A 72,089-nucleotide genomic window follows, 5' to 3' on the forward strand; every position below is an offset into this window, starting at 1 on the left:
TAGCAGATGCCAATAATAACAATAATTTGAATAGTAAATGAGAAATTTCTCTATATTGCTATTTCTCAAAAGAAGACTTACATATAAATGGCCCATGAGAAATATTCAACATCACCATTCATCAGAGAAATGTCAATCAAAAATTCAATGAGGAATTATCTCACTTCCGTAAGCAAAAGTATTAACAAAAAAAGACAAAGAAATATAAAAGCTGATAAACATATGAAGAAAAGAGAATCTTTACAAACTGTTTGTGGGATTATATATTGGTACAGCCATGGTTGGAAACTATATACAGCTTCCTTAAAAACTAAAATTAGAACTTTCATATGAACAAATCTTGTGTATAGATAGAGAGAAATTGAAATCTCCTGAAAAGACGTGTGCGCTCATGTTTATTGCAATACTTTTCACAAAAGCTAAGAAATAGAAACAACATAACTGTCCATCAAGTGATGAATGAATAATGAAAATGTGATAAACATCCACAATAATTCTATTTGACCATAAAAAGGATGAAATCCTGTTATTTGCAATAGTGTGGATGGAAGTGGAAGTCATTATATTAACTGAAACAAGAGAGGCATAGGGAAACAAGTACACATGATCTCACTTACATGGTACCTAAAAAGAGGTGATCTAGAAGTAGAGATTTGAATTGTAGTTACCAGAGTACAGGGAGAATGGGAGGGGGAGGGATATGGGGAAAAAATGATCAATGGCCACTGACTTAAAATTAGATAACAGCAATAATTTTTTATTCTATTGCACAGCAGGTTGACTACAAATAGTAATAGTATACTATATGTCTCAACAAAGCTAAAGGGCAACATGCTGAATAGTGTCATTATAAGGGAATGATAAATAAGGAGATAGGTATATTTTGCTAGATTTGTGCATTATACAATACATGCATGAACTGAAATGTCACCTGTTACCCAATACATATGTTCAACTTTTATATGTCAGTTAAACTAACAAGTAAAACAAAATATGGTAATTTTAAACTTAAACAAAAAATTCCATAAAGTTGTCTTGTGCCTTATCTAGGAACATCATATGTCATATTAAAATTAAATAGTTTAAAGGCTCTAAATGGGCTATGACATAACACTGAAATTAAAAAAAGAACAGGGTCACAATCTCACAGTGACTTTGGACACCAGATAATTGAAAGAAATTTATTTTATGAAGCATTCACTCAAATATACATATGATGAAAATTTTACTTGGATATGTAAAAGAGAGGCCTCACAATCTGATATTATATAAACATTCTTAGGAAGAAATATCAGTGATCTATGTTCTGGTCCCAACTTCTAATAATGATTATGATTTTGGAAAATTAATTTAATATCTCTGTAAAATTATTGGGTTTGCTAATATATTATGATAATCAAAAATAAAATAGAAAAGCTATATAACTATAATAACTCTAAAGTTAGTCAAACATCTTATTCACCACCTCAGGTTTCTTCCAGGTCTAAGCTCTATAAGATAGAACTTCAAACACGATGGCTGTGAATGTGAGAAACTTTAGAAGTAATAAAAAAAAATGCTTCCTTCATTCAGTCCTGTTTAGCCAACTGAATGTAGTTCTGTGTAGAACTCTGTTTAGAACATTTAGAACTCATGTTCTTTCAAGGCAGTAGAACTTTCCTTGAGTCATACAAAATATACCTTCTGATCAATTAGAAAACTGTTCTTTCTACAAAATCACACTCATAATTTTAAAACAAGTAGACAAATTTCCATTAATTCATTTGACTAAACCTTATGATTAAATTGTTTTAGAACATATATATTTTTTAATTTACATCAATTCTGATCTCTAAGAAAATATTTGTAATTATAGATTCAGTTGGCTACACAGGACTTAGGGTTACAATACTTCAGTCCAGGCTACACATGGATATAGGAGATTCCTTTTCTTCTTCTCCCCATGGACAATAATTAAGATGTGCTTAGACTAACAGCAGAGGGCTGGTAGTGCCAATTTCCAATTCCAGGTTCAGTAGCATTGTATTTACACTCAAAATCATCCACAGTGATAGTATTTACACCTAGAAATCAGTAAATACTATTAAATCAGGGTATTTTTAGCAGGTAGAGATAGATGTTTAGGGACAACAAATTTGCCAGTTATTACAAATTTACTGGCATCCCACTAGCCAAACCCCTGCAAACTCTGATTGCAAAGAAAAGTCAAACACATCTAACATTACACTGGACAAAGAAAGACACCCCGCTTTCAGGACTTTGAAGCTATTGTTATGCAAGAGCCTCACAGTGCAGTGATTCTTTAACTGTCCAGCTCTCCAAAGGAAGCATTCTTTGCTTTACCTCTTAGGAGAAGTGACAAAGGTGAGAATCTTAATAGACTGAATCCTGAGAAAGAGAGAGAGAGTTCAAACACAAAGACTCTTACCCTTGGGCATTTTAATCATGAGAAGTGCTAAAGAGAATAATTGACTCTGATTATACCCTCCCTCCATACATCACTCCCCCACTAGGTGTTGAACTGGGGCTCATCAGCAGTTTTTATGACTCTTTGGGTATTTTCTCAATATTTTAACTAACAGCTTAATTGCCTCCATATGTAGATATTGGGGTAAGATGAATAAAGAATAAAAAAGACAAAAAATTATCAATTTTAAATAACTATAAATTGATTTTTGAGTTAACAATTGATTTATTTGACATTTGAAGAAATTTTCAATTTTCCAGAGGGTTTATCACTGAAGTAATTACAATTACAATATTCTTTGTTTGATAAATATGGTATTAGATTTGCTAAAATCACCCCTACTCTCCAAACATACTAATGAAAACTTTATTTTTAATTTATTTTTATAAAAGACTGACTATAGACATTTTTTGTTGACGATACTAATATGTGCTGAATGAGTTGATCATTAATGTCCTAATATGTACTAGAAAAAAGTAACAGTGGAAAAAAATTAAAAGGTCAGTGCTATTGTTATGGAGCTAGGGCCTTCTAAGAAACTGAGAAGGCATGAAGACCCTCTCTTCCAACCCCATTTCTTACAACCAAGTCAGACAAATTGCTCAGAGTAACAGGAATTAGTTTATTGGGTCCATCCTGCCACCGGTAGTCACCCACGGGAGCTCAAGCCCAGCTCAGATCTGCCTCGCTCACCTGCACAAGAGCTCAGGCCCAGGGTAGGCCCAGGTCCATCCCCAGGAGACACCCACCAGAGCTCAGGCCTGGCCCAGGCCCACCTCACTGATATGAGCAGGAGCCAGGGCCCAGAGTAAGCTTAGGGCTCCCCCACCCCCACCACTATCACCTAGGAGTCCAGGTCTAACCCACTTCCATATTGAAATACTTCAGTTATCCCCATAACCTTCCCCATTCCATAGCCTCTACCTTGGGGCAACAGACAAGGCCTAGAAGCAGGTGCACCTTGGACCAGCCAACCCAAAGATAGTGTAAGGCCCATCCTTTGGGCCTCTCTGAAAGACATTGTATCCAAATTGTGACACCTCCACTGCTATCTTGAGTTATCTCCTACTATTGCCACCACCACCTATAGTTGTAGTAGCATCCATCCTGGGACACCAACAGGGTCTGGAAGCCCAACACCAAGGTGAGATACAGATAATCTGCTCAGATACTACAAGATTATAAGGTAGAAACTGTAATACCTCAGATCCACTCTGCCAGTAAGGACAAATAGACAACATAAAAAAACAAGAGAGGAAAGTGCCCCAAACAAATCAGGATACTATGATAACAGAACCCAGGGACAGTGCAGTTGATGAACTATCAGAGAAGGAGTTCAGAATGTTTATAATTAAAATGATCTGTGAATTAAAGAATGACCTACATGACCAAATACAGATTAAAAACTGAACACGCCAACAAAGAGAAAAGAGAGCAAATACAGTTAACCATTGATGGCACCAATAAACAGATAAATAAGAAAATACAGGATCCGTTGATCACACCAACAAAGAAATATGGGAGCAAAAACAAGTAGCAAAAGAAAGAGATAGAGATTCTGAAAGGAAAAAAAAAAGAAAAAAGAAAACCAATCAGAAATTCTTGAAATGAAGGAAATAATAAACCAAGTAAAAACCTCAACAGAAACCATCATCAATAGACTAGATCACTTGGAAGACAGAACACCAGATAATGAAGACAAAGTATAAAATCTGGAAGATAAAGTTGACTGCACAGGGAAGATGATAAGGAACCATGAGCACAACATCAAAGAATTATGGGATGGCATCAGAAGATCAAATCTAAGATTTATTGGGATAGAGGAAGGCATAGAGATTCAAACTAAAGGAATGCACAATATCTTCAGTGAGATAATATCAGAAAATTTCCCAAACATGAAGAATGAATTGGAATATGAAATACAAGAGACTTATAGGACACCAAATGTACAAAATTACAACAGATCTACACCAAAGCACATTATAATGAAAACGGCTAACATACAGAGTAAGGTAGAATCTTAAAGGCTGTAAGAAAGAGGAGTCAGATCACATGCAGTGGGAAACCAATTTGTACCAAACTCTGAAAGAAAACAAATACCAACTAAGAATCTAATATTCAACAAAATTAAGCTTTAGATTTTATGATGAAATAAAAACCTTCCATATTAAACAAAAGTTAAAAAAGAATTTACAACTAGAAAGCCTTCACTAGAACATCCTCAGCAAAATATTTCCTGAAGAGAAAGAGAAAAACAACAATGAAAATCAGAAAAATAAGGTATTATACTAAAGAAAAAATCTAATCAAAGGAGAAACCAAGTCAAGCTAAATACCAAAAATAAACAAAAATGGCTGAGAGTACAGATCATGCCTCAGTACTAACCCTAAATTCTAATGACCTAAACTCATCAATCAAAAGACAGAGACTGGCAGATTGGATCAAAAAAAGGCCCAACAATACGCTGCCTCATAGAGACTCATTTCATAGGAAAATACATCCCAGACTGCAGTTGAAAGGTTGGGAAAAATCACAACACTCACATGGACTGCAGAAGCAAGCTGGGGTTTCCATCCTCATATCAAATAAAGTAGATTTCAAGCCAAAGTTAATCAAAAGAGATAAAGAAGGACATTTCATACTGTTTGGAGGAAACATTCATCAACATGACATAACCATAATAAATACATATGCCCCCAAAAATGGAGTGTCTACATTTATCAAACAAACTCTTCTGTAGTTCAAGAGTCAAAAAGACCACAACACAATAATTTTGGGTTACTTTAATATACCTCTTTCACCACTAGATAGATGTTCCAAACGAAAGCTGAACAAAGACACTATAGAAGTCAATAATATAATCAATAACTTATATTTAACTAACATGTATTAATATTTCATCCTTCAACAAGCAAAAACACTTTCTACTCAGCTGCACATGTATCTGTCTCTAAAACAGACCATATATTATTCCACAAAGCAAATCTTAGCAAATATAAAATAGTGGAGAATCACCCTGCATCCTATAAGATCATAATGAAATGAAATTAGAAATCAATGATAAAATACAAAATAAAGGCTCCTCCAAAACCTGGAGACTAAATAAAATGCTACTGAATGAACAATGGGTTGCAGAAGACTTCAAGGAGGAGATTAAAATTTTTTTAAAGGTGAATAAGCACACAGATGAAACATATCGAAATCTCTGGGACACTATGAAAGCAGTTCTAAGAGGAAAGTTCATTGCATGAAATTCATTCATTAAAAGAAGAAAAAGTAACAAATAAATGACTTAACACTACATCTCAAAGCCCTAGAAAAAGAAAAACAAATCAACAGCAAAAGCAATAGAAGACAGGAAATAATTACAATCAGAGCTGAAATTAATGAAATCGAAACAGAAGAAACAATTGAAAAAATTGACAGAACAAAAAATTGGTTCTTTGAAAAAATAAATAAAATTGACAGACCTTTAGCCATGCTAACAAAGAGAAGGAGTGAGAAAACTTAAATTACTAACATACGTGATGAAAAAAGGAAACATCACAACACACATTACAGAAATACAGAACATAAATAGAAATTAGTTTGAAAACTTGTACTCCAATAAAATAGAAGACATTGACGCTATCAACAAATTTCTAGAGTCATATGATTTGCCCAAAATTAATCAGGATGATATACACAATATAAACAGTTCAATTTCAAGTGACGAAATAGAAGATGCCATCAGAAGCCTACCAACCAAGAAAAACCCAGGACCAGATGGATACTCAGCCAAGTTCTACAAGACCTTTAAAGAAGAACTAATACCAATACTCTTCAATTTATTTCAGGAAAGAGAAAAAGAGGGAGCACTTCCAAACTCATTCTATGAGCCAATATCACCCTGATTCCAAAACCAGGCAAAGACACATCAAAGAAAGAAAACTTCCAACCACTCACACTAATGAACATGAAACAAAAATTCTCAATAAAATTTTGGCAAATTGAATACAAAAATGTCTAAAAGATGGTGCACCACGTTCAAGTGGGATTCATCCCAGAGATGCAAGGTTGGTTCAACATACAGAAATCAATAAATGTAATTCATCACATCAATGGAAAAACAAATCAAGAACCATATGATCCTCTCAATAAATGCAGAAAAGCATTTGACAAAATATAGCACCACTTTATGTTCAAAACACTAGAAAAACTAGGGATAACAGAACATATCTCAACAATGTAAAAGCTATCTACGCTAAGCCCCAGACCAACATCTTTCTAAATGGAGAAAAATTGAAACTATTTTCTCTAAAAACTGGAATAAGACAGGGATGCCCTCTTTCACCACTTCTATTTAACATAGTTCTTTAAACACTGGCCAGAGCAATTTGACAGACAAAAGGAATCAACCGGATACAGATAGGTAAAGAAGAACTCAAATTAGCATATTTGCTCATGTCATAATTCCATATGTAGAAGACCCCCAAAATCCCACCAGAACACTTCTAGAACTAGTAAATGAATTCAGAAAAGTAGCAGTATACAAAATCAACACCCATAAATAAAATGCATTTCTGTATGTCAGTGACAAATCTTCTGAAAAGGAAATGAGGAAAATGATCCCATTTATAATAGCCTCAAAGAAAATAAAATACTTGGAAATCAACTTAATGAAAGAGGTGAAAGTCCTTTACAATAAAAACTACAAATGCTGAAGAAGGAAATTAAAGAAGACCTTAGAAGATGGAAAGATCTATCTTGTTCTTGGATAGGCAGAATTAACATTGTCAAAATAACCACTGTATCAAAGCACTACACAGATTTAATGCAATTCTGATCAAAGTCCTAATGACACTCCTCATAGACATAGAAAAAGCAGTCATGAGATTCATCTGGAAAAATAAGAGACCCAGATTAGCTAAAGCAATCCTTAGCAAGAAGAGTGAAGCAAGTGGCATCACTATACCAGATCTTAAACTATATTACAGAGCAGCATTAATAAAAACAGCACGGTTTTGGCACCAAAATATACTTGTAGACCAATGGTACAGAATACAAAACACAGAGACTAACCCACATAATTACAATCATCATATATTAGATCAAAGTGCCAAAAATGTATATTGGTGAAAAGATAGCTTCTTAAACAGATGGTGCTGGGAAAACTGGAAATCCATATGCAACAAAATGAAATTAAATCCTTATCTCTCACCATGCACAAAACTCAACTCTAAGTGGATCAAAGACCTAGGAATTAAACCAGAGACACTGCGTCTATTAAAAAAAAAAAGTATGTCCAAATCTCCATCATGTTGGATTAGGCCCCAACTTTCTTATTAAGACTTCTATAGTGCAAGAATTTAAACCAAGAATCAACAAATGGGATGAATTCAAACTAAAAAGCTTCTTCTCAGCAAAATAAACAATCAGTGAGGTGAATAAAGAACTTACTATTCGGGAACAAATTTTTACCACACACATGTCAGATAGAGCACTAATCTCTAGGATATTAAAGAACTCAAAAATCTTAACACCAAAAAAACAAAAAACTCAATCAATAAATGGGCCAAGGAACCGAACACATCTCAGAAGAAGATATGCAATCAATCAACAAATATATGAAAAATTTTCAACATCTCTAGCAATTAGAGAAATGCAAATCAAAACTACTCTATGATTTCATCTCACTCCAGTCAGAATGGCAGCCATTAAGAATATAAACAGTAATAAGTGTTGGCGTGGATGCGGGGAAAAAGACATACATATACATTGCTGGTGGGACTACAAATTGGTGCAGCCAATATGAAAAGCAGTATGGTATTTCTTAGAAAACTGGAAATGGAACCACCATTTGACCCAGCTATTCCTCTCTATACCCAAAGGATTTAAAAACAACATCCTACAGTGTCAAAGCCACATCAATGTTTATAGCAACACAATTCACAATAGCAAAACTGTGGAACCAACTAGGTACCCTTCAATAGTTGAAAGGATAAAATATTGTGATATATATACACAATGGTATACTATTTAGCATTAAAAAGAATAAAATCATTGCATTTGCAGGTAAATGGATGGAGTTTGAGAATATAATGCTAAGTGAAGTTAGTCAATCCCCAAAAAACAAATGCCTAATGTTTTCTCTTATTTAGGTATGCTGATTCATAATGTGGTGGGGGAGGCATAGGGATATTAGATGAACTCTAGATAAGGCAAAGGGGAAAGGGGGAGGAAGGAAAATGGAGGGGGCATGAGGGTAGGAAAGCTGGTGGAATGAGATAGACATCATTACCCTAAGTACATGTATGAAGACACAAATGGTGTGACTCTATTTTGTGCACAACCAGATATATGAAAAATTGTGCTCTATATGTGTAATATGAATTATAATGCATTCTCCTGTCATATATAACAAATTACAATTTTTTAAAAAAAGAAACAAATTTACTGAAGGGATAGGGAAAAGGGAAAGGGGACCTCTCAAGGAAGAAAATGGGTCCTCTCAGAGAGGAGAGGGAATTGTGCCATTCCTGTACTCAGCTTTATTGGGAATCTCAGAAAATTTTCCAGAGTGTACTGCCCAGGTCCACCATTTGACTTTTGACTGACAGCAGGGTGACATCAGACTTTTAAGTCCCCACTGTCATGACAACTTTAGGTCAATGACATGTTGGCCCATGCTGACTGACGTGTTCTAAGTGGATTCCTAACAAAACATTCTTACAGATTTTATGGTTGAGAGGAATTATCCTTATCTCCCACAGTTTCAGGATCTGGTCACAAACAACTCCTCCTTCAGGGTAACTTGGGTTTCTCTTATCAACATTATTTTTGGTCTGCATTTCTCCTGTAGTGACCAAGTAGTTTGCTGGGGAATGTGACACATCCTGTCCATAAAGACCAGGCAGGGCTTCAGGCAAATTGCTTCTTGGAAAAGAAAGCATATGTGGGTAAGCACTGTAGGCACATTTACTAAAATTATTCTCTTAACTTCAAGTTCCTACCATTCATATTTGTCTGCCCCTTAATACTATAATTTGGGCCCTAAATATCCTTCAAAGGCCCAAGTATTGAAAACTTGATTCCTAGCATGGTGCTATTGGAAGGTGATGGGATCTTTAAGAGTTTGGGTATAACAGGAAATCCTTGGATCATTGAAGACATGCCCTTGAATTTGGGACCCTATCCTTCTGCTTCTTCCCTTTGCTCCCTCTCAATGAGAAATAGGCTTTGCTCTACCAGGAGTTCCTAACATGCTGTTCTGCCTTACAACAGTGTCAACCCCCCTCATAGACTGGAAACTCTAAGACTGTAAATTAAAAAAAAACAAAACAAAAAACTCTTTACATTGATTATCTGTTATTTTCATAGCAATATAAAGCTTACTAAAACAATCAGACAATATTCTTCATTCATTTCATCTTTTTGAAGAGAGAGAGAGAAAAAAAATTAATATTTATTTTTCAGTTTTTGGTGGACACAATACCTTTATTTTTATTTTTATGTGGTGCTGAGGCTCGAACCCAGTGCCCCACGCATGCCAGGTGAGCGTGTTACTGCTTGAGCCACATCCCCAGCCCCATTCACTTCATTTTGAAATTTTCATCTTTGCCACAAACTCCCTCAGGGTATTAGCAGTAAAATTAAAATAAATTAATCCAGGAAATTATAGTTGAGATTACAGCCATATAAACTGGTTTTAAAAACTCCTTCCCTTCAGTTTTTCCCTGCATTTGATGACTAAATGAAAATTACTGTCATTGCATGTCTCCTTAAGAAAGGTAGGGAAAATGGAACCACACAATGTCACAGCAGGGAAGAAATGATAGCTGGTTGTCTGGTGCTAATGTTTGGGGAATATGGGAAAGTTTTGAAATGGAATTGTATTTTTTTTTAAAGCAACCTAAGGGAATACAAGAGGTGGAAGAAATGAGTCAATTAATTATTTTGTTCATCAATAATTTTTATGCTCACTATATTTATTGACTCAAGATGAAAGAAATGCTAAACAGTTGACAAATAAGACCTTACCTTAGCGAGCAAAAGAAATGCATCAAACACCTTCACCTGGTAAACAATATCTTTCTAAGTGTCATTGTGTTCAGTGTCAAACTAGATACAAGTCTTGAATAAAATATAACTGGTTTTTGTTGTTGTTGTTGTTGTTTTTCGGTTTTTTGTTTGTTTGTTTTGCTATCTGTGCTCAACTTTCAGAATGTAATTTTCTAGATTTCTTGAAGCCATCTGTCTCTAAGCATAAACCTTAAAGGCATATATATCACAGTCAGATCTGTTTGCTTGCAGCAACTCCTAGTTTCAGCCTTGGGATCCTGGAGATTGATTTTTATAGGGTTTATTATAATTACAGTTCACAGGAATTAGAGATCTGAGCCTCAACAATGTTTAGGACTTTTAGAAGTACTGACTGAAAGAGAAAAATTATTTGTGTATGCCGAAAAACCTCAAGGTAGCTGAACAGGAGATGCTGTGTTCTCTGAAAGGTCGATTATCCAGTCTTAGAAATCTGTGAGGAGTGATAGAGAAGCTATGAAGTGAGAGTTCAGATGAGTTTGAGAAAAAGAATTTCATTGTGAAACTCAAAGAAAATTAAGAAGGAATAGAGGGTACAGGCGGGAAATACTGTGCTTCTTTAGATAATATCTGAATCCCCAGAAGTAGCAACAGTGTATGAGGGACAGTACAATTATGACCTGCCTAAAAAGGACACATTACAGGAACTTGAGTTTATCGGAGAACATAAACACATGGCCCACAGCTGGGAGTACCAGGAAACTAGGAAACCAAGCTGTTAGAGTCTGTAAACAAGTCAGGATGGGTCCTGGCATTTTGCCAGAGAAATGTTACAGTCTGTTAACAAGTCTGGATGGCGCCTGGCAAAATGCCAGAGGGAGTGGTTTGTGAAGTAATGCCAGCGAGCCATTAAGTGTGGAGATTCCTTATTGGTTGACTGCTGTATCTAGTTTATGTTAATTAGATAAGCTGTGAAAAATGTATAAATACCTCTGTTGTCCTACAATAAACGGCTCCCATTCCTGCTGTATCAATCTACACAAGTTGTTCCTCACACCCCCCCTCCCCCGTTATTTTGCTGCAGCCGGATTGCAGCACCAAGCAATGCTTTCACAAGCTGACCTGAGAAAGTAAAGTCTTAGAGCTACATAGATCCCCATCTTCACTAAATTTGAACCCCCAACTTCTATTGCAGTCTGGTAGTTTGATGATTGTGTTCAGATTGTGTTGTGGTACTGTGTGTGGAGTGCAGCAGTGAGCACCCTGATGTAAAGGGATGAAAAATAAACCAAAACCTCAGAATGTTACCAGTCCTGGGGGTGGACAATGCTTCACCTTTGCTTGAGTCTGTCTTGAACCAAACCGTTTGTGTGGGCTGGCCTCAAGGTCAACAGGCATTATGGAGGTCTAACTAAGTTACAGATATATTTAATTTGAGTTTATTAGGATGCATATATCTGTGCTTTGCAGAGTCAATAATGCTTCTAAAATATGCCTGTTACAATTGCACTAATGCCCATGTGTCCTGAAAAAAAAAGGCAGCACTCAGCATGAAACTTGCAGTCCTTACTACAAGGAAAATTTGAATACTAATAGGTGCATTAATATTACTAGTGCAAGCAATATTCAATCTTAGTCACCAATAAAGACAACTCTAACTACCAGTAATCTTATAGTTCGCATGTGAAAGAAACTTGATAGAGATTTGTACAACTTTTTAAATAACTTTCTAAGTTTGAAAAAAAATGTACTTACAATATCACACTTATAATTTTAAATTGCCTTCCTAAAAGTAATACTAAGTTATTTTTCCATTATCTCTAAGGAAAATGATATAAATTATTGACAAATACACATCATCAAAAATGTGCAACCAAAATAAAAGAAACATTGTATTATAAAGGTCAAGTGTTTGTTTGATTAACAACAACAACAACAACAACAAAAAGTTGATTTGTCCACTGGATTTTGTGCTATCTGAATAATATAGCATTTAGAGGTGATTCCCAAATTCCTCTTGCAGAAGAGGCCATCAATTTCACAACAACGTGGTTACCTTTGGCTTACACTTGTAACACCTTCTAGGAAATGCTCAGCAGCTCCCCTCCTCAAGATTATGTCCCCTTCTTTGGGCAGCCCACATCCAAATAAGATGACCAGTGGGGTACAAAGTCTTGCTTCCTTTGCCCCTTGCATGACACAGACACAGTGCCAGAGGACCATTTCAGTTTCAATTTCTGGTGGATGCCACCATGACCTCCGTTGCAGAACACCACAGGTCTCTCTCTCTCTCTCTCTCTCTCTCTCTCTCTCTCTCTCTCTCTCTCTCTCTCTCTGTATTTACCACCCTCTTTACAGGTACTGTTCCTTAGTATATTTTTCTGAATGTACTTTTCTTACACAGTCCAAATTAAGTTAATGTAACTTAAGAGAATAGTATATGAACATAAATTTGTGTGAGTTGTAATTTTTAAAATTTTTGTTTCTTGTTATCAGGAAATATTAAACATTTTACCTAAATTTTTAAATTCATGGTTTCTCCTTGTCACTTAAAAGAGCACTCCAAAATGTATGGACATAAAGGCCTAGACATTGTCCTCTTTTTGAAGCAAAAAAAAAAAAAAATCCTGTTTTTCCTCCAAATGGAGGCAGCAGAAAATATTCCAACAATAGCAGAGACTGGTCACAGAGCTTTCTGCATGAGGGAGGTTTGTGACCATAATGTGCTTCACCATCAACATCAACCCCCATGGTGGTCTTTCTTCTGATTATATCACAGCTGGGTCTTTTTCATATTATCTGGTTTTACACTCCATAAATTTAACATTGTTCAAAAATATTTTCTAATTTCCATAGTCAAGTGTATCCAATCATGCCCCAAATATCATTACATTTCTTTTACTTTCCATTTAGAATTTAAGCAAACAATATTGTGCATTTTGTATTATTGTAATGTGTTTTTACTCCCCTTGAATCTGCAAGGGTCCTCATACCTTTTTTTTTTTCCTTTATGACACTGGTATTTTTAAGAGTTTAGTTCAATTGCATTGCAGTATATTCAACATTCTAGATCTATTTGCTTGTTTGGGACAATTATTGTAAGATATTTAGCAATATGTTTTAATTGTTTTCTTATGTTTAAATACTTCACTAAGAATAATAATAGATGATAATGTGATTTGTTTTTGCATCACATCAGTGTTAACACACATCAGAATTCTGGTTTGTCTCACTGTTCACTGGTGTGAAGGTGGATCACTTTGTTAACTTCCTGCTTGTTAGTCTAGTTTTCTCCTTCATGATTGATAAGTAACCTCTGTGTGTGTGTGTGCTTGTGTGTATGTGTGTGTGTGTGTGTTTGTGTGTTTCGGGGTAGTGAATAATACTTGAAACCATGAGACAATCCTTGAAATGACTTTTTGTACTAAATAATTCTAAACAAGTGCTTAAACGCTCATTATGTTCTACTTAGTACTTGTGAACCACTCATTAAGTAAACTGAAACAAAGGAGTCATGCATGAAGTATTCTAGTAAAATGATCAGAGCTCGGGTGTCTCCTTTCTTGGCAGCACTGGAATTTACTGACTCCACATTCAAGTTCCTATGTCTTGGTCTGCCATGGCTGATGAGCTGTACCATGTGACACATCCAACACTGACCATTATATCCAATGTTATAACCTAAATGATCATTAGTTCCAGATATGTTCATGGCTCTTGAGCTGAATCTGTTCCTTTATACTTTAATTGTGTGCATCCACATTTTCCAGGAAATATGTCAGCACCACTTATTGAATTCCTGGTGACAGTGCCACAGCATGTTTTCAAAGTATACCAGCTGTGCATGGCTGTCATGACAGCTAGGGTTACATTTAGCTGATTTTATTCCTGGATAAATCATGATTTTGAAATTTTAATAAATTTATGTTTCTTTACTTCTCATTTTCCATATGTTGATTCTTACCTTAATCCAGCAATAGTTCAAGACCTCTTTCTAAAACATCAGTATTCCAGATAATTTTTCTGAATTGTGTTTTAAGCCAGGGCCTAAATTTCTACATCAATATTGTGACAGCAAAACATTACAGCATATACAACCTCTAGTTGGTTGATATGCTGATTAGGCTCCAATATAGAGGTGTCCATTTAACATGAAAAAACATGGACTTCTATTTTTCAAAAATTTTAGGTGTCCCACAGCAATTTTAAAACAACATTGCTGTCATTATAGTGAGTGAGCATACTGCAAAATATTTCCTTCTTCCTATACCATTTTCAGTACCAAGGAAGAACAAGGGAGAAGAAAAAAGAAAAATCTTATGTTACTTCTTATTCAATGATCCAAGATGTACACCATGATATTTCACAACAAATGTTGTAAAATGTTTTCCCTACCACTGCTTCCTTATTCCTTCTTCTCCCAAATATGATTTCCTTGTATCTTTAAAAAAAGTAAAGAATAGTTGTTATTTTGTTCTTTATTAATATTTATTTAGAACACATCCTAGGATTTCTAAACATTAAGTGATATATTCCTGCTTAGGCTCTGACTCATTTTTGTTCTGTGCAGTTGTGTTTCTCAGCAAGCTTTATAACACAACCTAAATGCAAAAGGCAAGCTGAACATTCATACCTAATTGTCTATTCAGCTGGGTGACCTGATGAGGGATAATGGGATAATCAACCTTCATTGTCCTTTTGTCATAACACAATAGGTATGTTGAACACTGACCACAGCAGTGACTCAACATTGCCAGTACGTGGTTGTGATTTGCTCTCTTTCTCATATATTTTGTCTGGGTTGTGAAGAAATCCAAGAGGCCTAAAAGTTTCTATAAGGAATCAAGGGGAAGCCATAATAAGTTGTACAAACTCTACTTTTTGTGGTTCTTGTCAATATATATTAACCCTAGAGATGTTAAAAAATATATATGAGTGTCTTCTTTTTATTTGTGTAAATGATCCTTAATCATAGAACTAGTGAATCTTCTACATAGAAAAAGAATCTATTTACCTATGTATCTACACATATACAGAATTGTATGTGTGTACACACTTGCACACATGTGTAAACTTTCACATATGTGCGTGTGGCAATTATGGAATCTGACAAGTACTAAACTCTGCAGGGTGACTCAATTAAGCTGGGCACCCAGGAAAACCAATGGTACAATTTCAGACTGAAGAACATTAGGTTCAATATCCTGTAAGAGATGATGTTTTTAATTCTAATATGAAAACAAGAAAGAACTGATATTCCAGTCTAAGGGCCATCAGACAACAAGAATTCTCTCTTTCTCAGGGAAGGGTCAGTCTTTCTGAGTTATTAATGCATTCAATCTAATATTAATATCATCAAAGAAACACTTCTTCAGACATATCTAAAATAATGCTCTAGCGATGGGTAGCTCAGGGCCCCATAAAATGAATTATCACAAATATCTATCCTTGTTGACATCCAAAAGGTTGTTTCCAAAATATTCATCTTTTCAATTAGCGCTGTATATTTTACTCTCACTGACAAATTATATATAACACATGATTTTCCCCCTTTGGATGACAAATCAATTCAACCATCTAGTAATCCCATGCAAAATTTCTACTGATTGCTAGAGCCAGATTTCATAAAAATATAGTTCTTGTCAGGTCCATTTCATTTTTTTCACATAGAATTTTTTAATATGTAAAATCTTATCTCAAGTTATTTAACCTCTATCTTCTAATGATCTGTACAGAAGAAAGAAAATATCTTTTCTTCACCCACTACAATATCACGGCTGAGACCTGGGAGCCTTCAGAAATGAAACCCCAAAGAAACAGGCAAAACTGTCTTTATGGTCAGCCATGCAGTAATGTGATTAGAGGACAAAAGGGTGGGACCAAGTGTGAGAACTGGAGAACTTAGAAATGCCAATGCCTCTTTTTGCAGGTCCTTCTCTGTGCCTTCATTCTATTTCTTTGGGTATAGGTAGGAACCATCTGGAAAGAAGGTTTCATAGCCTACTTTAGAAAAGTGTCAGAGAATTCTTCTATGACCTGCTTGAGGAGACAGTGGCATTCAAATGTCAGAGAGACCTTCTGGCTTCTGCTGTTTTCTCCAATACCTTCAGCCTAAATGCTCAATATGCCAAGGAGCCATATTTTGAGGCAGTGTGTTTTGAACCCCATCACATCCATTCTATTCCTGAGCAAGAATTCATTACACTCTAAGTGTTTGTCATGCTGGAAAAAAATGTTCTCAGAAAGGCCTTTGAGATGGCCAAGACTTTCATGAATTCTCTGAAGTATAAAGAAGCAAAATGTCTTGCCTGATGGGAATTGTGGTGGGAGATTCAGGAGTCAAAAATCAATTGTCTTAATTATAAGGCCTGGGTACCTTTCATTGTATTATACGATCTCCTGTGCTGAAACATAGACATGGACAGCAGTGAAACAAAACTCAGTCATTTGGGTGACACTAAACTATCTTTCCTTCCATATTTAACGCCCACCCATTATTTTCCTCTGAACATTAAAGAAAGAATATCAGCAAACTCAGTTAAACTTCCAACAAGCAGTTGCTGAGTATATAATAGATAGATAGACCAGTGTAAATAGAATTTTTCATTACACAATGTAGAGTAACAGCAGCTTCTACTGTAGAATATTTCAAAGTTATATTGGTATTATCTCCAGGAAAGAAATGGAAGATAACCCGTAAAGGAGATATATGATTATCCCCAATAATAAGATAGCCTCTTTGGACTGTAACTCTTTTGCAAGATTACACAAGAACCAGACCTAATGGAGAATTTATAATAAGAAGAATAAAATTTTAACTTCTGGGTGTTGTCAGAGATCAATTTTATTCCCATGGTAAATTTTAAAAACGTAATGGACAAGAAAAAAGAAAACAGAGAATAAAATGACAAAATGTATTTGACCATCTGGATTTAGTTTACTATTTTTCTTAAATGCACTTACTTGAAAAGGCCACAGCTGTGAAGACGATGGATAAACAGTCATCTAAGTTAGCAGCAAAGTGCATGAAGGATTTCCCCTCACTTGAATTCCCCTTACTTTTCTCCACGGACTCAAAAGTGCACTCAGTGTAAGCGGCAGCTTTTCTGCCTGTCATAACTGAGAAGGAGAGTCACTTTTTCATGCCTGGTAAACGCTGGCTTCAGGGCAGATGAAAGCTGAAGTGGCAAAGGAGGAGGGAAATTATTGATGGACAGAGTGCAGAGACTGGAACTTGTCTTGCTGGGGTCAGCGGTGAACCTCACTGGAGTATCAATATCCAGGAACCAAATGCAGATAATGTGCAGACTGGGACAGAGCAAAGAAAATTAAATCATGAAAACTCCAAGAAGGTAAATTTGAAGTAGACTTGCTGTTATTGTACACATTTCTTGGGTTGTTTACATATAGTTCATTCTGTGAGACCTTCAGCTTCTGGTACAGTCATACAAGTACTAATAAGGTGTCATGATCATGAGATTGGGAATTGCCTTTGTTTTTCTTTTAACTCCATATCAGTATCTGAGAAAATAGTCTGTAAAATAATGCTGAGAAAAATGGTACCTACCTTGATTCAGGAATGACCTTATTCTGTTTTGTCTTAGTTTGAGAAATAAGGTTCCATTCAATTCCATGTCAGAGTGGCTTGGAATTGAACCAATCACTTTTTATTCCTCAAACAGTGGTCTTGAAGAGATTTTTAAAAATATGATCCAAAGACTATTCCATATCCTAAGGGGAACAGATCTTGGTCTGCCTAACACCTCTTTAACTGAAGCAAAATAAAATTCATACTTAGGAGTCGGAGTCACCAAGATTTGAAGAAGCCCATTTAATTTGTTGTTATTTATTTTTTGATTAAGTGGAAGTGTTTAAAATAAAAAGTGGCTCTGAATTGCAAGAAGTTGGTGGTAAAACAAAAGCACATCTATTCCCCCAAGAAAGAAGATACAAACAATTTAATCAGAAGGCAATAAGGGTCTTATAATAACTTCTTCTTAAAAATATATTCAGAAGCACTACTTTTCTGAAAAGAAGAGTATAAAGGCAAGAAAGTCTGCCTGTACTGAAAACTTGAGCTCATTTCCCCTCAGTTAATAGTACAGGAGAACACAACCATTATATTCCAAATAATATTTAAATATAAGGTTAATGTACAATTTAATCAAATACATAGAAACTAGCCTATGTTACAAATTACTTCAAAATTAATGGATTTTTTTTGTCTCTAACAATTTTAAGATAAACTTCTTTGCCTGACATTCAAGGTCATGGCCTAAATTTCCAAAAGTCTTCTCATATTTTTACCTTGGCCTCAAGTCCCATCAATCTATTGTCCTTGTTTCACATATTCAATCTTTTATGTTATCTCTACTTGTGACTTCAATCAGTGATGTTTAAATCCTTTCACCTTCCAAGCTCCATTTCAAAAATGTCACCTCTGTTTCATATCTCAATTTTTGATTTCTTTAATTTATGAAAATCCAAATTTGCAACCTCTCTTCTTTTAACCTTCTATTTCATTAAGACAGCAGTGACAGAGTAAATAAAATATTCTTAGCAAAATATTTGAAGTTAAGTAATTTTTCTTTTTTATAATATTTATTTTTTAGTTTTAGGTGGACACAACATCTTTATTTTTATGTGGTGCTGAGAACCGAAACCAGTGCTTCACGCATGCTAGGTGAGCCAGCTACCGCTTGAGCCACATCCCCAGCCCCAATTTTTCTTAAAGACTCATTAACATTCAAGTTTTTGTGTGATTTTCTTTCCAAGTCAATTGTTCTACAATTTGCTGAGTATTTTATTTTCAGTCATGGGCTATAACATAAAAATGGAAAATGGATTAGGACACTGTACCTAACCTCACAATTTTCTTATCTAATGCACAAGTGAGATTGGAATATGGCTAGAAAATAATGGCTCCAAAGAAGCAGGCCAATAGCACATCACATGAGATTTTCAAAAGTGTCTACATGTCTGACTTATTCAAGATTCAGACTGTAAGTTTCAGTAAGTATTATTTTGTCATGCCATCGATCACTAAAAGTACACATTCATCATCTAGAAACAAAAACCCAACCAAATAAACACAACAACAACAACAACAAAAAAAAAAACATAAAAATTTAATCAGTTGCCCTGGGCAAATTTGAATTTGCTTCTCAGTTTCATGTATTTCAGATTTTCACATTTCAAGGTTCAGTTAGCCTCTATGAGTCAGATGAAACTTTCTTTAAAAAAAAAATCTATTCAGACCTACTTATTTGCATATCTGTGTATTTTGTAAGTGTGGAATTTTTAGACTAAAATTTCTGACCACAAAGTTGTAGTCTCATGATAATGTGTAAATATTTTTAAGAATACTCTCTATAATTCAATTTTTAAAAATATCTTTTAGTGCTGAGCACAAAAAATGTTCAAGTATGCCAAAATATAGACAAAATGTATGCTTATAAAAAATTTAATAGGTCCTCAAACATCATTTGGAAAGGTAGGTATAATGTTTGCTTATTTCATAAAAATATAGAAAAGTTTAAAATGGAATTATTATCTTGAACCAAACAATTAACCTCTCTGTGCAATCAACTACTCACATATAAGTTTTAATTGAATATTTATTTCTATTAGATATTTACAGGTATATTTTACACTATGAAAGGAAAATGTTTTGGAAAAATCAATAAATATTGGCACATATTTTAAGTATCAATAAGTAGTTTGTTATGGCTTGAATATTAGATGTCCCCAAAAAAGACAATACAAGAAACTTTAGAGGTGAAATATTGAGTTTTGAAAGCCTTAAACCAATTCGCAAATTAATTCTCTAATAGGGATTAACCTAGTGGTAATTCTATGCTGGTAGGGTTTGGCTGGAGGAAGTCTGTCCCTGGGGGTGTGCCTTTGGGGTATTTATTTGGTGAGCTGAACTTAGACTCTCTCTCTCTGCTTTCTGGTGTGATGCTTTGAGTTGCTTCCATCCATCACACTCTTCCTCCGTACTGTTCTGCTTCCTCTCTAGCCTTGAGGATTGGTTTGGCTGAGACCTTTGAAATCATGAGTCATCAAACTTTTCTTCTCCAAATTGTTCTTTTAAAGTCTTTTAGTCATAGTAGAAAAAAAATGTAGGTCAAAACAAAACAAACTAAAACTGTCATTATTGGAAATGACAATATATATGCATACATACACATAGGAAGAAAGTCAATTTTTCCCCTTTTTGAATTATTCCAACAGTCTCAAAATATTAAGAATTAAAATATAAAATGGACCTCCTCATGCTAAAAGAACACATGAAATTCATCAGCCACTGCGCTCATGGGCTCTTCATATAGCCTGCCCTGTGGCTGGCATGGAGAGACCTCTGAGGCACCTGATTTTCAGAGGCCTGTATAATGGTCTTCCTGAATACTTTTAGATTATAATAAACTTAAATGAATATCCTTTCATAAAAGAGAAAATGGTGAAAGAGAAAAAATGTTAAATTAGCCCATTATCATTAGTAATTTATAGATGCCCTGTGGTCAGGTCGTTAGGAACACAAGGTATGGACTTTGGAACCATACCCGTGATCTCACAGCCTGTTCCTTTCAAAGAACTTATGTGAATTGTGCAGCAGGCAGACCTTGGGGATCTGAGTGCCAGGTCTGATGAAAAGTGCAATGTCACTGACTCAGTATCTCAAGTTAGGAAGAGGATTTGTTTACCTCTAAGGTTTCTTTTTTCTGAGATCCTTGATCAGAAAAAGTTGCTAAAGTAAAATTGGTTACTAAAGAAAAACGTTTTCTTTCTTTCTTTTTTTATTTTTTTTATTTTTTATTGTATTGCTCTGCCAGGGGTTGAACGCAGGCCTTTCCAGAAAAAAATCTTAGGAGAAAAACAAGATCTTGTTTGAAGGTTTGAAAAAAGATATATACATAATAAATGTGTAGATACAGGTAGACAGAGATGGATGAATATATATTGCTACTTTCTATACCCACAATTAAGTATATAATGAGCACAGTGATAATAATTTTCTAATATGGTTTAGTAGTTGAATGATAACATACAACAGTGGTAAACCATATAAGAGAAATTTTATGATAGCTATAAATATCACCTTAGGAGATTGTATCACAATGATAATTTAAATCATTATAATCTAGGTAGTCAATTAAATATATCTCAAATAACTTACAAACATGGATAAATTTTTTTCATAACATTCTTTTTTCTTTTTCCTTTGGTGCTAAAGATCAAACTCTAAGGCCTCAAGCATGTTACCACTGAGCCACATCTTCAAACATAGATCAATATTTTCAAAACTATCACAGAGTTCAACTTCATCAAGTTATTGCTTGATTTTTGGAATTCATATAAAAAAGTCAGATGATGGAAAATTAATCTGACTAAACAAGCATGTTTCTGTTACCACTTCATTTGTATATATTTTAGTCAACAAATATTATCCTATTATTTCATCTATTTAGCAAACAAAAACTCATGTTAAAATATAAGGGCATTTCTAATACAATTAGAAAAAATAATTTATACATATATAAAGTACATAACAACAAACTGACATACATTATGCTCATTTCTTATACCTCAAATTCCCCCCAAAACAGCTACACTATTAAAAGTAAACAAGAAGATTTTTATGGGTAAGTGGATTGAAAAATATGGGAAGATCAGTAGAAGAAAAAAAGACTTTCCCCTGTTTTCTGGGCTAGAGTCTAATGAGTAAGGCTATCTTATTTTATAAAGAACCTGGTATATGCGTTGTTTAATAAGCTTTCTTCAGTTATAATAGAAGCAAATTAAAAACCAAAAGTAGAATGACAAAATTTGGAAAAGAGAAGTTCTGTAGGAAACTGGTAGAAGCCTGTGATGGACAATTATAAATAATAAGATAACACAGAAATATAAGATTTAATGGGGAAAAAAATTAATGTACTTCAATATGCTGCCTGTCTTTATGCCCTCACCATGGTGGTTCATAGATTTTAAAAGTTTCAATGAACTTTGTGTCACCTACTCATATTGGCACTTGTAATTTCACCCTTATAGTCAATGTCTTCATTCATTTGACTTGCATCTTCCTCCTGGGTGGATATAATAATCTCCTAATGCTTTTGTTTTTCCTAGTCTTGCCTTTAAATTGTTTTCTGGATTGCAACATAGGTTATTTTCCTATGGCTAAAATTTGATCAACTCACCAACCTACTTTAAACCCATGAATGTGTTTCAGGAAATATAAAGTTATTTCTCTGAGATTAATATTTATCGTATATGTCTAACACCCCTTCCTATCCTATTTTGTGTTTAGTTACCATGTCTTCTAAGGCCTCCAGTATTTTGTCTCTACTATATTCCACTCCAGTAGTAATTTCCTTTTTGGACTAGTTAACTCTTAGTTTGCTGATCATTTTTTACAGATATGGAGACAGTGATCTCCAATCTTGGGCGATGTGCTTCTCTGATGTGCTTCCATGGCACCCATCATATCACTGTGGTGTTTGTCCAATTGCTTGTCATTGATTTCTTTAAAGTGTGGGTGTTTTCAAGACTAGGGACTTTGAAAGCCATGTTTTGGGTTTTTTGTTTTGTTTCGTTTTTGCTCATTTAATTTTTTTTCTAATTAGTTATACATGATAGCAGGATGCATTTTGATTCATTGTACACAAATGGAGCACAATTTTCCATTTCTCTGTGCATGATACAGAGTTGTACCACATGTGCAGGAATACATGTACCTAGGGTAATGATGTTCATCTCATTCCACCATCTTTCCTGCCCCTATATCTCCCCTCCCCTTTGCCCAAAGCTCTTTCATTCTCCCCATGCTCCCCCCCCAATATGAATCAGTATCCACTTATCAGACAGAACATTCAGCCTTCGGTTTTTTGAAATTGGTTTACTTGGCTTAGCATGATAGTCTACAACTCCATCCATTTACCTGCAAATACTATAATTTTATTCCCTTTTAATGCAGAGTAATATTCCACTGTGTATATGTACCACATTTTCTTTATCCATTCATTTGTTGAAGGGCATCTGGGTTGGTTCCATAGTTTAGCTATTGTGAATTGAGCTACTATGAACATTGATGCGGCTGTGTCACTACAGTATGGTGATTTTAAGTCTATGGGTATAGAATAAGGAGTGGAATAGCTGGATCAAATAGTGATTCCATTCCAAGTTTTCTAAATTTCCATATTACTTTCCTGATTGGTTGCACCAATTTGTAGTGCCATCAGCAATGCATGAGTGTAACTTTTTCTCCATATCTTTGCCAAGCTGTGCTTGAATCATCTTCAGTGCTCAAACTGCTACATTTCTGACATGTTAAATGACATGATGAATATTTGATTGTTGAATGGATAAGCAATCTGATGAATATTAAAATATCTACACATAACTGATACATGTTTTTTTCAGCATGCAAGGAATATTTACATAAAAATTACATATGTAAAAGAAGAAAAGTTAGTAAGTTCCACTAAGAAAATGCTATATGGACTTGTTTTTGTTGGCTTTTGGCTGCTATGACTAAAAGACCCAACAAGAACAATTTCAGAGGAGGGAAAATTTGTGGAGAGCCTCATGGTTTCAGAGGTCTCAGTCCATAGAGAGTCGGCTCCATTCCCTGGAGCTCACAGTGAGGCTGAATATCATGATAGGAAAGTGTGGCAGAGGGAATCAGCCCAAGTCATCACATCAGGAAGCAAAGAGAGAGAGATTCCATTTGTCAGATACAAAATATATAACCCAAAGGCACAAAATAGTTTTCTTTCCAGAGTCATCCACTAATCTGATCTGAGACTTTAGACTTGGTTATGTGACTTGTTTGGGCCAATGAAACAAGAGTGTATGTGACCCAAGTTATTTCCCAGCAGAATCATGAAGGTGCTTTCTCCACATTTCTTTTGCCCTTCTTTTGACCTGATACCCCAGGTAGGTTCAGGATATACCATCAGCCTAGGTTCCAGAGAGAGAGAAGCCAACCCAGGATAGCGGCATAACATGAATTTCAGGATCAATGAGTAAAAGATAATGACAAGGAGATATTTTTTCACTTTACTTTCTTGATTTAAGCCTAATAATGTGCAGTCATAGGGCAGCCATTTCCCACAGAGAAAAAAGTAAATGTGCAAGACAAAATGTGAACAGTCTTTAAATATATAGAGTGACTTTTATGTAGAGCCAGATAAAAGAGGTAATATAAATATGTTAAAATGGGATTATATAAACTATATCAATATATCTTATGGGTAACAACCCATCATAATTTATTTTTAAGAGATTATGAGAAAATCATACAATGAATAGATTCACCCACATTTTTCTAAACTGTTCTGCCTATGTCTAGTTTTATGGTTACTTGAGGAGCTAATAATATGACTGTTTAAAGATTCAGAACATCAAATTTGTATATCACATAATTTTTATATCTACATTCAATATTTATAAATTAGTGTAGATAGCAAGTTATGTTTAAGGAAAGCATAGATATGCTTATTTCTCCATTGCTTCTTCAATGACTTCTCACTGAAAAATTGTTATTATTGGAGCCCAGTTATGTGTTCCAGCAAAATTTGACTATGGAAATTTTTATTCCTTGATCACTTGTTACTTATTTATCCTTATAGAATACCTTCCACTGGAAGCATTTTCAGAGATAATACTATATTTTATTCAAAGGGCTTTAATTTAGACTTCCTTTAAAGTTGCTGTGTAACCTGCTTTTTCTTCTCAAATTTAAAATACAGTGTGTCCAAAGATGTAGCTCTATAAAACTGACACATCTTCCTACTCCAGTTTTCTTCCCATCAGTGACTTTCTTATCATTCCCACTCAGTTACCAAGTTCTTTTTTAAAATAGTGTAGTCAGTAGTGCAAGCTTAACCACTTATTTGAAAATCAAGCTATGTGCTTTTCACTTCATATATCATCACCAGCAATAAAAATCCTGAGATCAGAATGTTGCTGGCAGCATTTTGACACTGCATTTGGTAGAATAAAACGCATCCTGCTTTTTGGAAGTGCACAGCTCAGCATTGATGATAATCATACAATTGTTTTTTCTTCTTCAGACCTGATTTCTAGGGCTCGCCAGGCTGAACAAATGTGCAATGAAAGTGTGCTATTTCAAGTCTGGAAAGAAACTTTTCTGATCACGATTCTACTTTTGAAGTAATGTTTGTTTTTTTTTTTCCCCAAATGACAGAACTTTCAATACTATTAGTAGCCATGGAGAATTTTTGTTTATAAAAATGATGAGTCTATATAGTCTGAACGTGCAAGTTTCAAAGTTCAGTCAGTTCTTTCATGATTGATAACTAGGACAAGTTTTTTTTGTGCCCATTACCCACTGTGTTTCTTTCTCTTTTCGCCTGTGATTGTAAAAGTCTTGTTTTCATTGTAGTTATTACTTAGAATAATCATTTACCAAAATAATTTCATATTAACAAGAAAATATTTGGGGAGGTTGCTACAAGAGAAGACTTCATGGTTTATACTTCCCATGTTTCTCTAAGGATAACATCAGGATATGAGTTAAGGGATGGTAGAGATTACGGCCAAAAGATAGAAAACTGTAGAAGAGCATGAGGTGGAAATCAGGCAAATGAAAAGAGTACTTGGAGCTAGGCCTTTTCAAACTGTAAAGTAGCCTGAGAGGAAGTGATTTTTAGTTTAAATCTCTGGAACTAATTTCTGTTGAAAATCAAAAAGTAATAAGGCCATTTGCTGGTCTATTACTTTATTTTTGGTAATGGATGCTATCTGTACGTAGGCACAGTGAAGGGGTTTGCATATTCAAGAAAGCCACATATCCACTAATGGATTTGTGTGTGCACAAATGTGTGTATATGTGTGTGTGTGTTTACTTATTTCATCACTCTGAATATGTGGCTTTTTTAAATATGCAACCCCTTCATTATTCATTAAGCCTACCTAATGAATAATACAAACAGTAGTCATGGAGGGGAATACTTTTTTCTCTCCAGTTCTTCTTCAGGCATTTACAAACTGGGACAGTCTCTATGACACAGAAACACAGATTTGTAGTGATAGAGTGGAATGACAGTATCTACTCGTGCCTCAAAAACCAATTTAGAAATGGAATCATAATATCATAATGTAAGTCACATTTAGTATATAGATCACTAGAAGTCTACATACTTCCAGAGGTCTTGTGAAGGGAATAATTTTGTACTTGATGGAGAAAAGAATGTACACAATTTCCTTTTCGCTAAAAAAAAAATGATTCCTCTGTGTGTGTGTGCATGTTTAGCACCTACTGTGCTACTTATTATAAAGAAAGTGGTTAAAAGGGGAACTGCTCTTAAGAGATCTATTATGGTTAAATATTAAATATGAATTACTGTTCTATGGTTATATGAATGGTGAATAATGATCCTCAAATTTTAAATGACTATATCAATATGATCTTGTTGGGGAAATAGTTTTCCTGCAAATATTCTGTGGAGCCCTCAGAGAGTTGACACATATGCCTATGCAGGTTGTGCACTATATAAGGAGAACCACCTGAAGACAGTGAAGAAGGACTGAAATCTAGCATCTGTGTCATGCTATGAGCTAACTTTTTCCAAGAGAAGCACACTGTTACAATCTTTATCACACTGTCTTATAGGTTAATGTGGTAACCTCTAGGAAAATATTTTTTTAAAAAATCTGGCCACCTACACTACTCCTGGTAAGGCAAAATATACTTTTCTAGAACTGATAAGAATGAGATGAGTCTAAGATATATGCACAGGCAAAAGTTTTAGACTTAAAATTTAGATGATCATTTTGCACAGTTATCTATTACAAGATACTAATACTTAACTTAAAATACATTTTATTTTCAATCTATATGATTTCAGAGAAGCGGAAAAGACTTGGCATCGTTTTAATTTTTTTAGAGAATACCAGATAGCACTTTTATGTATTATAGAAGGTCTTAATGAGTTAGTTGGTTAATATTTCTCACTTTTTTCCTTAAGAAACTTTAATGATCATTAATTTTGTTCATAAAACAATGGTGAATGTAATTGTAAATATAAAAAAAAACAGATGGTTGATATGCATTTGGTTTTGGAAAGTCCTCTGTATTAGGATAATCCTTCATGTCTTATAAAGGATTAACTAATTCCTCTTGCATCTCTTTCCTCTATCAAACAGTAGATCTGAGTCTATTGTGACTCCTAGTGGCTGGAGAAGATGATTTTCCTGGGTAGCATATACAAACATGTCACATTCTTTCCCACTCCCCCTTTACAGTATTTTATTTCTTAAAGCCAGTGAATTGACACTTCATACACTTCCACACGTGTGTTCACCTTTTATTTTCCTTTATTTGTTGTAACTTTCTGCTTGGTTTTCACTCTATTATACTGAATATTGAAAATCTTTCCTTTCTGCCACATAAGTCATGTCCTTATTTTTTTGTTTCTTAAACATGTTTCTCTCAACAAACATTATTGAAATACCATAAAAAATTATTGTTGAGAAGTTTGCCTGGAGAAAGAACATTTTTTGCCCATAAATGGTGCTTAGAAACTTGTATTTCCACACAAAGAATGAAACTAGACTCCTATGTCTCACCAGTTGTACAAATGCAAAACAACTCACAGTAAATGAAAGACTTAAATATAAGTCCAGAAACTATGAAAACACTAAAAAGAACTTAGGGGAAGTGCTTCAGGACATTGGAATAAGATCCTGAAGATCCCCAAGATCCATGGACAAGGATCTTTTGAGGAAGGCCAACAGTGATTTCCATAACATCTAAAATTAGATGGACACTGCTAAAGGGCTCAATTTTAATTATGTTAACATAATTTACAAATTTCTCATTAACATTTTATCATGATCTCAGAATCTAATGATATCCATCCTTCCAATCCAGAAAGAAAGAGTTGAAATTTTGAAATACTTTCAGTACCTGTAGCTTCGGTCATGAAGTTTTACTAAGAACATAAAGAAACAGATGTCAACAGGTAATAATCAATTCAGCCTGCCTCAAACAACTCTTCCTGGACACCTCTTTGTGTTCAGCATTGGGACTGAAATGATGAACTAAGTGCTATACTTTTCCTTACAAAATTTGAAGTTTAGAATTTAGACACATACTGTAATACTCGTAATACAATATAAAAAGAGTAAATTGAGATATTGTGTAGCTACTGTCAAGGGGGCAAGTTCTGAGAAAATGTCAAAAAGAAACAGAAGCATTATCTTCTGTCCAAACTAAAAGCAGAAGAAAATGCTGAAAGGAGTGATAACAGCCTTCATACAGGCAGCCTACAAGTAGAAGTAGTAAGATAGTGGACCAGAAAGAAAGGTTAAAAATTTAAGAGTCTGTATCTATATTTTTATAGCTTTTGTGTGCTGTGATAAAAACAGCAAGTTCAGTTCCTCTCAGAAGTTACATAAAGCAGACCAAGGTGCCTGTAGTCACTAGATGGAACTGAATATGCAGGCAGCAGTTATAAAGAAGACACAAGAAAGGCCACCAGCACCACACTGCAGCACCACAATAGTTTCACAATAGTGTCTCTGCTTAAGCAATCATTTTTCTACTCACCATGAGCGTCATTTCCCTAGTGCTATGCTCTTTATTATGCAAGCACTGCTTTTACCCATCACGCAGAGAAGCAGAGGCATCTATCTCAGGAGTGATAAGACAGCAGGCTGCTGGCTTTCCCCAAGGCTGGGAGCTTTTTTCTGTTTGTTTGTTTCCTCACAGGAGACAGTGCTGACCGCCAAATACATCTTAGGAATAAAAGTTGAAGAAGAAGGCAGGCAAATACTGCTCTTCCAAGAGCAATTGTCAGATGTCTTAAAACCTGTGATCACACTCATACTTTCTATTGAGAATCAACTCCCTCTTCTTCCATGTTCAATAGTTCCTTTTTAAACAGTTTCTCTAGGTTGCAAAATTTCAGGTCATATTTGTGAAGTTCTTTGAAGCTACAGGAAGAAAGTATTTACTAGATAGATAGACAGAGATAGATAGATAGATAGATAGATAGAGGTTGAGACAGATATAATGGTAAAATGAAGCCATCTTGTTCAATATATAATTAAAAACTTTTCCATGAATCAGCTTTAGGTTTACCTGAGTTGAGCTAACCACATTTTAGGAGGCAATGAAAGGTAATGAATAAGAGTACAGAAATTAATTTTAAAAGATATTATAAATGAAGCATTTTCAAAAGCAATTAATTCTATAAAAATGATAGTAAGAAACTACTAAAAGTCATGATATATGATATTACATTCCATATGTATTTGTTAAAATATGTAGTTAAAAAATTCTTGTAAGTAATATGTAATTAGGTTGGTTTTAATTATGACTTATCTTTATATGAAAAAAATAATATTCATTTTAAATTAGTATTAACTTCATCTTTCCTGACCAAATATTTTCAATAACTTCCTTCTAGAAGGCATAAATTAATATTTCATTGTAACTCCTAAATGCGTTTATTTTCCTATCTGTTCTTCAAGCTTTTCCTAGAATGTATTCTAGCTTTTTATGTGTCTCAAATCTTCTGACTGCTATTCTCGCAGTGAAATTAGACTTTCTGTGGAAAAAGTCAACCAACACCTTTTTTTGGTTGCATGTATCAACAAAACTACCAGGACATATCTGATTTGTCAAATTTTCAGTGATTACCGTCAGTTATACTAGATGTGAAGAAGAAAGAACAGCTTGATTTTTAAAGTGAAGATTGAACTTCAACACTATCAGAAAAAAAATAATCTTGTTTTGACTTGTACAATGAACACATTTGCTATGTAAGACACAGATGGAGAGAAAACAAGAAATAACAGAATGTCATTCTCAGATGTCCTTTTCTGACCAAAACCACATGACAACCTCTTGTATAGTATAGCTGTGAAATATATTATATTGTTGGGAGGAAAGAAATTTGAAATTTAATTACCCTCACATGTTTACTTTCTATGTATTGAATTTATTTTGTTATTATAAAAATAATATTAATTTAAGAGAGACCTGGGGCTGCTATGTTATTGTCTAGGGATTGCCAGTCACACTCATGGGCACAGGTTGTAGCTCTAGCCTCCACCTAAATCATGTACAAGTTAATTGTTCCAATACTGTGAATACTCTGGGCAGTTTCTTATTTGCTACACCTCTGGAGTATTGTAAATCACCCATTAACTTTAGTTATGGAGTCCTGAATTATGAACATGTCTGCATTACATTCCCCTTACTGGTATAACAAATTATTATCAACTCAATGACCTAAAACAACACAAGCTTATCATCTTGCAGTTCTGAAGGCCAGGAGTCTGAAATGAATTTCACAGTAACAAAATCCAGCTTCTAAATACCACCTAACTCTCTTGGCTGATGACCCCTTTCTCCATTGTAAAAGCTAGCAGTAGTGTAGCATCTTAAAATCCCTTTCTCTCTTATACTCACACAAATAATGATGTGTGCACCTTTAATTCTGACACTCATGCTTCTTCCTTATTAAGGCACCTGTGATTATACAGAGCTTATACGGATAATCCAGGAGGGATAATCAATAGTAATTGGTAAATGAGAAGTTTGTATAAAAATATTTTTTTCTTCTTCAATGTTAAATATATTCTTTTTTATGGATAATATTCATTTTCTATTTTATGAATTGTCTTTTTACATCATTTGCTCATTTTCCTAATGATTTTTGTATGTTTTCATGTGTGAACTTTGAATATAAAGGGAAACAATCCTGTGTCACAAGCATTGCAATATTTTCATAGTCTATAAATACTATATTTTGTGTTATCTATTGGAAACTTCCTGATGAAGTACTTGTAGTTCATTCATTCATTTATAATTTTCTCCCTCAGCAAAGGGGACAAAAGAAAGGGCCAAAAGAGCACACATTGAAAATAGGTGAAGGTAAGCAAAGAGTTACTTAGGAATAAGAGTATATGTGTAATTTCATTTCATCTCACAGGAACATACAAGTGCAGACAAAAGCTTTTCAATTTTGAAGCTTAATATATGGAGGCTCAGAGTTTAAGTAATGTCACTGGGATTTAAAACAATATCTGAATGGCTTAAAAAGCTCTTTCATTAAGCCATGCTGCCAAATGTAATGATATTGCTGCAAATCTGTTCAGTGTTATCCTTTGAGCCTTTTATCCTACATAATCCAATTTCGTTGACCTGTCATGTTTTATGAATAGTGAATTAACCTAAGAATAGATATATGATGAAGTAAGCAATTGTATATTTTAGGTAAAGTATACATACACACACATTTTCTGATATTCATTTTAACAGATATTAGATGACTAAAAACCCATAAAATGTTTAGTATACAACCATAAAGTATATGGAAATGACAGAAAATCAATAATCAAATTAAATTCATGACAGATATTACATCAATTATTGGTTAAAAGGTGTTTGTCAATGCAGTGTAAACATTCTAAAATTAAGTTTAACAAAATCTTTGTTCTAGCAAACAAACTCTTGCAGTATGCACTTATCTAAAAATTTGACTAATGTGCTTAGCAATATGGTGAAGAAATTGCAATATGATACTACTTAGAATAGTGATGGATGTGTTTTCTTCTTTGATAATGCTGAGTGAAAACATTTAAATATTTTAATTAGTATTGTAAATTAGGATCTACCTTACCTCCATATATATATATATATATATATATATATATATATATATATATATATATAAATGTGACTTGGAAATTAATGCAGATACCAAAATTCCACTTGTAAGAGGGCCTGAGAACCACTCTTATTTGTTTTTTCTCTCCTAGACATTTCCTTCGGTATTTAGTTTGAATTGCATATTAGCTTCTTGCCTTTCTTTGAATAACTTTCTTAATTCCTACCAATGGTTTCTGAATCTCCAAAATCAATTATTGTACTCAAACCCTCATCTTAGAATCAGCTTCTGGGGAAACAATCTAAGATAATTGGGATCAGAAAGTATACTAAAAATCAAATTCTACAGGTAGAGTAAAAAAAATGGAATTTAAGCCAGTTCAATGGCAACATGAATTCTATAATTGATTTTACATTTGGTGATGATACTTTTGGCATTCTGTTGCATGATTATTGCTGTGGTAAATCAATATGTGATACAGTTGAAAGGAAAAGTGCTGGTTTATGCAGTATATCCAATATTGGAGAAAAATGAAAGTCATAGTGATTTAAATACTACAGAACTGAATGGCAACTGTAATAAAGTGGCCTGTTCAACCCAGACATTAGTGAAGTTAGGGTGCATTGTGAAAGCCAGAACACCTAAAAAACACCCTTGTAACCTGCAACAAGAAGATAGATCAGGTGGGAAATCAAACCTGAAAGAATTTTTTGCAGTACCAAAATTACAAAGAAGTCTTAATCCACAGCCTCAGCAAGTCTGAGATTAGTGAAACATGGAATTAGTAAATCATGGGATTAGTGAGACATCTAGACTTAAGAGGAGGTATCTAAGAACTAGATTGTAACTGAAGCTTCTGTTAGATTCAATCCTCTGAATATAAAGAGGCAGTCAACCCCTTTCTAGAGGATAATGATCTCCCTTTGCCTAGATACCATGCAAAGAGGACATGTAACACTATGACATGAGCATGTGATCGTCCCCTTGAGAACTTCACAAGCAGAACTAAGTTTACACAAGTAACAATACCAATGCACTGGAACCAAAGCAAGGAGAATACTGAGAATTCCTGCACAAGTTTGGATTCAGAATCTGTACTGAAACTAAAATGAGACTCCAAATAAGCATCATAGCTATCCTGTTTATATCACAGCATACAGAATCTACATGGAAAATGGAATCACAGTACGATTTTAATTATAGAAGGTTTAATACCCATGAATCTATTCAGTAGTCATTTTCCCAGGTTCTGCAGAGATGAATATTTATGCTTATCAAACAGCTGAAACCTGTTGATGTTCCCTGACCTTTGGATAAGGGCTGTAACTGCAAGAATTTCTGACAGGAAGACCATGTAACAATCTTATACCCCACTGAGAATAAAAATCTGAAGCAATTTTGCATCCCATGTAGAATGTCAGAGATAAATGACAAGATTGTGTTGATGGGGCCTATCATATCCCTTAATTCACTCAATCATGCAGTCTCTACCAGTGTAGAAGAATTTGGCAGATTATACTGAGGTACCATGAATTTTACAAAGGTGATTGCCTGATCTCAGATATTGAAAAAGAATATAATATCTTTACTAGAAAATATCAGCACAGTATCTCACACTTAAAATGAGCTATTAATTAGCTGTGTACTTTTTTACAGACCTCTAAGACAGGAGATTTAGAAATTAAGTTCTCTTAGAAGATACAATAGTATATAGTCATGGTCCTTATCTTAGAGTCATGCAGTTCAAAAGAAACTCAATTATCTATATGCTCCATGGAACATAACTGTGGTCTTCTACAGTTAATGACATCATATAAATCAGAGAGGAGAAGTAGAAAGTGAGAAATATTCTTAATGACATAGGAAGATGTCACGAGCCAGCCATAGGCTGTGTATGAGAGCTATGAGCATTTGAGAACATGTGCAGACTGGATTCACATTGCTGCTCTGACTGGGCTGTGCAATATATCTGTCCTTTTGGCTCCCTCTGCCTTTGATCCCACACAGCGCCTGAGAGGGTGTGGCCTCCCAAGATGTCAGTCAATCTGCTGACCAAAAGACATCACCAAGCAACTCCCAAACCAAATCCTTTGCCTTATTTGGGCTGAACTTTCTTGATGCCTTTCCCCTCAATAAATAGGGTTTCAGTTGTGCTTTTCTCTCTCTTTTTTAAACATCAGAAATTTATTAGTTGCTCAAAACATTACATTGATCTTGACATATCATATATCATACATTTGATTCGAATGGGGTACTCTTGCCTCCCTTTTGAGAGCTGGGGCAGAGGAGCATTCAGTGAACCCCAAGTAAAAGATACTTTCTGTGTCTGTGTGATTATTAAGTGCCAGCCCAGTTTACCTGGAGTGATCCTGACTGATTTAGTTGCGTGTTGCAGCACGAAGACACAAGTATGCCAAAAAGTAAGAGATAAAATCCAAAATCTGAGAAAACTAACATTGGTGAAGATCTTAGTTAACCAGTCGTGTAGCCAATTCTAGGACATGCACTCTCAGAATAAGGTATTGCACGTGATACCTCCTGTCACTTGTGGGGTGATGAGGAGATTTTAACTATCCTTAACTAGCTTTGACCTGAAATCTCTATTCAATAAATCGAGAATTAATTTGGAAAACATAATTTGAAATCTCCAAATGTTGAGTTTTTAAATGTTCATAACACAGTTGACTGTATCTTGAAAAACAAAATAATACGACTGATATCTTATTGAGAAGTTGAGTGGAGCAGTGAAAAGGAAAATTTAAGAGAAATTCTTGGAAAGTACAATAGGAAGTCAGGAGAAAAATGATTACAAAATATGAGTAAAAGGTCAATTCAGGTAAAAAAAAAACATGCAAATACAAAGAATTTATCAAAGATGGTTACATTGGTCCCTCTATGCTCAGCAGAGTCATAGGAGGGGGAATAAAAAAAAAAAAAAACAATGATCAAGATAAGCCATGATAAATATTGGCAAGGTAGCATGGGGAAAGATGCTCAGGAAAATGGGGAAGGAGGGAGAGTGGAATGTTAGTGGCTTGAGTTTAAATCCCTGTCAAAATAGTACCATGACCCCACAGGGGGGAAAAATGGATTTTGAGCAAAGCTTTGCACACCTTTAGTGAAAACTTAAGAATTTCAAGGAGGTCTGAAATTTCTCTCAGTAGCTTTATGGTTAATGAAAGAACTAGTTTCAAAACATTGGCATTGTAATTTTTTTTTACAATTGTATTCAAACTGCAGGTCAAGGCATATAATTAACTAATCATTGTTAACAATGACTAAAATTATTCATGTTAAGGATAAGAATAAAGAATTTGTACTTTCTAAATTATAAAAACAAGGAATGTAAGGAAAACATTGTGCCATGTTTAAATTGAGTTAGACATTTCACCTTATTTTTATAGCCCTGAGAGTTCCAGGCACTCCACTAAGTAATGAGTACTCCTAAAAACTCAGAAACACCGACCTTGGTTTCCACCTACTCTCTAAAATAAACAAGGATTCTTGGACACATTTAACAATCACAACAGAGAAAACACAACATGAGCCTAGGACTTTTGTTGTTAAAAACAAAAACAAAAACAAAAAAAAACAAAGATGCCTGATGGAGAAGGTTGACAAAAGGAAAGAAAAGTCAGTTTGGGAAAGGGCTTCTGTTGGTCAAGTCTGGAATAATTAAAACATCATAAGTGACAGCAATGGATGTAAAACATTGGTAAATAAAAATCAGTGAGTTTCATGGTGACACTAAAAAACATCAAAGGGAAGATAAGAAAAAAATTACATGATAACAGAATTTATCACAAAAAAACAGTTAAATTGCTACATAAATGTTGAATGAATGTGAAGTATTGTATAGCCTATATTAGGGAATGTGATTTTTAAATACATTTGTCAATTTTCTGATTAATATAAAGGGTTTTACTTGTCATTTTTATTGTTTTTCCAAAAATGAAAGGTTATAAATTTTGAGAACTAAATTATAAATTGTTTTCACTTAATTACAGAAAAAATCAGAGTTACTCCTTCTAGTACCAACACTGATTCCCCAAATCCCATTACTATGAAAGAAGAAGAATTAATAAGATATTAACTTAGTTGAAATATTTTAATGAAAATTACAAATTAATAAAATTATAATGTTTTAATAATAGTCACTTACAAAATGATCATAACCACTTTAATAATGATTTAATGTAAAGCTAAGGAAAAAATTCAATATTTCTATTATGCCAGAAATATTTTTTTTTGAAAATTAGATGTACCATGCATCTGTTTAAAATATTCCAGAAGGAAGTTTTAAGATATTTTTCTTTCTAGCTGAATTAATTTATTTGTAACAAATAATAAAACCAGAGGTCCTTCAACTCATGGAAAAATTATAATGCTCTTTTATTCTGGGATAAAGGGATCATAAATCCAGGGCACTGACATGAAAGAGCATGAGTGTCCACAGAGTTTGTTTAGCTGCAAAAGTCAAGATGATGGTCTTTAAATGATTTATGTGGCTGAGTGGTCACTTAGGACATGGCAAATATGCCATTTATAGTCTTTATTAAGAGACTGCACAGTTTGTCCATGAAAAATGCCCTGATTTCCTGTGAGAATTCTTTTTAAAAAAAAAAAAAAAAACTTAGTACTGATTATGATAATTTGATTAGATTCCTATATTTCCTGTAAAAGTAAAACAGTACATATTTGTATCTGTAACATCAGAAATACCAGTAATCTAAAGTTATGAATGTTCTCTTTCCATGATTTACAGAGTCTGGTTAACAAAACCAGAGGAGATGACAGGAACAGTTCCTTTGTTATGGTTGTATGCCAAATGAAAGCAAATCCTTGGCAATTCTGAATGTATGAGGGAAAGGGGACTGGGGATAGGAAAAATTGAAAACACGATTATTAAGAATTTAGACATGGTACTATGTGTATTGACATTTCAATTCCAAAGCCATGTAGAAAGACCTAATCATGAGAAAAATAATCTGAACCTATCAGTCTATTGCATATTTCAGAATGCAAAACAAATTGTCTGAAGTGTGTGGGGCAGCACACAGATGTGTTTCAGGAGGAAGAATTTCTTCCATAGCTCTCTGGAGCCACTGTTTCTCCCATGTAGGTCACATGCTGATGTGGGACAATGTCTTACAATGCATGCACCTAAGAGGTATAGTATGGGTAAATGGAATACTCAACCACAAAAGTGTTCTTCTAAAAATATAATTGTTGTCTTTCAGAAAACTGAAGTGCATTTTAAAACAAGTCATTAAATATTTATTTTCCTTCAATATATAAATTAATTTGCTTAGCCAGTGCAATGTCCTTTAGGATACAGGAAATTTTCATTTCAATGTTTCTCATTTGGAAAATTTAATAATTTATTTTATTTTTGGTTATTAAGTGAATCTGTTCTGTGTTTGCACATCACTCTAGGAGTTGAAGACAAAATAATAACTGAGGAAAAATTTGTTTAAATGAAGTGTACATTTCTGTGCTGATAGTGAAAGTGAGGAATACATACAATGAAAATAAATAAGTAAATATACAAGCTAATTTTAAACAGGGATTAAGCACAACAATTTAAACAAACAAGATATGTAAATAGGGTGTTAACTGGACTGGCTGACTGATAAAACATTCATAGGCAGAATTCCTTGGAGAGGCATTTGAGTTGGACCTAAGTGATAACTAGATCTGACTGACTATGTGAAAAAATAGTGTTGAGGTCCTTTAACATAACCAAGAAACTTCCCAAGACCAAACAATTGTTCAGAATAAAGCCTTAAAAGGGGCATGGTGTTGTGGGCCTGTAATCCCAGAAACTGGAGAAGCTGAGGCAGGAGAATGGGGGCTCAATGCCAGCCTCAGCAACTTAGGGGATCCCTAAGAATATCATTGAGAACCTGTCTCTAAATGAAATATAAAAAAGGAAGCTCAGGAGGCTGAGGCAGGAGGATGGCGTGTTGAAAGCCAGTCTCAGCAAGGGCGAAGTGCTGAGCCATTCAAGCCACTCAGTAAGACCCTGTCTTTAAATAAAATATAAAATAGGACTGGGGATGTGGATCAGTATTCAAGTGCCCCTGAGTTCAGTCCCCAGTACTACCCCTCCCCAAAAAGAAAATGGCTGGGGATGTGGCTCAGTGGTTAAGTGCCCCTGGGTTTAATCCCTGGTACCAAATAAATACATGCATGCATACATACAGACTTAGCTCAAACTCAGGTTTTCTCAATTGGAGATTATTGCTCTTGGCACAAAATGTTTCTATAAAAATAATTACTTTCCATTCAGAAGTTTGATCCCTTATTCAAACCCTACCCTTTTACCCTTTAGTGTTACATGGTCCCAAGACTTGATCTTTGATATTTTCTCTTCTCCACTTATGCTACATTTTTTGCCCTTTGCAATCATGTTTCATTTTCTGCTTTAAATACCACCTATAGACTCATGGCTTGGGCTCTCCTGTCTTAACCTGTCTCTGATATTCTGGCACATATTTGATTGCTTGCATAATAACATGAATGTCTAATAGATATATCAAGCATAACATATTATGAAATAAAATACTGGTAATTCTCATCCAAACCAATGCTAATTCTTTCAGTTAAATGCAATTATTTTTTTTCTACTGGCCAAATTAAAACAATTTGGGTTCATTTTGGCTCCTTTCTTTTATAAACTCTCTCAAAATTATAGGTGTATCCTGTTAGCTTATTTTCAAAATTTGTAAACTTTTCAAAATATGTTACTTAATAACCAGGTAATATCTTAACAGATAAATTTTCTAATTTTCCCAATTACAGGTATTCTGCAGTTTAATATATTGTTGATTTTCTAATTAAAAATGCATTTTCGTGTGCTTATTAGTTTCATTTTTCTTCCAAGTTTGCTTATGTGATTCCATTAATCACTTTTTCTTGCTCATTTCATAATTACCTTTTCTTTCCTTTTAATATTTGATGCAATGCCTCCTAATTCATATATGTACCTTTGTTCAGTATCTGGTGGTCTAAAGATGAAATAGTTTCTATTGACTGTTACTTATATTGCCTGGGCAACTGTGTTTTGTTATTTTTTATTGTGTACTACTTATTTCATTTTTTTTTTTTTTTTTTTTTTTTTTGTCTGAGAATCCTACAGGCCAAAATTAGGGAGAATTTCCCACAGAGAAGTCAGCTCCTCCTAGTGGCTGGGAAGGATCATGCTCATGGGGATTCTCTTTCAAGTAATAGTGTCACCTAGAGGTCCAAGACTCAGTTCCTCACCTTTGATTCTGACCAAAGTAAACTAAGCAACAGTCTGTTATGTTACTAACATCCACTTTACCTCTGCTACTTGCATCTCTAGCACCAGTTTCTGTTTTGTTGTTTGCCTTCATGTCTGTGGAGCTGTTATACTCAGATATCACAACTTCCTATAGGACACCCGCACTGATTAAACAGTGCATCATGTCTCTCTCTAACAGTTTGGAGGTTAGAGTGTTTTCATCCCACAACCTATGATAATACTGTCCAAAGGGAAAAACAGTATTTCTTTTCTTTCCTCTTTGGAAAATTTGTATAAAAATACTGCTATAATTGTCAATTTGTCTTTACTTCTTGTTCTCTCAGGTTTTTCCTAATGTTTCTGTGCTATAATTTCAGGTACATAACAAGTTTATGATTGATAATATCTTCTTTTTAACATGAAGTAATCTCCTTTATATCGTATTTAATTGGGCTGCCTTAAATTCTATTTTCATGAATTGATGCTTTTCTTTTGAGATACTTTATGTAATGAATCATTTTATGTTCTTCTATTTTCATCCTCTTTGTATTGTTTCACAATGGATGCAACTCTTAGTGAGTAGGTAGTCATGTTTTTACAGCTCCGACTCTCTTATAATTATTCTCTCTCTTTTGTGGCTACCAATGTTAATATGTATTTATTTGGTCTTACTTTTGTAATCTTGTATATTATATGTAGCATGCTGCTTTTACTTCATGTGTTTCCCTTTTAGCTTATATTGAATCTATAAGCTCTTCCTCTTTTTTTAATTCATTAAATTATACATTCTATTTCTACCTTCACTGATTAACCTAAAAACCAAAGAAGCTTAATGACTTTTTATGTTTTGTGACAAATTGCACACCCAGCACAGAACTGCATTTTGTCTCCTTCGACCAACTACTGCTTCTTTCATTTTCTTCTCCTAATCTTACACTTATTTGTATTTAACAACTTTTATGCCAGCTTTTCCACCATTTCTTCTTTTTTTCGTGCTTTGCTTCTGGATTATTTTCAATTTCTTGTTGAAGTATACTTTTTTAAAAAAATATATACATATATACATATATACACACATATATGTATATATGTATATATTTTAGTTGTAGTTGGACACAAAACCTTTATTTTATTTATTCATTTTTATGTGGTGCTGAGGATCAAACCCAGGGCCTTGCACGTGTGAGGCAAATGATCTACCACTGAGCCGTAACCCCAGCCCGAAGTATACTTTTTAATAGGTTTCTTTCCCTAAAGTTCACACATCTATTAAGCTCCTCATCATGTTTTGCTTTTATGTGTGTTATTTTAATTCTTTTTTTTTCAAGCTGAGCTGGATAGAAAATTAGAGGTTGAAATCAATTCTCTTTTATCAGCTTTACAGTAAAATTTTATTGCATTCTGACTCTTTTTAAAAGTATAGATTAGGTCTGTTATAATTAAGCATTTTTCTTCTGTTAGCACATTATCTTTTTCTTTAGGAGTTTTGAGATTTTTCTATTTTTCCTTGACATTAATGAGCTTCATTAGAATATATTGTTTTATATATATATATATATATATATATATATATATATATATTTTTTTTTTTTTTTTTTTTTGTTCTGGTTGCTCTGATTCATGGTTAATTTAGTATCCTTGACTCTTCCATTTTCAAAAATTTTAGCCATTTTGACTTTTAATTGTCTTTCCTCAATTACCTCCCCATTTTGTTCCTAGAAATCCTGAGTTATTTTCTCAGTTTCACATTTTAGTATACTAATGATGTTTGCGTATAACCAAGGTTGCTATAAAACTTTTATATTAAAAATTCCTTCACCAGTTATTACATAATTAATTTCAAAAAAATATTTTTGTATGTGTGTGGTACCAGGGATTTAACTCAGCAGCACTCGACCACTGAGCCCCATTCTCAACCTTATGTTGTATTTTTTATTTAGAGACAGGGTCTCACTGAGTCGCTTAGCACCTTGATGATGCTGAGGCTGGCTTTGAACTCATGATCCTCCTGCTTCAGCCTCCCAAGCTGCTGAAATTACAGATGTGTGCTACCACGGCCTGCTCAAATTTTTAATTCATTTTTACATTATCCTTTTATATATATTTTAGTTGTAGTTGTACACAACACCTTTTATTTTAGTTTAGTTTTTTTTATGTGGTGCTGAGGACCAAACCCAGGGCCTCACACGTGCCAGGCAAGGACTGTACTGCTGAGTCACAACCCCAGCCCACATTATCCTTTTATCAGTCAATAAATACATGTTGTTGTTTTTTGTTTTCAGAATTAGTTTGAATCTGAGACGATTAGATATCTACTAAGAGATCTGAGTAAAAGCAAAGTGTGCCACTTTCACAATGTCCTATCAGTTTCCTCTTCATGATTCCCAAGCTTTCCCCACTCTCCCCTGGCTTTCTAGAAAGATAAGAGCAACCTTTGAACCAATGTACTAAAAATGGAAGAACAATCTCAAGTCCAGGTCTTTGAACAATTTGTGTGTCAAACTAAAATTCCCACCCGGTACTATTATGTGAATAACAAAACAAAACAAAACTTCTTGCCCTTTTAATTTAGTAAATCTTAGCTTTCATCTTGCATTGTAATGTTTCTCTTTTCCACAAGATCATCCATCCTTGGCAGTGTTTTCTGAGGTTATTTCAACCTGAGGATTCATACCTCAGAAATGAATCACCCCAAAGTGTTCAGAACACTAGATGATGGTTTCCATGTCCTCGAAAGAGCATATGTCTTTCCCAGGATATATACTGAATTGAGCCTCTTTTTATACTTTCTACCACATATACAGATTGTATCTTCTACAAATGGAGAAAATCTTACCAACTATATCCATGAAGCTAGACTGTCTGTGTGACCAAAGTGGGAGCTATACAAAATTTCTGTCTGTAAACAAGGATTGAATTCTAGACCAAATTCTTGCTCCTGATCCCAGCTTCTTTGGGGGCAGAAAATTTATTTCCTTGTGAAACTTCCTAAATATTTCCTGTCCTTTTTTTAATACTATGAAATTATTGTTTCATAAATAATTCCTACATATTTGTTCAAGTGAGAGCAGTGATCCTTGTATATTTAACCTAATATTATGATTTCAAATAACTTATTATAAACCATGAAATCTATGAAGAAGTATGTGCACAAGAATATTCATTTAAGCACTTTTTATTAAAATGGTTAACTAGAAATAAAGCATTAATAATATATATTTGACAAAATGATACATTTACACAGAACACTATATATTCAGTTAAAAACAATTATGCTTATGACTATTAACAAAACAGAAAATATGTTGAAGAACTGTAATTTTAATTTTTTAAAATTTTATTTGTTCTTTGTAGATATACCTTATAGTAGAGTTTATTTTGATATATTTATACAAACATGGAATATATCTTATTCTAATTAGGATGCCAGTTTTTCAGCTTCTAAAATTTTTGTGATACATATTATTTAATTTCAGAAAACAAAATAAAATTTAACTCCTGAAGTTAATACAAGACTCTCACAGTGGAAATAGTTTGTGATGACTAACCTAGAAACATATTATTAAGATATCATTTACTTTGTGATCTGTTTTCTCTACTATTTCTGGCACAAAACAATACCTATTCTCATTTACAACACTCTGGGACTCAAATCTGAGCTATTGAGCATGCTGCTTCATCTGGCATTTGTTTGACAAACAGATGGACCTTCTTTATGCCCTCAGGACCAGAAAATGTGGGCCATTCCAAGCAAAGCAGCTAGTTATTTACTTTTCTCAAGCTTTCATTAATAACCCCAAAATTCAGCAAATCAACAAGGTATATTTAAGTTAGTAGAAGTATAAAAATTCAATGAATACAAAGAAAAAAAACAAGCTGATTAAAGAATAAGTAGAAAGAAAATTCGCCAATACAAACATGCATTACTTAAAGAACTCGAAGAGAAAGAGATAAATGAGAAGCAATGGAGAGAAGCACCAAGAATGAATGAGTTCTGAAATCATTGTGAGATGCCTCTTTGATCATGTGACTGTCTAGAAAAAATAAATATAATTTCTATTGTGACCAATATCTTAGAAGATATGTTTGAAACGAAATCTAAAGGGCTTAAACAAATACAAAAAAATATATATATACTAGAATAGCTTTCTTTCAAATCACTCGTGAAGATCTGAACAAATAATTTTACTCACCAATGCATCAGCCTAGAGCTCACCATATTGGAAGGAATTAATAAGTCATTGCTGAGTTGATTAAATTCAAGATCTCAAAAGTAAAAGCTAGTAAAAAATCATACAAATATGAAAAAACTGATGAGGTGAATTCAGAAATTCTACTTATTTTAATATAAAAATTTTGTTCTCTTTTCTAGGTATTACAGAAACTACCATGTAAAATTTATTGGTTTTTAAAAGACTTATCCTTGTCTTAATGTTTTTCTTGTGCAGTTTATTTATTCTTTCCTTTTTCAGTCTGAGAAGAGTAGGAGTAGAAATAGTTTTTTTTTAATCTTTAAAAACCTAAAATTCATAAATAATTTAATGTACCTTGGCATAGAACTTAACTGATGCACCCACAAGCTGGAATATTTGCTGAAACTGACTTATCCCTCAGCTTTGAAGACAACACTAGTCTCAAAGTTTTTAGATTTAAAAGAAAAACAAGCATCCAAGTAGGGGATAACTATGTTTATGAACCATGGTGTTCAGCCAATAGATATTTTTGCATAAAACAAGGTCTGCCATTCATGGAAACATAAGCCTAAAAAATGTCAGTCAGCCAACTTTGATGGAGACACACAGCTGTAATGTTGATTCTGATGGTAACAACAGATTTGGCAGCTTTCATGTTGCTTTAACTAACCTACACAAGTATTTACTCTGCAAGGAAGCATGCTAAGAGGCAAAGACTTGTGGCTAGGGTATAAAGACAAAGAAATGAACAGAAAACAGGAACATAGATTCTCACAGAAGGACACAACTTACTAAAGATCTCTTCATGATATCTATCAAATATTATTTCTTAATATTTCTAATTCTCCTCCTCTCAATCGGTTTTATTCATTTTCTTAAAAGAATATTTTTTGGGAGGAGGGCAGTGCTGAGATGGAACATAGCCTCCTGCATGCTAAGCAGGGACTCTACAACTGAGCTAATTGCCCTAAGGCAATTCATTCAATCATTAGAGGCAGACTTCAGAATCCCTCATTTAAGTCCAGGTTTCTATATTGCCTTTGTTAATGTCCTCTTAAATTAAATATTTTGCTCATGGGCTACATATTACTCACTTTCATACTTTTATTTATAATATGTCTCATGGCATATCTATTTATTTTGTGTTTTATTACCTGAGATATTTCCAAAATCTTAATAACTGCATTTCAGCAGTTATCTCAAATGTTTAATAGAACTATTTCATAGTTGAAATCTGTTTCTAAGACTAATATTTGTAACCTACCAAAAATAAACTCTTAAGTCTTATGAACCTTTTTTTAAAAGCCACATTCTATCATTACAAGTAGATGTTACGAGATTAACTAGAATTAACACAAGAAAATCTACTATGTTCATCACCTCAGTAGTTTATTACTTTATTATATTGTGGTAGGAACACTTAGGAAGAGATCTGAAATTTTAATATTATATTTTAGTATTAAATATATAATTCTAGCATTATTTGTATTAAATATTTAATAGTATAAAATACAGTATTGTTATTTATAAGCACAATGCTGGACAAATCTTTAGAATTTATTCATTTGCGTAACTGAAATTTTACATCCGTGGATTAGCAGCATCCCTTTTCACTTTTCACTAGGTCGTGACAGCTGCTATTGTTTCATTTGAACTTATGATTTGACTACTTGAAATATTTCATGAGTGGACTCATTCAGAATTTGTCCTTCCATAACTGGATTGTTTCATTTTGTATAATATCCTCAAGAGTTCACTCGTATTGTCACATACTGTAGAATTTCCTTTTCTAAATCTGAATAATATTCTGTTGTTTTAGTCAGTTTTTTTTTTTTTTCTGTTGTGACTAAAAGACCCAACCAGAAAAATTAGAGAAGAAAAAGTTTATTTGGAGGCTCATGGTTTCAGAGGTCCAAGTCCATAGACAGCAGGCTTCAGTTCTCTGGGCTTAAGGTGAGGCAGATCATCACAGTGGAGGATTGTGGCAGATGGAAGCAGCTCACATGATAATCATAAAGGAGAGAGAGAGAGAGAGAGAGAGAGAGAGAGAGAGAGAGAGAGAGAGAGAGAGAGAGAGAGACTGCACACACCAGATACAAAATATATACCAGAAATATATACCCAAAGACCAACCTCCTCCAGCCGCACCCTACCCACGTTTAGTTTCCACTCAGTTAATCTCCTTACTGAGTTAATTCACTAGATCAAGGACCTCATAACCTAATTACTTCTCCTATATAACTTCTTGCATTGTCTCACACATGAGCTTTTGGGGGACACCTTACATCCAACTTATAACATCTGTCATGTGTTAGATTTTTATCTATACATGTGTTGATGGACATTTAAATTGTTTCCACATCTTGATATTGTGAACAGTGCTACAATCACCATGAGACTGCTAATATCTCTTCATTATCTTGATTTCCACTCTTGCAGACAAATACTCAGAAGTAGGATTGCTGGGTGATATAAAATTTCAATTTTGGGCTTACTTGAGAAATCTGTTTTCCATAGGAGCTATATTATTTTACATTCTTACTGTGTACAAGAGTTGCAATTTTCCACATCTCTAACATTTGTTATATTTTATTAATTGATAACATCAGAGAATCTAACAAGTCAATTAAAATTTTGACAAAGACTTGAATAGACAATTCTCTAAAGAAGATGTATAAATGGCCAACAGATATATGAAAACACTCTTAAAGTCACTAAATATCACAGAAATGAAAATCAAACCCACAGTTGTATATTACCTCACACCTGTTATGATGACTATTCTCACAATCTCAATTTCAAATGTATCACAAACTCTAAGCATTTTACAAGAGAAAACTTACTTTGGTAATATTCTCATACGTGTGCTTAATTTTCTCAAGATGACCAATTTGTTGCTATTTTCCATTTCTCAATTTCCATCATGATTCTGTTTTTTTAAATTCTCTTTCTGTCATTGAAATTATCATTTGCAAATAATCCTCAAAGTTCTGTCTTTTGTTCTTTCTTTTATACTCACTTGGCAAAACGTTTACTTAGTTTTATCTAATCACACCATACATAATATTGCCTACGCAACAGTCATTCCCAATTCCCTTTAAAACAGAGCTTGTTTCTTTTTTCCTTATTGCTATAAAGTACAATTCATTAAGCCAAGTGGTTTACTTGGAGGATAATTTAACCCCAGACATAGGTCCTAATTAGATTAAGCCTGTCACGTTTTTCTAATCTCCTTGATGAAAAGACGGTGAGGCATGGAAAGATGTTCTTCATAATTACAAAGATACAGTGGCATCGTGATCCCTCTTCTTGGCTTCATGTTTGCATGTGGCTCATATAACTGTGGCAGCCATTTTACAACCATGTGGTTTGTCATAGAAAAGATCAATACCAAAGTTAAACTTCATGAACTTCAGTTAAGTTGAACCACTGATGAACCAACCCTAGCATAAGGCACTACTGGAAATTTGTTTGCTTGTTCTGTTTGAGAAAAAAACACATTTCCCTTGATGATTAGTCTGTTTGGGATTTTTCTCTTCCTGTGGCTACAAATATTCTGAAAAAGTCAAGATATTAACCAGTAATCTCATAGCTGCTTCCTTTCACATTATAGTCAATACATTTGGATAGGTACTAGATTCTACTCAGCAATACCACAGTCTTGTGGTAAATTTGGTTTCCGACTGACTGGAATTGCTATTTCATCCATGTCTTGTTTTTAATGCTCACCTATCACGTTTTAGCTCCACTCTACTGTTGACCTAATCAGAACTTCAAAAGAATTCCTTACTTTCCTATTGCTCATTTTTCAGTCCCATTCCGGTCTACACCCTATTTTTTTTTTTTTTTTTTGGTCTTCCTTCTAAAGAATATGTCATGCTACTATCCCAAACTCTCCACATAGATTCGAGTCAACGAGAATCCTTGCTTTCTAGAGAATTTGGTTTCCTTCCTGAGTCTCATTTCTCCACTTAAAATTTTTTAAAAAAACATCTATTCTGTGTATATCCTACTTCATTTTAAACTCAGATTTCAACTTACATTTATCTGGCTTAAGTCCACATCAGTACTAATCTATTAAGGCCTGCAATAACCTTCGTAGTTCTGAAATCAGTGTCTACTTTTTATGTCATATTTTTAAAAACTTCAGCAGCATCTGATAGAGCTGATCACACTCGTAAAACATCTTTTTCACAGCCACGGTGTAAGTATTCACAGTTTTCTTCTATTTCAGTGGTAGTCCTTTTTAGTTTAATTTAATTTTTTAAAAATATTTTGTTACTCTGTCCTCAATAGACAAATAAGATAGAAGCTTCTGAAAGTTCTGCTTGAGAACTTTAAGAAGCTTCTTGAGTCCTGTGATACTTTCTTATCTCTATGCCTGAAAATTTCATGCAATCTTCTGTATTTCAACACAGAAAATTATTTACATTTATTACTAGAAAGAAATTTTAAGAGCCTGAAGTGTCTTTTCAAAATAAATATAGAGAATGTTTCAAATTAAAAAGGGGCAGAATAGCTTCAATGTGGGAAAAATATGTAATATCCATAGCTACCACTTAGTGAGCTTTTACTTCATACAGACACTAGGTAATTATCATCACATTAAGCTTATGATACAGGTATTATTAACCAAGGTTTTCGACATAGAGATAATGGTGTTTATAAAAATTAATTAATTAGCTAGTACTATGTGGTAATCCATAAAGTCTCTGATGAGCCTATTATGTTCTGTCTCCACTACACTATGTTGTTTTTAAAAAGGAGGGAAAGTACAAAGAAATCAGGTGCCAAAGATTGCACACATGCCCTTATTTAGCACTCATTCTTGCATCTATTGTAGTTTATTTTTTAAATAGAGACTGTACATTTATATATGTACGTAGGAAATGAGGTGAGATTCATTCCACTGTTCTTCCTTTATTCTGCCCTCCTTCTTCCTCCTCAATCCCTTTCCTCTACTTCATTGATATTTCTTCTATTCTTAATATACAACTGTGGGTTTGATTTTCTCTGATATGTGGACTAGCTTCCACATATCAGAGAAAACATTTGATGTTTCACTCTCTGAGTCTGGGTTATTTCACTTACCATGAAAGTCTCCAGTGTCATCTATTTACCAGCAAATGTCTTCATGTCATTCTTCTTTATGGGCAAGTAATACTCCATTTTATATACATACCATTTTTTCTTTATCCATTCATTTGTTTAAGGACACTTAGCTTCTTTTTGTAGCTTGGCTATTGTGAATTGTGTTGATATTAACATTATGTGATTGCATCTCTATAGTCAGCTGACTTTATATCTTTTGGATAGCTGGGTCATATGGTAGTATCCATATGGTTGTATCTACATGGGATAGCTGGGTCATATGGTGGTTTCATTCCTCGTTTTTGAGGAATCCCCTTACTGCTCTCCAGAGTGTTTACATAACTTTGCAGTCCCACCAACAATGTATGAGTGTATGTTTTTCCCCACATCCTTGCCAACATTTATTTTTACTTGCATTCTTGATAATTCCCATTCTAGATAGAGTGAGATAAAATCTTGAGTTTTTGTGTTGTGTTGTTTGGTTTGGTTTGGTTCATTTCAGGTATTGAACTCTGGGGGGTTCTAACCACTGAGCCATATCCCCAACACACACACACACACACACACACACACACACACACGTTTATTTTAATATTTTTTTTATTTAGAGAAAGGGTCTTGCTAAGTTGCTTACAGCCTTGTTGAGTTACTGAAGTTGGCTTTCAACTTGTGATCCTTCCTGCCATAGCCTCCCCAGCCATTGGGATAATAGTCCAATGTATTTTTGATTTGATTTCCCTGATTCTAGAGATAGTGAACATTTTAAATAAATCTGTTTAGTATTTGTATTTTTGAGAAGTATTTATTTAGTTCTTTTGTACATTTATTAATGTTTTTGGTGTTGAGTTTATTACATATTTCAAATATTAATGACCTACATGAGGAACAGAGAGCAAATATAGCAGGTAGCAAAGATCTTCCATTATGTAGGCTCTCTCCTCACACTTGCTTCTTCTTCTGTACAGAAGTTTTTAATTTGATGCCATTCTGCCTATTGATTTTTGGTTTTATTTCTTCCATCATAGGAGTCTTGTTAAGGAAGTTAATTCCTGTGCCAATATGTTGGAGTGTTGTGGCTACATTTTATTTTTGCAGTTGCTGAGTTTCTAGTCTAATTCTCAGAGTTGTCTTTTGTTCAAGGTAAAAGATATAGATGTAGTTTCATTTTTTCTATATATGGATATCCAGTTTTTTCAACACCACTTGTTAAAGTGGCTATCCTTTCTGGAACACATGTTTTTTACCTTATCTATGTGGACTAGTCTCTGGTCTTCTTTCCTTTCCACGAGTTCCTATGTCTGTTTTAGTCCCAATGCCATGCTGTTTTTGTTTTTTAATAGCTCTTGAATTAAACTCGAGAACAGGTATCATGATACCTTTAGCATTGCTCAGGATTGCTTTGGCTCCTTTGGGTTGATCATCCTTCTAAATAAATTTTAGAACTTTAAAAAATATACATATATTATTTTTAAAAAAGCCTCAAAGTATGTTGGGCATCTCTTTTTACAGTCTATTTTGTTCCTTTTGATAGCTGAAAGAATTTTATTGCATAACTTTTCTTTGGTGGTGATTGTAATGTTCTTATCTTCCTTGTGCTAGTGGTGACATCAATGTGTGTGAATGCCCAAACTCAAGGCTGTACATTTTTAATAGGTGCATTTTACCATTAGGTATGTAAATTGTGGCTCAATAAAGTTGATTTAAGAAAAAAATATAAAGACTGTAAGCTAAAATCTGGCCCCCAGAAAACTTTTCAGTACAAAGCAGAAATGAGGCAGCCTCTGGGCCAGGAGTTCTGATCATGTAGCATACCTAATCACATGGGATTATTTTCTGAGGCAATTGGTAACAGCTTCTGGTTTCAAGTTTCTGAAGTTATAAGCATTAAGTGACAAGTGTGACAACATTTCTTTTTTTCCATTTGAACCACTTTTTCCCCCTCTGACCATTCTGAGGATTTTATGAGCTGAAATTAGTTAAAGTGTATTGTTGTTGGACCTAAGCTCTTTGATTGATTCCACAGTTGCTACAAGAAATAGATTCTTTCAAATAGCAAAAACTGAAGTGTGGAACTAGATAAATGAAGAAAGTGAAAATTCAGGTTTCAAATACTAAACACCAAATTTTTAAGCAAACTTTATAGTAAGTAGAATACATTTGGATTAAATTTTCACCTGAAATACCTTTTAAAGAAAGTTATAAGCTGATTGAAGCTGTAGTGCTGGAAAGAGTAGGAACTGATGAGAATGTTGGGTGGTGCTGGCTCTTATTTACACCTTTAGATAAAGTTTTATAAGAACAAGATGATCCCTAGAGAGAAGTAAATAGCCTTATAACACAGATGGGGGAAATGCCATTTTGGCAAGAGAAGTATTTTCTGTCCACAATCTGACATCTATATTGCCAGAGAATCCTATAATTTTGGAGCATTAAAAAATTAAAAATTAAAAGCACTTTTTGTACTCTAAATAGAAATCATTGCAAGGATACCAAAGCAGAAACCTCAGCAAGAGATAAACTGGTATGCAGCCAGGAAAATGTAGACACTCTCAGGGAAGAAATGACAGTAAGGGTTTGGCTTCCTCCCAAGAATATTATTTTCAAATTCCCTAAGCCACTGACCATTAAGCTAAGGGATGGGAAGTGAGCAGAGTGTAACAAAGAGAATATTCCAGTCAATAAAGAGAATATTCCAGGTTAAAACTTTGACTAGATAAAATCTTTAGTTACAGTTACACTTGCAGGACCCTGGGTGCATAAATGTAATCTTCCAGTGTTCTAACAGAAGTGTGTGTTGATCAATTACCCATTGTGGACTGCAAACTGGTGTGATGTCACCGCTACACTAAAAATGCTACAAAACAACCCCCAAGCTCCTGCCACACACAATCACAGCCAGTATTTTTTCAAAAGAAAGAATGGATTATCAGGTTCTGAGAAACTGAGAAAGGCAGCAAAAGATTGTCTGACTGTAAGCTTAGTGCCCCTAGTCTTTGTCATTCCTGGTTGGTAGGATGTGAGAATTATTCAGATACTTTTTATTTTCTACATTCTAACTATTTTATTTTCTCCGTCCTATCATTTCCTGTATGTGTTTTTTTAATATTTATTTTTTAGCTATAGTTGGACACAATACTTTTATTTCACTTACTTATTTTTATGTGGTGCTGAGGATCGAACCCAGAGTCTTGCACATGTGAGGCGCACGCTCTACCACTGAGCCACAACCCCAGCCCCCTTATATGGAGGTTTTTATAATAGCTAATCTATTTCTTCTCTAACATTGTATATATTTTGGGTATATGTAATTTATTATTTTGGTAGGAAAGATGCACACAACCAGAATCTACAAATGGTTTTATTGGAGAGATTACACATTACTAAGATTACACACTTCAAATTTTAATTGGTTATTGTAATTATTAATTTGAATTGTGAACTTGATTGGCTTAAGAGATGCCTATGATTAAGAGGCTTCTGGGTGTGTCAATGAGGGTGTGTCTAGAAATGATTGGCACATGGGATAGCAAACTGATGTGGTGACCCTCCTTAAGGGTGGGCAGCAGTGTTGAATAGGATGGTGTCCTCGATTGAATGAAAGTTGGAAGAACAAGGAAGCAGCCACAGATGCAAGTTCAATTCTTTTAGAACAGGGTTTGATTGCTGCTGAGACTACCTGAGGATATTAGACTCTCACTTCTTCACTCTTCCAAAGTCGACTCTGCCAGTGATTCTCCACGGAGTTTCCAGAAGCATTCGGTCTTGGACTAAGGTAGCACCTTACATCCCTCTTGTTCTGAGGCTTCAACTTCTTGGACTGTGCAGCTACTCATTCTTCCAGCTCTCCAGGCTACAGACAGCCATTGTGGACTATCCAGCTTCTGGTTATATAATCCAATCTAATAAATACCCTCTTTAGAATCATGCTTTCTGTTGATTCTGTTCCTCTAGAGAATCCTAACACAGGTACCATCACTAGAAGTGAATTTGGGATATCTCTATTGGAACAAAGCTAAGTATATTACTTCAGTTGAAAAAAGGTATATAAAGAATATTAAGCAATAATAATACAGTGTACAGACTACAAATAACATATAACAAATTAAAATTGCCAGATTGCTACCGAATATCTGTTCCCTTCTTTCTTATTAAAATACTTCCTTTTCTCTGAGTTGGCAAATGAACTCAATAGAATCACATTTTCCAGCTCTCCTTTCACAAATATAAGAAAAGTTAAAGTCCACTAAGGACTGCTGAACAATTTGACTTTTCTAATGTGGTAGATAATCTCCAAATATGACAGTATAAATTAATTCCCTTTATCTATATACAAGTTATTTCATATGTTAAGACATGGGGTTTGGTGGTAGAAAAGATGGTGATAATGAGTTACTCAGCAAGTCCGTATCTCCTCACAACACAGAATGGAGGCAGTAAGGAAAAGCAGAACTGAGAAGTTGGTGACAAAATAATGCTCTGAGACTCAATATTAAAAAGTCTGAGACCTAGACAGACTTGAAGATCAGTTACTTACCAGAGTATAAAATAAGTACAGAGTTTCCTAACCCTGAAAGTGGACCAGGGTGCAAAAAGGGAGATGGGACAACAGAGAGATGAAGGAGAAGTAGAAAAATCTCTTAAGTTCACCCATTGTAAAACATTTGAAGGGCAAATTTTAAATCATCATAGGAATAGCAGGGTTCTTGAAGCAGATGAAGTTAAAACCAAATCATAAAAAGAAAGCTGAGCTGGGGGTCTGCAACCATTCTGTGCAGCCCCCAGCCAACTAGTTACTCTTAAATTTTCTTACCATGCCCATATAGCTGCAGATTAACTAGAGGGAAGACCACTGCAGTGGACCTTGAGAATCTGGCTAGAAAGAACTTCTAGTAGGATCACTACTAGCTGAAAATTACTGATACCCATCCCACATTACAACAAATGTTGGGGGAGGGGATGGAGTAGACATGTACTGGGATGTGCCCCTAACCCAGCACCCTGCTAAGTCTCTGTAACTCAGGTAAATGTGGGAAGTTCTGTGCAGCTTTCGTGGTACCTAGACTCTGAGAGAACAGCAAAGCAACTTTTGCTCCAAGTGGAGGAAAGAGGATCCATCAGGACCAGACTAGCCCTAATCACTGACTTTGGGGGAAAGCACCACTGTGGTAAGCCTAGGGATAGGAACTGTCCCCTTGATCACAAAGCTGTGCTGGAGGGAAGCTGCCTGAATATCCAGTGACATAGGGATCTATTTCCCAGATGGTGGCGGCATGAGCAGAAAGCTGCTAGGAGAAATTCCTTGAATGCCTCAGGAAACTTAAGCATAAGCCATCCACAAACAACAAAGGAGGGTCAGTTAAGGTAGAAAATTACAGGACATCAGGGAGTGAGTGCTCCTGGCCTAATCCTGCCTCCAGCCTTACTTGCTCCCATTTTGATCCATGGTCACAACTGTCAAATGAAAGGGCATTATTTGGACAATGGCTGGACCTTACATCAGTCAGAGTCAACAGAGGGAATCAGCACCCACCATTCACAACCTGAGGCAGGGGAACTAGACCCCAGGTGAATTTCCTGAGTTTCTTCACTACAATACCCAAAAGAGTGTTGTCTGGTGGGAGAATGCTACAACTGAAGAACACCCATGGAAAATCCACAACCAGAGATCTTGTGCTCACAGGCTGCAACCAGGATCTGCACTATCATGAAAAGGACACTGTAGAGGGGATCAGGTACACAGTGACCCACAACAATCACAAGGACATTCCAGAGATTACATTCTTCACACAATAGAAACAACCAAGCCATAACACTCCACCATCCCAGCAGTCAGCTACAGATCCCTGAGCTGAGATGCTAGAATTGGCTGGTAGGAAGTCCATAGCAATTTGGGAAATGGCTTATGTGCTCTAGCAACTCTGCAGGAATGTATAGCCAAAGAATGATAGACATCTGCAAAATGTCTGAACCCAAGTGAAATGCAAACCCAGATTAACCAAGAATTTTCTTCACCATGGAATGGTTTTCTATAAATAATTCTAATGTCAACTTCAATCATCTAAATCACTCTAACTCGATTGATTGTAGCTACTCTAATAGCCAAACGTAGTAGTTTCAACTCATTTGAATGTATTTTATCTAATGGTTTAAAGCAGTAAGTGGAATCAATCTTTCTATCTTTGTTTTACTTGCTCTGATTAATACTGGCTCTTCTTATCACCTATTCAACCTCTTGCATTATCTGATACTGCTTCAAATACCCAACATCCATCTATTTCTCCTCTCTACATTGGAATATATTATTTCTTTTCATCTTCTCTCTCTCTATCTCCTTTTTGCCCAATCATTTTTCTTTCCCACTTTTAACCCTCATTTATGGTTATAGCAATTTAATAAATTTAATAATTTATTTTTGATCTATTCCAGATCTTCACTTCAATTTAAACCTGGATTTGTGGAACTCTGGAGAATAATGTCAAGATTTTCATTTTTCATAAGTTTTAACAGTACAAGCCTTGGTTCTGAAGTAATTATACTAAATAGGGTTCTGTGGCATCTCTCAAAGTGGTGCTAATATTGGAATCTGCAGAGTTCACATATTGACTTAAAGTATCAATATCTGGATATTTACCCAACCCAGGCCTTTAAGAAGCTCATAAAGTAGTCTCTTGATTCAAAGAAGAAATGATAAATATCCCAATAGATAGACAGACATACAAACAATATGAAAAAAAAAAAAGGGAAAAATCTATCCCAAATAGCCCATAATGCTTCAATATCTGACTCCATCAATAACACAGTGGATAAAATGTCAGAGAAAAAAAATTAAAAAGTTCATATTAAAATGTTCTATGAGCTGAAAGAAGATGTAAGGAGTGAAATTGGGGAGAAAATGTAGGAAGTTAAAGAGGTCTTCAAAAAAGAGATAGAGAATTCTAAAAAAGAACCAAACAAAAATGCTCGAAATGAAAGACTCAAAAACCAAATTAAAAATTCAACGGGAACCACTACCAGTAGGTTAGACTACTTCGAAGACAGAGTTTTCAGGCATTGAAGACAAAATATATAACCTTGAAAATAATGTTAACCATAAAGAAAAGATGTTAGAGACCATCACTAGAATATTCAAGAAATCTGGGATAACATCAAGAAGCCAATTTAAGATCCATGGGGTAGATGAAGGCTCTGAAACACAATATAAAGACATGTACAGTCTTTCAATAAAGTAATATCAGAATGATTTTCAAACATAAGAATGAGATGGAAATTCAAATACAAGAGGCATATAGGACTCCAAATGTACAAAATCAAAATAGATCCACTCCAAGACACATTATAATAAAAATGCCCAACATACAGAATATGGATAATTTTAAAAGGTGCAAAAGAAAAATAGCTGGTCAAACTTATAGATTTCCGAAATCTGGATTTCAGCTGATTTCTCAACCCTGAAATTAAAGCCAGGAGGGCTTAAAATAATATATACCAATTAAAGAATATAGATACTAACCCCAAATGCTCTACCTAACAAAATTAAGCTTCACAACTGAGGATAAATTTTTTTAAAAAAGAATTTGTAACAAGAAAGCCTGCACTAAAAAACATACTTGATAAAATAATTCATGAAGAAATAAAAATAGAAATGGAACAAATATAAGGAGGAATTACTTTAGAAGAATAGTCAATTAGAGAATCAAGTCTGATTTAAACATTAGAAATAAATCAAAATGGGAGGAAATAAAATCATCTATGATAACATTGAATGTAAATAGTCTAGCCTTTTCAAATAAAAGACATAGGTTGAATATAAAGCAAGAACTAATAATATAATGTCTGTAAGATGTTCACCTCACACTTAAAGACCTCCACAGACTGAAGTTGAAAGGATGGAAAAAAACATAACATGCAAATGGTACGAGCAGGATAGCTATTTTTTCATTATAAAGTGAACTTCAAGACAGAATTAAACAAAAGAGATATTAAAAACAAAAAATCACTTCAGACTGCTTTAAGGAATCATACAAAAACAAGATATATGATTGAAAATATTATTTTTGCCCCAAACAATGGTCTATCCTCATATGTAAAATGAATGTTCCTCAATATTAAGAATCAAATATACCACAATACAATAATTCTGGGTGACTGTAACATACCAATTGCTTGAAAGATTTAGTTTAATCGGCCTAGATTAATGATAAATTCCTATCATTGGTTTTTATTTTTTCAGAAAGGATTAAAAGTTTATTTAAAGTACAAAGATGACCATTATAGTATATTAATTTTCTACTTTTATATTTTTTACACTTTTGAATGATGAATGGATATCAGAAGAAATCAGGAGAGAAATAAAAATAATCTTAGAAGTAAATGAGAATAATGATACAACATATCAAAATATCTTGGAAAGTATAAAGTTAGTTCTCAGAGGAAAGTTTATAGCATTGAATTCACACATTAAAAGAATAGAAAGATACCAATCTAACATTACATCTCAAGATGCTAGAAAAAGAAAAACAAACCAACACCAAAATCAGTAGAAGATAGGGAAAACTTAGATTCAGAGACAAAATCAATAAAACTGATAATAAAAAAGTACAAAAGGTGAATGAAACATAGTTACTTTTTTGAAAGAACTTTGATAAATTCTTTGCAATATTGATAAACTTAGCCAAACTAACCAAAAGAGAAAGAGAGAACTCTCAAATTAACAAAATTAGCAATGAAAAAGGAAATATCACCACAGATTGTACTGAAATCCAGAGAGTCATCAGAGAGTATTTTAAAAACTTATACTTCAATAAGCTAGAAAATCTTCAGGATACTGACAAATTCTTAGAAACATATGACCTACTCAAATTGAAACATGAAGATACAAAAAATATCAAGTAATGAAATTGAAAGAATTATCAAAAGTCTTCCAACACAGAAACCCCCCAGAATGGACAAATCCTCAGCCAACTTCTACAAGGCCTTTAAAGAAGAACTAATACCAAACCTCAAATTATAATATAAAATGGAAAAAAAGAAAAAAAAAAAAAGAACTCTGCCAAACTCATTGTACAAAGCCTGTTTCACCCTGTTATTAAAACCAGACAAAGACACATCAAGGAAACAAAATATTCACAATAAACACAGATGCAAAAATATTAATAAAATATTGGCAAATCACATACAAAATTTGGTTTGACATACAGAAATCAATAATTATAATTCACCACATAAATAGTTAAGGCCGATAATCACATGGTTATATCAATAGATGCAGTAAAAGCATTAAACAAAGCACAGCACCCAAAGACATCCACAGACTGAAGTTGAAAGGATGGAAAACACTTAAAAAAATTAGGAATGGAAGGAACTTTCTTCAACGTTGCCCCAGGCCAGCATTATTCTGAATGGAGAAAAACTTAAAGCATTTACTCTAAAAACAGGACCAAGGCAAGGATGCCCACTTTCCCCACTCCTACACCACATAGTCCTTGAAACCCTAGCAAAAGCAATCAGGGAAGAGAAGAAAATTAAAGGGATACAAATAGGAAAAGAAGAGACTAATTTTTTTATGCTTGCTGATGATAAGATCCATATTTAGAAATTCTTCAAAAACTAGGAATGAAACCACCATAGGATCCAATTTTACCACTCTTCAGTGTGTGTGTATATATATATATATATATATTTAAAATCAGCATGCTGCAGTGATGCAACCACATCAATAGTAGCACAATTTACAATAGCCAACCTATGGAGCCAACCCAAGTGCCCTTGAACAGATGAATGGATTAAAAATGTGGCATATATACACAATGAAGCATAACTCAGCTGTAAAGAAGAATAAAATTATGGCATTTGCCAGTAAGTGGATGGAACTGGAAACTATCATGCTAAGTGAAATAAGTCAGACAATAAATAAGTCAAAGGTAGAATGTTTTCTTTGATAGCGAAGATAATGAAAAATAAGAGAGCAGATAAAAGAAAGAGAGAGAAAGAGGAAAAAAGGAGAGGGAATTTCATCAAAATAGAGGATAGATAACAGAATAGATGAAAAACATTGAGGAGAGAAGAAGGAGGAATGGGAAAAGGGAAGAACAGTGGAAAGAAACTGACCACAATTTCATATGTGTATGCATGAATATAGCATAGTGGATTCCAACATCATGTATATCCACAAGACACTAATCAAAAAAAAACAAAAACCTATAAATATATTACAGAAGATCAGCAGAATACAGGGACGAGTGCACAGGATGGTATGAAGGAGGAGGAGGGAACTGCTGGAGACTGAATTAGAGCAGATTATACCATGCTTTTGTGATTGGGTCAAAATCTATCCTAATGTTATATATAACTAAAAAATAATTTTTAAAAAAGAAAAAAAAAAAACAGCGGAACAAGAGGAGTGTGCCTGAAATACGAGCTACTTGGCAAGCTGAGGAAAAGTATTGCTTGAACCCAATGTTCAAGGCCAGCCTGGGCAACCTAGTGAGATCCCATCTCCAGAACAACAACAACAACAAAACAATACAGGAGGTGGACAAATGTCAAGGTAACTCTTACTTCCTCAATTCACATAAGACAAAGATTAGTAGGACCACTCGAAATTATTTCCTGTATTAACTTTAATGCAATAACTCTATTGCACTAACTTGATTTATGTATTGCCTTACATATTGCCTCATATTATGGGTGTTTGAACTGTCCATAAATTTTTTCTACCTACCAAATTGGAAGTTCTTTGAAGACAATATTTAACCAACTTGTCCATCTTACACAATAATTCGAATAGGGCTGAAAACAGTGTGCTCACATTCCTGTATATTATTCATCCTTGGGATCAAAGATCTGGACCTATTTCCATAAATATTCTTATACATGACACTGATTACTGTAGTACCAGTAAATAAAGTGTTACAAAATAGTGAAATAAAGAATTTTATGCACATTTACTTTCATTTCTAATAATACTTGCACAGATATTTTTAAATATCATATCCTCCTATGTAGGATCACAATGAAACACATCCAGGTGTCCCATGAAGTACTGTGTACCTGTAAATGTATGTGTGATTGTCCTATTAAAAATGTTTTAAAGCTATGAATTTCCTAAAAATTCAGTCCGTGCTTTTTCCTTCATTCTCAGAATTTATCATTCTGTGCAAGAGATTAATACACCTTTGTTTAATGAAGCAAAACAGAAGTGGCACACTTAAGATTTGCAAGAACAGGTTTACAAAGCAAGAGTTGGTTAACTTTCAAATTCTATGCCTACCATATGTATTTGATTTTTCAATTTTTTTGTTTATGTTTATACTAATTTTAAAACTATGGTAATATAAGTAGATGTACTGAATATCTGTAATTTCTAGTCTTATAGAATAAAGTGAAAATATTTATACAATTAAAAAAAGGATATGGTGTTTCATCCCTCAACAGATGAATGGATAAAGATAATGTAGTATATATACTCAATGGTATATTACTGAGCTTTAAAGAAGAGTAAAATTATGGCATTTGTCAGTAAATGGTTGGAATTGGAGAATATGATGCTAAGTGAAATAAGTCAATCCCATCTTTGGCAAAACCAAAGATTGAATGTTTTCTCTAATATGTGGATGCTAATTCACAATATGGTGGAGGGCACTACGGAAGAATAGTGTTACCTTATATTAGGTAGAGGGAAGTGATGGGAGGTAAGAGGAGGGCATGTGGGGATAGGAAAGATAGTAGAATGAAACAGACATTATTACTGTATGTATATATTGACCATATGAGTCTGCAACATATATACTCAGAAAAATGAGAAATTATATCCCATCTATGTATGATATATCAAAGTCCATGAATGCATTCTACTGTCATATATAACTAATTAAAACAAATTTTAAAAATTTAAAAAGCATACAGGGTTTAATGATTCTCTTCTTGGCTAATTTGACAGATATAATATTTCATAAAATAGATTCAGGAATTTCTGAAACTAAGCTATGAAAAAATTCAGAGGCAAAAAAAAGTTAGGGATGACATGATCCAATAATGTAGAAAATAGAAAACAGTCCTAATGAATTGAATATCATTCTAGGAGATTGCTGAAAGAGGAAATTGGTTTTTGTTAGATGCATAGGATAAAGTACAGATGAAATAAGATTTATGACACTAAAAAAAAGAACAGTAATCAGTGTTTGATAGAGGACTCACTAGGTTCAAAAATAGAAAAGTTTATCATCCTCAGTCTTTCCAGGAAGCAAAAGTTTTCTCAAAATAAGGAAAGGCTTCAGGGCAAAACTCAATCTTACCATTTGTCCAGTAACACATAACCTCAGGGTAAACTTAAATTCAGTATTCTGGCTGAAGAACTCTCTACTAACACCTTAAGAACAGTTATGGCAGGGCTAGAGCTGGAAAAAAAATTCTATTCATATCAAGAAGAATTTTTCAGAGTTTCCCAACTAGACAGAAAGGCTTTGAAGAATTCTATGGCTGTAATTTTATAGCATCAAGAATCTAAGCCCAAAATAGAGAAAAATCTCTCTGGAGAAAAACTTGTGAGAGGATTTTGTCTAATGGAGTGAACCCCTATAAGACCAGAATAAAAGGCACAGGAAGGTTGAAGGGTTTTTTTTGTTTGTTTGTTTTATGTTTTTTTTTTTTTTAATTGGAGGATCAAACTATCCACCAGTGTAAAGTAGGCTCTGACAGCTATTCAGGAGCAAAGGTAGGCCATTTTTAATTGAAAGGAAAGAAGTCTTAGAGCACAGTGCCAGTAGTAGCCTAGAGGGCAGAGACAAGTGGCACAGAGAATGACTCCCTTGGAGCAAGACTGAAACCAATCACAGAAGAGGTGATTTTCACTCAGCAAGGAGTGTAGTAAATATAGCTCATGACTGAATACAGGGCATTTGAATATCACTGAGAGTAAACCTCAAATGTTCTCATTATAAAAAAATGTCAGATATATCAGGTGACAGTTTAATGGTTTGATATAATTCTTCCACATTGTATGAAAGAATCATAACACCACTTTTTATTCCATAAATATGTACAATTACAATTTGCCAATATATAATTTTAAAAAAGTACTATGACTGCTATGTGTCTCCTGTCAGCATCCAATTCCTTAAATTTGGTACACTGCAAATCACCTTTGTTAATACTTGAATCACCTTTGTTAATACTGAATGTATCAAGCAGATAACTTGCCTCTTTAACTGAGATTTCTTCTAAAGACAAACCATATTTAAAGAAATGCACTTGAGAAGTTGGACCCTCATTGTTCCTTGAACTCTACTTAAATTTTGAATTGGAGGTTTCAAACTAACACCACATGGGATTTAATTTCAGGAATATTAGAGAGAATTTAGTTGCTTTTGTGTGTTGGGGGATCATGAATATTGGTAGCCAGAGAGTAGATAGTGAGTGGTAGTATCCAAAAATGTTCAACATTAATTCCTTCCCTGTGTCCACCTGTATTGCTTCTCACATGATGAGGTAGGCTTTAATTTCCTTCCCTTGAATCTGAGTTGATCTTAATAATTTCCCAGAGCAATAGAATATATTGAAAGCAATATTCTCAAACATCTGGAATAAAATCATGAGAAGCCTTTCTATTTTTATAAACATCCTTGGGATGATCTCACTCAGAACTTATCAGAAGCCACATACAGGCACTGTGATTGAACTCTCTGCCAAAAACCACCATCAACTCCCACACATGAGGAAGCCATTTTGGACCTTTAGCCAAGTTGAACCTTCAGATAATTCCAGCTCCAGCCATGATCTGGCCATAATCACATGACATATTCCAAATGAGCACAGACAGTTAAGACTGCAAATACACAGAACAAAATGTGATGATAATATTTTTTAAGTGGCTAAATTTTGAGTTCTATTTGAAATATTAAATGCCTGGGTTGCCTGTTCAAAGGCTCTACCATTTTGCTTTTGGTCCTTGCCTTCTTCCTTTTACAAACACTTGATGACAGGAACTGACCATGAGATCAGGAAGGAAATATCAAAGCACTTTAGAAACCTTGACCCTGAATTCCTTGACCTATAGAATAAGTAGTAATCAAAACCTTCCCGACACTGAGATATTAGATAAATGAATCTCCTATTTGGGTATTTGGGTATATGTAGCTATATACTAAAATGATGCTCTGGGGATGAAGTGAATATATAAACTGATAACATAATGTCTTGCAATTTGCTAAATAGAGGTTGCTCATTCAATTCTCAAGTTTTGGGTGTAAAGAAAAATAATCAGCGTATAATTATGCTGATTCCTGGATTTTATATAGTTAAAATCAAATTCCTGGATTTTATATAGTGAAAATCAAACTACCTGGGGCTAGCGTTGTGCCTCAGTGGTAGAGTGCTAGCCTAGCATATGTGAGGCACTGGGTTTTGTTCTCAGCACCACATATAAATAAATGAATACAGTTCCATTGACAACTAAAAAAAAAATTAAACTACCTGTTGCTCAATGGAAACACATACACTTTTGATACTGAATTAATGTAAATATTTCTCATAGACCCTTGTTAAAAAATACGGTATTTGGGGTGGGGATGTGGCTCAAGCTGTAGCGCGCTTGCCTGGCATGCGTGCGGCCTGGGTTCGATCCTCAACACCACATACAAACAAAGATGTTGTGTCCTCCGAGAACTAAAAAATAAATATTAAAAAATTCTCTCTCTTTCTCTCACTCTCTCTTTAAAAAATATGGTATGACATACAAATTTTTCATTACTAGAAAGTTAAATATGACCTAATCTTTTACAACTATATAGTCTAAAACATCTCTCTTCAGTAATGACATAATGCCAGTAATTACACAGGATCTTTTAAAAAATGTACTTGAGTTGCACAGCTGTTGTAAATCTGAATTAACGCAAGGATAAAATTCAGAATGTTAGGAATTTGTGGCCAGTGATTTCTGCATTTTTTCTTTCTTTCTTTCTTTTGGTATTGGAGAAGGATTGAACCAAGAGGTGTTTAACCACTGAGCCACATCCTCAACCCTTTTAATATTTTATTTAGAGACAGGGCCTCGCTAAGTTGCTAAGGCTGGCTTTTAACTCACGATCCTCCTGCCTCAGCTTCCTGAGCTTCTGCTATTACAGGCATGTGCTACCACACCTGGCTCTGCTGCCATTCTTGATAAAATAAACAAATAAATAAAAAACCTTCTTGTTAGTCATCTTTGGACAAATGAATATGATGAAATCTTACAGTACAAATATTGCATATAATTAAGGGAGGACTCAAAAGTGAAGTAGTGAATAGTTCTTCCTGGGAACAGGTCAGAGTGTGATGAGGGGAGAATCTAGGAAAAATCTGAAAGTAGAGAAAGCCACAAACAGAAGCAAAGAGAGAAGGAAAAACAGAAAGAATGTCCAAGCAGCAAAGGAAAAGATTGATTCTTTTTAAAGACTGTTTCATAGAACCTATTTTGTGGAAGACTGCCTTGGGTTCTATTAAAACTAACCTTTTAGTCAATATAAACCATTAGAAGGTTGTATACAAATGAAATTTTCTTTCCTGTAAAATTAATTTTACCAGATCAGATCATAGTGTTATACCACAGGTATTGTATTGAATGGGGTTATAAAAAAGTTGTGCATTATGCAAAAGATGTGCTTGGTTTATTGTAAAGATGTGGAGGGAAATGTTCACTGCTTTCTAGCAGAGGAACTCTTTATACTAGATTTTGCAAGTCCTTGAAAGCAATTTTTCACTGGTCTCTGTACTAGCAATAAGTGAACAGTTTTACTTCTATCTTGAGTGAAACTTATAGCACATGTATAGCAAGTATGTGGAACTTCATAACATAAACTTGAGACAGTAAAATCATGGGTTGATCTTATTTTTCTATTTTTTTGTTTACCTGTACTTTAATTTCCTCAAATTGATTTTTTTGTCATGTAGATTTACAGTTTTATTCTTTCTTTGGAAAATTTTATTCGTAACTAAAATTTTTATAAGTAAAAAATAAATTTCCTGAGAATCACAGCCTCTTTAACAGAAGTCTCCTGTGTTTCTCCTTTGCTAGCCAATCAGTAAAACTTTTCGTTTTCTTAAAACCATGTCTTCATTATTAGATTGGAATTGGGGACAAAGACTGAGCTTTTGGTAACAGATTTGGCACCCCAGGTGGGACCCAAGAACAGCCCCTTCTCCAGCTTTCTTGGTCAGGTCTGGCTCTCCAAAGACCCCCACTTCCAGAATGGAGAACTTGTTGAGAGCCAACCACAGGAGAATTAGGAGATGGGTCAGTTTTCCTCAGGTCAGACTGAAGGAGCTTTTCTTGTGAGTCAAAGGAGGGACTGAGGGAAAATCCTAGCAGCTGCTGAAGTTCTTTTTGCTTTGGAGAACTCACGCTTTCTCTTCCTGAATGATATAGGTTATTCCACCATGATCTACTTTGATAAAAAGGAAACTGAACTCAGTGAAGTCATGACATCATTGGCTATCTCGTAAATCTCCTTGTGTGCATTTCAAGACTCTTGATTCCATACATCTGGTTCCTGTTCCTGGGAATATCTAGTCCCTATTTGTGGGGGCATCTGTGGTGCTACTGGTATAGGAGTCATGCTTAAGTGGAACTTTAAGGATATTTTCTCCCTTCTGGTTCATTCTAATTTCTCATCTGTTATTGGCCTTTGGTTTGGGCTTCCGTCTGGTTGTCTGTTTTTTTTTTTGTTGTTGTTGTTTGTTTGTTTGTTTGTTGTTTTTTGTATCTGTTAGTGCACCTTTGAAGACTGTAGTGATCCTATAGTATAAACCTGTCTAAAAATGATTTATTGTAATGATCTGGCTTTTGAATAGCTTTCTGGATTATTATACAATGTTGTAGTTGGAGCTGCTCTGTAAAAGTTAAAGAAATTTTTATGTGCAGGTCCTTCTGCTTTAAAGGTTCCCATCTGTCAGCCCTGTTTTCAGTGATCCTCTTATCTTTTTGTATCTGTTACTGACCCCTTAAGAATAGGCCATGCTGCCTTGATCTTACCTGTAGTCTCTTGAGTAGAGAGATCTTGGCTGCATGGGTCACCTATAGATATAAGCCTGTCTAAGAAAAAGATAGTTTAGTGTAACACAATCTGGCCTTTGAATGGATTTTATGGATTATTGCACAATCTTGAAGTTGATCTTTCAGAGATAAAGTATATGAAAGAGACTCTATAATCACAGGCATTTATGCAGCTGCATGATAAGGGGTCAGAACAGTCAGAAACTAAGTTAAAGGTGCCAAAACTCACTGTATCTGGTGTGCAAGGATAGCAGGGCACTAACCCTCACCTGAAGAAAAAAATCCCAGAAAAGCTACCTAGGTTCTAGGAAAATGGCCAAAGAGAACCTGGCCTCTTCCCTGCCTTCCAGCCACTTTTGCCCATAGTGGGGCAAAGACTACTGACCACAAAGAATGTGGCAGTTGGTTCCAGCATGGTCAGTTTATGATCTAGAGACAGGAATAGTCTCCCTTTTAAGATCTGATATTACATCTCATTTGGTCAGGAGATATCCATTACTGGGGTAAAGCAATTCTTGCTATAATAGTATCTCATAATACTAAATGCCTGGGGAGACTGGCAGAATAAACAACTGCATTTAGAAATGAAAGACAGAAACTAAGGCCAACCCATGTATTGTAGGCAGCCTCTGCAAAGGGATCTTCAAGGAAGCCTAGAGAAAAGGATGGAAAAGGCCTCCTCCATTGCATAGCAATATGCCTAGTAAAAGAAAAAGGCCCAAAATGAGCCTCTGGGTTCAATTGACAATTGGGAACTTACTTAAAGTTGATGGCATTGTGATAATGATGAGAGAGAGTGGTCAGGCTAAAAAATATCCTGTGCTCCAACACCTTGAATGCAAACTGGGAGAAAAAAGATTAAGGCACAGTTTTTGAATAGGAGGTTATCTAACCATCTCCTGGGATTAGATATATTGTGTAAATTAAAAGCACAGATAATATTCATCAGGTTTGTTTGAGAAAATGAGTTTAAGATAGGGTCCAAAATTAGAAAAGATAAAGTATAGGTATGGAAATATATTTTAGTGCAGAAAGTTAGAAGGTAAAAGAAATGTTACTGGAATGATAAAATATTTTGTCTGGTCAAGAAATATCCTTGTACTAAAGTCCAAGATGAAAGAGGACAAAACTAAGGTTGTAAACAAGTTGTAAACATCTAAGAAAGTTGCAGAAGGTTTGTAGAAGGTAAATCTCAAAAAGTTTGTTTTTGTTATTAAATTGTCTATAATTAGTACAATCAGACAAAATTAATTGAACTTTAATATACTGATGTAAAGCAAAGTATGTAATATTGATCTGATCTTATTTATCAAGATAGTTTTCTTATTGGGGAGCTAGGGAAGAAAAGAATCACATTAGATTAGATAGAGGGGGATTAATGGAGGGAAGGGATATATATGGGTAGGATGGGTAGTAGAATAAATCAAGCATTATTAGCCTATGTATCTATATATGACTGGTGGTATTCTACATCATGTATAACCAGAAAAATGAGAAATTATGCTCCACTTTATATGGTGTATCAAAGTGCATTATATTGTCATGTATAACTAATAAAAACAAATCTAAAAATTTTAAGAAAGGTATCTGTTGTATCTGTTAGGTTTTATTACTTAGGGAAACTAAGAGTTTGTACCTGTTTTAAAGTCTTAAATGATTACTTTGTAACTGGTTAGATAAAAAAACTATTATTTTAGGTTATAAAAATATAGTTGACACCCCAAATATATGTGACTGGGTATAACTATATATCTGAGAACTATATGTATGTAAGCCTTGTCTAAGTGTTGTGTAAAAATTTATAAAATGGAAGTTTATCTAGGTTTACTGGCAAGGTAACCAATAAGTACTCTCTTTTATACACTGTGTCTGACATAGAAGGGCCACACTATCATTTGAAGACCTGCTTATATCCATTTGCTTTGACCAAGAATATTTCTGATCATTAACACTGTTTCCTAAATATATAAGAGATTTAAGGCTGTCATTTGATTTTTGCCAGTACTGCCATGCAGATTTGTGATTATTTTACAGTACACTATGGATTCTAAATTGTACTTTAAAAAGTTTAGCTCACAAGATGTAGGCTCTCTATTCACCTCACAGATTGTTTCTTTTGATGAGAAGAAACTTTTTAGTTTGAGTCCATCCCATTTTTTGATTTCAATTCTTGCTCCATAAGAGTCTTATTAAGGAAGTTGGGGTCTAATCCCACATGAAGGAGATTAGGGCCTACTTTTTCTTCTATTAGATGCAGGGTCTTTGGTTGTATTCCTAAGTCCTTGATCCATTTTGAGTTGAGGTTTAAGCATGGCTAGAGAGAGGGGTTTAATTTCATTTTTTTTTTTTTTTGCATATGGATTTCCAGTTTTCCAGCACCATTTGTTGAAGAGACTATCTTTTCTCCAATGTATGTCCTTGGCACTTTGTCGAATATAATTGTAGTTTTGTCGGTTAGTCTCTGTGTCCTCTGTTCTGTACCACTGGTCCACCAGTCTGTTTTGGTGCCAATACCATGCTGTTTTTGTTATTATTACTCTGTAGTATAGAATAAGGTCTGGTATAGTGATGCCACCTGCTTCATTCTCCTGCTAAGGATTGATTTAGATATTCTGGGTCTCTTTATTTTTCCATATGAATTTCATGTCTTCTTTTTCTATTTCTATGAGGAATGCCATTGGAATTTTGATTGGAGGAATTTCATTAAATCTGTATAGTGCTTTTGGTAGTATGGTCATTTTGATACTATTAATTCTGCCTATCCAAGAGCAAGGTAGATCTTTCCATCTTCTAAGGTCTTCTTTGATTTCTTTCATTAGGGTTCTGTAATTTTCATTATATAGATCTTTCACTTCCTTCATTAATTCCCTAGTTTTTGTTTTTTTTTTTTTTTTGAGGCTATTGAAAATGGGGTAGTTTTCCTTGTTTGAGGATTTGTCACTGATATACAGAAATGCCTTTGATTTATGGGTGTTGATTTTTATATCCTGCTATTTTGCTGAATTCATTTACTAGTTCTAGAAGTTTTCTGGTGGAGCTTTTAGGGTCTTCCAGATATAGAATCATATTATCAGCAAATAGTGCCAGTTTGCGTTCTTCTTTTCCTTTGTGTATTCCTTTAATTTCTTTCATCTGTCTAATTGCTCTGGCCAGTGTTTCAAGAACTATGTTAAATAGAAGTGGTAAAAGAGGGCATTCCTTTCTTGTTCCAGTTTTTAGAGGGAATGCCTTCAATTTTTTTCCATTTAGAATGATGTTGGCCTGGGGTTTAGCATGGATAGCCTTTATTATGTTGAGATATGTCCTGTTATCCCTAGTTTTTCTAGTGTTTTGTACATAAAGGGGTGCTATAGTTTTGTCAAATGCTTTCTCTGCATTTATTAAGAATCTATATGATTCTTATCTTTAAGTCTATTAGACTAATATTATCTGTAACACTAGTCTTGAATTTATATAGAAATAATGAACTTAGTTGTTATTTATTAATGTCATTTGATGTTTTATAGCTGGATAAAGTAACCTGTTGTCAACAAGTTATATATACAATTTTGTGTTACTCTTCACACTGGAATAGGAATTTAAATGTATTTTTGGAAGGCAATAAGGAGACCCTGAGCTGTTTAAAGGTGATAGTGTAGAACATGGAAGCATTCTGCCACTTATTCCACAAAAAGAACTTTAAAAGTTATCTTAGTCTTTGTTTGATTCATGTTTCAGATGCAATGTCGAGTTGTGTTATTTGTCAGGAGCCCCACATTACCTGAGATAAGACTCTGTCTCTCACCTTACTCCATATTAGAAGTAATAAGTAATAAGTCTGCAAAACAGGCTAAACTTCAGCTCATTTAAAGTTGTGTTCAAAAGATTGATTTTTGTTTTAAAGATTACTGTGATCTCAAAATAGAATATATAATGTATAGCTAAGTATAGATTTAAGATTATAAAAAGCGTTTTCTTGGTTCATATCTATTACACAAATTGAATATTTTTGCTCTGTTAATTTTACTTTGTATTTTCCTTGTACACTTTATGACTTTTGACTGTTAGTGTTTTGCAGAGGTACTGCTTCTAATAAAACAATGTGAGTTAATTTTAGATAATAAGCCATTATATATAGGATAGATAGTATACAATGCTGACTTTCAGTACTAACACTAACCTCAATTAAATGAAAAAGGTAATTGTAAAACTATAGATATTGAAGTTACAACCTGTTACTCCCACTTTAAGAGAGGTGAAACTGGTCTGATGGATGCTTAAAACCAAAAATTTGTAGACTGAAATCAAGTAGGTAAAAGAGCCAGGAAAAAGCAGCCAGCATTTTGGCCCTTGTCCTCTAAGGTCAGCCAGGACCCAAATAATGATAGGACCCCTCTCTGGGCCCTGAAACTCTGGTGAGTCAGCCTATCTGCTGATCAGGGAGATTAAGAAGACCTGAGAGAGCAGGAAGCCAACTAGTGTACATTTTGCAAAGAGGAAGGCCATTGGAAAGGGAAATGTCCCTGATGCTTCTAAGAGAAACCATGTATGGTCAGTAAGACTCTGACCCATATTGACAGATGGCATCATTGATAAAGGAAAGAGTCTCCTGTATTTCTCCTTTGCTAAAGAAGCCAGGAGGCCTCACACATGTCCCAGAGTGATCTTTAGGAATCTCAGTCAAGTCTTAAAGAGTAGATAGGAACAAGGTTGGTTTTGACCAACTTGGTCTTAAACACCTGATAAAAGATTATAGCTTAAGGACAGTCCTATGTGGACATTTAAAAGGAAAAACAATAGTTTTTTAATGTAACTTATGATGTACACTTGTTTCAGCCCTACCAAATGTAAGTAAAACTGAAGGCTATAAAGGAAGGGTTTTTGTGTGGGAGTGCCTAATAATGATCACAAGAGTTGTGAATTTGTTCTGAATTTAAAAAGTCTGATTTCATAGACTTACAAATCTTCCTAAACTCCTACATTGATAAACTCTGCTTTTCACTGATATGAGTTATTTTCTTCCTGGGTTTTGGAGACTAGCTGAAACATTAACTGCATTTGTGATAATTACAAAAAAAGTAATGCTTTGCTCTCCTGTTTATTGTTGTCTTAGCATGATCCCTACCCTAAGTATGTCTTGTCCAGTCACCAGCTATCTGGTGCTGTAGACCTCTGGACTGCTCTGATGCTGAATACCCTTAACTTTCCACTCCCCACATGATACAAAGATTTTGGGTTACTTCCCCTAACTTCCCCCTCTTTCAGCAGGAGGCAGGTTGGAGATGTCCTCACCCATTTTTCCATAAAAATTGAATGTAGAAATTGACAGTGGGGTAATGTAACAGTGATCCACCTTATGCTTTAAATATAGGTGCTGCTCTGCCACTGCAACTTATTTTTAAAATGGACACGGTTCTTTCTCTTCCTCTTTCCCTATTGTTCTCTAATCTCTCCCCATCCCTAATCTTTGGTAAAACATGATTACCTTTCTTCCCCATTTTAGGCAGATTTATTTGTCCTTGAGTACACACTCACATAAGAACAAAGTAATCCAGACTTTGGGGATGGTACCAGAAGTTTTCAGAAATGACTATCTCCCAAATTAAAAACTGAATTACAACTCCAACAAAGAACAAATGTAATGTAACCTTTGAGTCACTTCTAGAAAAGCCCCTGTTTCTGGAGATGGGCAGAAACACAGCCTGTGGGACAAGAGTCTCCTGTGTTTCTCCTTTGCTAGCAAAGCAATAAAACTTCTTTTTCTTTTCTCTCTCTCTCTCAAAAAAAAAAAAAAAGAATTTTGTAAACTTATATTTAGTAAGCCATTTTCTACTTTGGTTAGGAGCAAATTCTTCAATATTTTAAGCTTCAATATCCTGATTTGCAAAGTGCAAATTATAGCCAATTCTTCAAAGTGTTTTTATGTGGTATGAACAAACTAAAAATCTAGAGCACTTAACACACTAGTATTAATTTAACTTAACTATTAATTATATGTCAAAAGTAGTAGACAGGGGAAAAATCATTGAAGATAACATAGATGGGAAAGTGAGAGAGACAGAATTCAATACAAGGTCTATTAGTCCCAAAGCTCTGCTGTAAATCAGTGTGATTTGTCTTTAAACTTGGAGAGGTTCTCAGTCTTGAAGTTGCAAGAGTCACTGATGGAGCTTTCTGTCTGTCACACATGTTGAGGCCATTCTTCATGGCAATGCAATATGAATCTCTGAGTGTGGGACATCCCATGTTTCCTTAGTTCCTGCGGACTAAGGAAACAACACTTCCCACTGAAGTCTTTTTGCTCCTCAATGCTTCTACAAAGAGTCCCCTCCCTTTTTATTTTTTTGACTTTCAGGTCCTCTGGTATAATTTTATACCCTGGATATAAAAAAAAAACTGT

General features: G+C 34.3%; 1 long non-coding RNA gene across 1 annotated transcript; it reads left to right on the plus strand.

Moving 5' to 3' along the window:
* Positions 1 to 17,560: 17,560 nt before the first annotated feature.
* LOC131424777 (uncharacterized) lies at positions 17,561 to 55,181 on the plus strand. The gene is made up of 2 exons (XR_009228314.1): positions 17,561 to 17,838; positions 55,111 to 55,181. It is a non-coding gene; the product is annotated as an uncharacterized LOC131424777 (long non-coding RNA).
* Positions 55,182 to 72,089: the final 16,908 nt, after the last annotated feature.

The sequence above is a fragment of the Marmota monax genome, unplaced genomic scaffold, assembly GCF_021218885.2.
Source record: "Marmota monax isolate L192 unplaced genomic scaffold, Marmota_monax_Labrador192_F-V1.1 WCK01_AAM20220418_F8-fsc00006, whole genome shotgun sequence".
In the NCBI taxonomy this organism is placed as follows: Eukaryota; Metazoa; Chordata; class Mammalia; order Rodentia; family Sciuridae; genus Marmota; species Marmota monax.